General features: G+C 52.8%; 2 protein-coding genes across 2 annotated transcripts; both read left to right on the forward strand.

Moving 5' to 3' along the window:
* The first annotated feature begins 18,980 nt into the window (after positions 1 to 18,980).
* Positions 18,981 to 26,619, forward strand: LOC140845434 (uncharacterized). The gene is made up of 5 exons (XM_073219511.1): positions 18,981 to 22,462; positions 23,602 to 23,667; positions 24,377 to 24,507; positions 24,593 to 24,660; positions 26,412 to 26,619. Exons 1-5 carry the CDS (start codon positions 19,066 to 19,068, stop codon positions 26,617 to 26,619), a joined length of 3,870 nt encoding a protein of 1,289 aa, XP_073075612.1. The 5' UTR covers positions 18,981 to 19,065.
* A 1,281-nt stretch (positions 26,620 to 27,900) lies between these two features.
* MUC16 (mucin 16, cell surface associated) lies at positions 27,901 to 56,899 on the forward strand. The gene is made up of 33 exons (XM_073220414.1): positions 27,901 to 27,931; positions 29,578 to 29,708; positions 29,800 to 29,867; positions 31,221 to 31,393; positions 31,950 to 31,985; positions 32,181 to 32,246; positions 35,016 to 35,140; positions 35,279 to 35,346; positions 35,975 to 36,147; positions 36,241 to 36,276; positions 36,825 to 36,860; positions 37,178 to 37,219; positions 38,364 to 38,488; positions 38,574 to 38,641; positions 39,069 to 39,241; positions 39,515 to 39,550; positions 41,790 to 41,914; positions 42,014 to 42,081; positions 43,749 to 43,921; positions 45,275 to 45,310; positions 46,388 to 46,453; positions 47,344 to 47,465; positions 47,551 to 47,618; positions 47,772 to 47,944; positions 49,209 to 49,339; positions 49,651 to 49,718; positions 50,511 to 50,659; positions 51,730 to 51,893; positions 52,228 to 52,295; positions 53,827 to 53,993; positions 55,354 to 55,395; positions 55,596 to 55,675; positions 56,715 to 56,899. Exons 2-33 carry the CDS (start codon positions 29,586 to 29,588, stop codon positions 56,802 to 56,804), a joined length of 3,138 nt encoding a protein of 1,045 aa, XP_073076515.1. The 5' UTR covers positions 27,901 to 27,931; positions 29,578 to 29,585; the 3' UTR covers positions 56,805 to 56,899.
* Positions 56,900 to 58,958: the final 2,059 nt, after the last annotated feature.

The following is a 58,958-nucleotide window of genomic DNA, read 5'->3' on the forward strand; positions in this document are numbered from 1 at the left end:
TACCTTGTGCTTGACTGGTGGTTATTCGTCATCAGTCACTATCACCATGGGAACACCAGTCCTTACAGCCGGGAGGCTGAGCAGAGTTCTCCCTCCACTCGCAATGTGGCGTTTGCAATGTGGGCACGTAGTCCCCAGTAGCAGTGACCCCTCCTCAAGTGACTTTGACTCTGAGTACAAGTTCCAAGAAACAGAGCCCCAGGGCTTCTGCACAAAGGCTCACAGCTTCACTCGTCTCCAGGAGTGATGTACCGACTAGCTCCACAGCTCCACCAACCCCCGAGCCAAGACAGGCCTCTGCCAACTCACGGGGCTCCAAGTGGGGTCACTTGCTCACCTGGCCTGATGGACTCCTCCTCCTCCCACAAATGCAGAGGCATCCATGGCATGGGCCCCCAGTTCTGGGGCTGAACTACATTCTCCTGGCCTTACCCACTCAGAACCACCCAAGGTCATGTCACCAGTGATGACGGCCTTCACCATGGAGGCCACCAGCCTTTACTCTTCAACCTCTGGTTATCCTAAATCTGCTGGGAATGGGCAAGAATCTGTTTCCTCACACAGTCGTGGACTGCAGGAGACCAGTAGGTGCCAGGACGCCAGCTCAGCCACAGACACAAGCGTGGTTTTTCCCCAAGCATCCAGGGCTGCTCCTACACGGGTGACCGGGTCTGAGTTTACGTCCTCTGATGGAATATCTGGTCCAGACTTTACTCAGTCCATGGGTAACACCAACATCCTCAACCATCCCTTCTCTCCTTCCATGGCAGGCTCTTCACACACGACCTTCAGAACACCCACAAGTCCTTCTGGAGCTATACCAGAGAGGACTCTTAACTCTGAACATCACACGCCCAGCCTCCAGGGAAGAGAGACCCTCAGCTGAGATGCAGGCTTCACTGCCCTCAGAGGTGACCACTTCTGTCACTGGAGGTCCAGAAGCTCAGTCATGGACAAGATGTTCTTTGGAAGAACAGACCCAAATCTTATCTCCCCTGGTGCTTGTCCTAAACTAAACTCAACCTCAGTTTCTTCTGTCTTCTCCAAAGCAAGAGACCTGGAACCCCCAGTTCTCCTCTGCATGCCCCAGGACGTACACCATCCATGTAATTCACAGACACGCAATCCCAGGAAACCTCCACTGTCCCAGACACTGGCTCCCAGAAGATTTCTCCTGGCCCCTGAGCGCCGCTGCGGGAGAGGAATTGAAGTGGCCTCTGTAGACCTCACCTAGTCAGTGGCCAGGCCACTGAAGGCCACCACATATGGCACTGCTGAGACTACAGCCACTGAGGAGATCTCTCCTCATGTTGAGCCCAGCTCGGCTTCAGGTCCTGATAACTCCATCCCATTTACAAGTAAGAAGCCAGTCCTGACTCCCTTTGCTTTGGGGTTCTGAGGATTGGTGGATATAAACAAATGAGAAGAGAGAATTTCTGCTTAGAATCTTCTTGCTGGTTCCACATATCTAATAGGATCATTCTACACTGTGTAACTGGAAACACGTTCAGCCTCTTTGAGCCCAAATTCAGTTACTCTCAGTCCGAGCCTACCTTTCCCCTTTGCAGATACAAAGTGTGCATAATAATCATCAAAAAGTGATAGAGGAAAATGACAATCAAGACATATGATGGGCATGTGTTATTTAATCTGACATAATAATCCATGATCTTGTCCTGATTTTATTCACGGAGACTCCAAAACACGGGAGGGAAAGATGAGCCAATGTTGCATTCTCATGCTGTCGAGGCCAGAGAGCACCTGATGTTCTGGCTTGAGATCAGTCAATCCAGCCGTCCCACGACCACCGAGAAGCTCTTTAATAATTATGACCCAGGCCCTCTTGGGGGTCTTGATTCCATGCCTAGGAGAGAACTGTTCCTTGCAGTGTGGCTTCTCCGAGACAAATGATGGGCTGACATATCCATCCCCTTCTCCTTCAGGACCTGGGTCTGTGGCTACCACCACCAGCGCCCGGAGTGAGGGAGCACGTGGAGGCACCACGTGGCTGCCGGGTGACCTCTCGCCTCTGGTGACTGCCATCGATCTGGGTGCGTATGATACTCCTCCGTGTGCACTGTTCCTGGGCCTTGCCTCCTGGGCTCCGGATTAAAATCACTGATTGCCTAAATCCCAGGTTCTAGTAGACAACAGAACTTTCCGCTCTCGCGCCCAGAGGCCGCTGATGGTCATCAGTCAGTACGGGGATTTGTCGATTTGTCCCGTGAATCGCTTCTACTTAGTAACATGATTATGTGTTCGGGAGCCAATCACTTCAGCCTTAGGAACAGACACAGGGTCTACCCATCAGCTGGCTGATTATGAAGGGCCTTTCTAAGTCACAACAGTCAGGGATTGCCTTTGAGCAAGGAAAGGTAAATGTGAGATGCCCCAGGTTTATTCTCTAGGACTAAATAAATAAACTGTTACGGCTTTCGATACAGGGCAGTTGGGAGGAGGTACCACTTAAGGTGCTTAGGTCGATGGCTTCAGCTGTTCTGACTGCTGAAGCCACCATTTGGCATGTCCTTCTAAGCTACAAGGAGCAAGAGCTCTGTCCTTTCCTGATGAGAGGGGTAAAAGAATAGGAAAATATATAGGAAATAAGATGCTTTGATCTGTCTCTTCTAACCTGTTAAAGCCAAGCCACAGAGCCATCTTTCAATTAGACTACAGTTTTGAGGTCTAGAGGAGAAAAGTAGGTATCAGACCAAATAGAGGGACTGGAGTCTGGACCCAAGGAAGAAAATAATGGGACAAAGTAAGAGGACATTTTCCCCAGGTCCTGGGTGGGATTGTTACCCTCCACTAAGACATGAGATGCAGTACACAGGTCCGCATGGGGCCACACTGATAGAAACTCAGTGTCACAAAGGGAACTCGCTAAGCCACTAGACCAAGCCTGCAATGCCAGCCTCAGACACAGGGACAGATAATGTGATTCCTGCCCTCCGAGGGGCAGGTTACAGGCAGAGGGTGTGTCCAACTGACGTGTGAGGCGAGGGGAAGGAGTCCAAACCCTTTGGCCCTGCCTTGCTAACGTCCTAACTGAACATCTGTTTCAGTCCCAGGCCTGCCCACCAGAAGCCCAAGGGCATCTAAAGGTGCTGCAAACCCAAGCTCTGAGGAGCCCAGCCTCAGCCACGAGACCAGAGCCACTGTGGGCACTTCTCAGGAGACCCCAGTAGAGACTGCGTGGGGGCCGGCCACCCTTCAGTCCGTGGCCACAGGACGTGGCAATGTTGGACTCCCTCAGCGGCCCGTAGAACCATCTCCAAGTGGGATGCCACACTCCCCTTACCCGGCTGTGGCTTGGGCTGGCACCCATCCCGGGATGCCCCAAGGAGCAATGTCCTCCCTCCTCCCAGAGCCCGCTCCCGCAGGCACCGCTTGGGGGACCACTGTGGACACACATTTCCCCATGAGCTCATCTCCCACTGGCCTTCGGGACTCAGCCATAGGCTTAGTTACAGCCCCCAAGGCCGCCACAAGCACGGGGACAGATAAATCTGAACTTGGACCCGTGATGTGGTTTAGTACCAGAGTCATTCCTTCCACTGCCCTCAGGCAAAAGGCAATGACAGCTGCAGGGCAGCCCAATGGGCAAGGGGCTTATTCACCTGTAGCCAGGAGTGACGTGATGCCAAGCACCTCCCCTGTGGACACAGACCCGGCCACTCACCCTGCAACCCACCGTACCCCAGCAAGACCTTGGCCTCCTGATAGATCTGAGGGCCCAGCCACTGTCCGCCTCAGCAGTGCAGCCACAGAGCTAACTGGCCTCCCTCTCTCTGCTGCCTCCCCTTTGGTGAGGCCCACAACTGAGTCCATCGCAGGATCGGAGGCCACCGAAATGATATCCCCTCCTGGGGTCCTTTCTGTGACATCACCTCTTGTAAGACCCACAAGCAGGGGTGGGGCCCTTGTTCAGAGGGCCACCACCTCCAGCCCCAGGGCAGCAAGGGTAGCTTCCACTGCAACACCCATCCCAGAGAGGAGGTCCAGGATCACAGACAGCACCCAAGCACCAGGGGCCTCTCCATGGACTGCCACAGAAGCAGCTGCCCACTTACATGTCACAGGCTTGCCCGCGGTCAGTGCAACGGGGAAGTCAGCTTCCTCCTTGGAAGTGGTCTCCGCAGCAGGCTCTGCCCATCATCCTGCATCTCTCCCTGGATATAGCCTGTACCCTCCACCCTCCTCACATTCAGATAAAATCACTGAGGTCAGCAAAAGACCGGAAGCTTCAAGTCCAGGGGACATGACATCTGCTCCCATTGCAACTTTTCCTGATGACCAGGAGGCGAGCACCCCATTCTCTGGGGATTCAGGTCTACACCAGACTCCACAAAGCCCTGGAAAAACTACACCCCCCACTCGCACGACTTTCTCCAAGCAGCTAACTGTACAGGCTGATATAAATAGCACCCCTCCCGCTTTTACACCTGATGCTTTCATCTTGGTCTTGGCCGCCGGGAAACCTCTGTCTTCGGCATCTGCCACAGGTTCGATTCCTGTTGGAGCCACAGGAGCTCAAGAAGTCAGCGCCGGGCCAAGTGATAGCTCACCCATCCCACGGCTGCCCTGGCTGCCCTCCCCGGCGGGGGCGATGGCAGGTGGGGTCCCACTGCCTCTGACGGTCAGCACTGAAGTGTCTGCCACAGGGAAAGCTGCACTTCCCAGCAGAGAGCCAGAGGAGAGGCCTGTTCTGCCTACCACCGTGACTTTTACAACTTCTGAGCAGGCGTCAGCAGCCACAGCTCCTCTCCCTGGAGAGACTATATCCACAGTCGGGACTCGAACCTTCCATGCAGGTGCCCAGGGACAGAGCCGAAGGGCTCCTGTATCAGAGATGACAGACGCATCCATCTCTAGAAGCGAAGTGCAGGCAAGCTTGGTCCCAGCATTGAGCACAGAGATGCCATCAGCCTCCTCCAAGTCCCTGGGGACCATCCATGAGTCACCCCACTTTTCTGGCCTGCCGAAGACCACAGATCCTACAGGCACAAGCATGGAATCTGGGACCAGTACATTTCCGGTTCTGGTCAGTAGCACGCATGATATCCTGGCCACTTCCAAGACCACCGCAGACATAGAAACAAATCCTTGGACAGATGCGGCAGTGACCACTCACTGGGCTTTTGGTACTGGCTCTGAGCCACGTTTCTCTGCCCCCACACACTCAGAGTCACCCAAGGCCACTTCTTCGAAGGTTACTGCCTCTGCTGTGGAGACCACCAACCTGTCTCCATCACTGTCCACTTATCAGGCTGAGGAAGAGCCTGGTCCCACTCACACTGCTGGACTGAGGGACGCCAGTCATCTCCAGGATACCAGGTCACCCACAGACAGAAACACGGTCCTCTCTCGAGTATCCGGAGCTGCTCCTACTGAGGTGGACAGGACTGCATTCACTTCTAACAGAATATCCAGCCCAGGACCTACTCTGTCCTTGGGGACATCCATGATCTTCACAAGAACCAGTACTGACCGTTTGTTCTCTCCCGTAACAGAATCTTCACGCATTACCTTTACCCCAGCAGAAGGTCCCTCTAGAGCCACATCTGGGGGTTCCCCAGCTCTGGACAAAGTAATCACAGATGCCTGGGAAGGGCCACCCCTGACCAGGACTCAGAGCTTTCCCCTCTCGGAGATGCCCACTCTTGTGAACAGAGGTCCAGAGACTCCATGGGAAAGTACTTCCTCTGAAGAAGAAATCAGATTCCTGTCTGGCCCTGTGACACTGTCCAGCCTAATCTTGCCTACTTCCAGTTCCTCCAAAGCAAAGGACTTAAGAGTCCTTGCTTCATCGGTGCCTGCCTCGGGATGGTCACCATCCGCATCAGCCACCAGCACACAATCCCAGAAAACCACAGCTTTCCCAGGCACTGCCTCTCCAGAAGGTTCCTTCTGGTCCCTGAGCACTGCTACAGGAGAGGACAGGACCCCAGAGGTGGCCTCTGTGGACATCACCACATCTGCGGTCGAGAATGACCCACCAGAGACCCCTATATCTGGCACGGCTAAGACAACAGTCACCATGGAGAGCGCCCCTGGTGAAGAGCCCCGGCCTGCTCCAGTGCCTGACAACTCTACCCCCTTTACAAGTAAGAACGCATTGTTCTTAAATTCTTTCCATGGAGTTTTTGGGCTTTGGTAGTCCACCTGAATGGCAGAGAGAGGTCTGCTATCTCTCTGGTTCTGTCCTTCCGTTAGCATCCTTCTATTTTCTCAGCAAATCTGGTGGCACTTCCAATTGGCTGGGGGCCCAGATTCAGCTCTCCCCCTCCCAGAGACGAAGTACGTATTTCAGGAGCAGCGGTAGAACAGGGCTTGTTGGGAGAAATGGTGATTGCTGATGGCTAACTTTGTTGGTTACCTGCTTTAACTATTTTATTGACCATCCAGGGTTCGAGGGAGCTGGAGGGAGTGGGCTGGGCTGTCAGGTGTTAGAATAGCCGATTAAAGCAACAAGCCCCAAATGAAAGTGACAGTCAAGCCCCTGGTCGCTTACTGTGGTAGTCCAGGCAGGAGGTAGAATTGTAGAAAGCACTGGCCTCCTTCAGTTCCAGTTTCCCCCAGGGGACGGCGTGCAGGTCCAGGAGCAGGTACGTCAGCATGGATGTGGGGATCCTCCGACTGCGGAGGGGGCCTTGAACAAAAAGCTCCTGATATTTCATGGACTCAGGAGCCAGGGGAAGGAGGAGGGGAGGGCCAAGAGTGGACACATACCCAGTTGGCGTGGGGAGAGCGTCCTGAAGCTTCCCTCCCCTCCCCTGATAAGGAGAGCTCAGCAGACGTGCCTGTAACAGGCTGCACCTATGGAGACCCGGGAATGAAGTCCTCTAGGGAGGGGGTGCAAATATGCATAAGAGCATGGCTGCGCAGCAGAGGCCCCAGTGCTTGACTGCACTCCCTTGAGTGGCTGCAGTCCACTGGCTGGGCACCATGTGCCTGTGTCAGAGGGCAGATTTCCTCTTTGGAGTTAATATCCGTGAGGCCATCTCCTCCAGCTGGGTCTGAAACATCCCACGTAGGTTTTTTCCTAGGAGCCGGATTTGTCAATAACTGCAACAGTTGTGTGATATTCGTCCCCTTTTACATGTGAATGTTTCAGAATGAGCAAAGGCATAGAAGAGGAATGAAGACCTTACTGGTAGTAAAGAGTGTCCCCAGAATTCTTACGCTTGAGACCAACCAAATCAGCCAGTCCCCACAATTAAGAAACAGCCTTCCATCCCCTTGGCCATCTTGAGGGTTTTCTTTTGACGTATTTCTTTCAATGGAAGTATCACTGATACCTAAAATTGTATTGGTTTCAAGTATCAAGCACAGCGATATGCCAGTCATCTACATTATTCAATGCGCGCCCCAGCTTGTGTGACAGAACCATTGACTGTATTCTTTAAATAGCATCTCAGAGAAATGAGGACATGCTAAGCCAGGGTCTAGTGAGAATGTCCCTCCCGGATCCATATTCCTAGGGAACACAAAGGGACATCTTCACCCCCTTCTACTTCAGGGCCTGATAAGTCCGTGGCAGCCACATATTGGCAGCCAAGTCAAGGGGAACGTGGAAGGGCCGGCTGGCCAACCCATTCCTCCACATCTCCTGTGACTGTGATTGGTGTGGGTAAGTATGAACGTTATCTGCTTGGAAGACTGTCCCATTTGGGTCCTTTCTCCTCTTCGCTGCAGTCAAAAGTTGCTTGGCTTCAGGAGGCACAAATGACTAGCATTGAAACAGATTTCCTCTGAATTCTTGCCATTCTTTGAGGATGTCAGTCATTTTCTCCTGGAGATGGTATTCACAAATGCATGTTGCTTCGACTTAGTCATTTGTATATGATTAGTAGCTAATCAGTGCTGCAGGAGACAATGCCAAGGGTCAGTCCTTTCTACACCTTTTGTCCCCGGGTGAAGGATCTTTCTTGATTAGAGCCATCACTGAAATTATGTGTTGACAGGGAGGCCCCAGACAGACTTGAGATGACATAGGTTTCTTCTGCTACAGGAGAAGAAGCCATCATGGTCTGGCTGTGCCAAGTTGGTTGGGAGACTATGAAAAAATGGCCCCCAGGAGGGCTACCCTTGGAGGACTGAGCTGTCCTCATCCTGTGGCAGTTAGATGTTCTTTCCCTCAAGGACAAGGCAGGGGTTCAGAGAGGGAGATGGATTTGAAAGATGATGAGGCGAGAGAAAAAGAATGATTTCATAACCCCACCTCCGTCCTCTTCCTTCTCAACTATAAATCCTTAAGTGGCTCTGCAGGGGACTTAGATTTGGGGATCTGGAGAAGGTTAGAAGCTGTCAGCTGCAACTGGTTAGAAGGGCAGCCTCCAGGGAGAAAAGTGAAAACTGGATAGGGAAGGCTTCCCGCACGGGTAGGGCCTGGGCTCGTCACATCGCCCCTGGTACCAGGAACCTTCAGGGAGCACGAGGCACTGAGCTCCAGGTGACCATTTCTCCTGAGCAAAGAGGGGTCAGAGCTCTCACCCCACCATATCCTCCAAGATAGTGCGTTCCTGGTATCCAGGGGCTTGGAGTGTAGCATGGAAAGGTTGACATTTTCTGGGGAAGAGGAAATAGTTTGAATTGTAGTTCCAGGGGGAATAAATGATACTGTCAACCAGAAGGATTCCCCTCCTGTGCCATTTGTGTATCTCCTGCCAGCTCACTTTCTAATCCCAGGTGCACCCACGGGAAGCCCAGAAATGGCTACAGCTCTCAAAATCATAAGCTCCGAGAAGCCCATCCCAGAGACGGGGGACACTGTGGGAGATCCCTGGGAGACTCCAACAGTGACTGTCCCCGCAGAGACAACAATGGAACCAGCCACCGTTCCGGCCATGGCCATAGCGAGTGGCGGCATCCGCCCCCCTCACCTGGCCTCACGAGTCACGGCACCAGCCACGTCACCAACAGAAGGGACGGCAGCTACAGAAAGGGTCTCACTCTCCCCGTCTGAGGTGTGGACCAGCCCCTCTTCTGGGATCCCAGGAGGTACCAGAAAGTCATTGGGGACAGTGTCATCTGTCTCCCTAGAGTCAACTCCTAAAGGCACCATAGGGACGGGTGAGCGACCCAGCCCACCTCTGATTCCAAAGACAGCTGGAAGGCATTCTTCCATGTGGCTTGGCTTCACTGGACGGGTCATAATGGACATGCATGTCTTTCCAAGCACTGGCCTTGAAGGCTCTGAGACCACCCTAGACTCTGTAACAACCGGGAAGGTAACCATGAGCACAGTGGCAGGTGGATCTCAATTTACAGCCAAGACACGGGCCACCACCGTCATTCGTTCCACTGTCTTGAGTAAAAAGACAACGACAGCTGGACAACAGGAAAGCATATCTGTGGCTGAGGCTCATTCATCTGCAAGCCCGTGGTCAGGGCAGACAGCTGGGCATGGCCTGACTCCCGGCACATCCCCTGAGACCACCGACACATTGCACCTCACTTCTGCAGAAGAGACCCCATTAGCATCACTGCCCTCTGGGGGCCAAGCCAACACCAGGCTCACCGAGGCCTTAGGAGGACGAATGAACTCTTCAGCACTGTCCACCTTGCCTTCCATGGGGTCTGAGACCCTGGTGGCCATCGCACGTGTGGAGACCGCACGTGTTGCCTCCACTCCTGGGCAACCATCACGGACCTCATCTCCTGCAGGAGCAAGCACCATGCATGGCAACACAGACCCCGCGCCACGTGTCACCACCACCCTCACCACCATGGGAACCAAGCCAGTCCGGACTGCAGCGCCCAGCCCAGAGGGGCATGTGAGTACCACGGACAGCAGCCTGGCCATGCTGACCCGGACGTCTGCCCTAGTGCCCCAGCCCACCTGGTCCTCCATGACTGCCCCCTCATTGGGCCCCTGGACTGTCATAGACACAGCTTCAACCTTGGAACTCTCAGGTTCTCCCAATGCAGCAGTGGGTACATCATTCTCAGCATCAAGCTCTGTGCTTCCTCGGCATGGCCTTGGGACTGTCAGTGGAACCCATGTAGCCCTTCCATCCTCCCACGCTTTTGCTGAAAAGACAGAGGCCAGCACAACTCTGAGACCATTGAGTCCTTCAGACACAATCCTAGCTATGCCCATCTCAACTTCTGGGGTCAAGAGGTTGAGCACCTCCATTCCTGACATTTTAAGCACTAGTTGGCCTCCCAGTAGAGGAGAAACAGAAGCCTTGCCTGTTTCAATGGCTTCTAGTGACCATTCAAATATGAAGTCAAGCCCAAATAGCTTCCTGTCCACTCCTCTGTCTGAACCTCTGTCCACTCTTGCCTGGGCCACCGGGAGACCTGTATCATCAGCCACAACCACTTCCTCAGCTCCTCAAGAAGTCCCTTTGGAGACCCTGGTCAGCCCAACGACCTCCCCGCTGTCCCTCTCTGTAGGGGGCTTTACAAGTGGGGTCACACCTGCTACAATGACAAGTAGCTCCACAGTTGCTTGGTCAGAGAGGCCGGCTCTTACCAGCAAAGAAGCAGAGCAGAGTTCTTCCCATCTTCCCACTGTGGCTTCTACAGACCCAGGGCATGTGTCCAGACCAGAAGCACCAACTCGGGATAGGCCCCCGTATGCAGCAAGACCTCCAGATCTAGCTCCCCAGGGCCACGGGCCCGAGACTTGTACAACAGAGGCCAGGGCTGCAGCTGATCCCTGGACTGGGGGAGAAGAGTCGGCCTCAAGCACATCTCTGAGCACTGAGATACGGGCTGTCTCTTCTGTATCGGGAGGGACCACCAGCAAGGTAAGCGACCCCTCGGGCTTACTAAGGACCACAGATCTGGTGGGCATAAGCTCGGAACCTGGGACATCTTCATCTCCAAGTTGGAAAAACAGCCGTTACGAGGGAGTAGAGACTTCGGAGCCCACCACAGACAAAGAGGCAGTTCACCCTTCCGGAACCACAGTGGGGACAGCAATGTGGGCCCCAGGTTCTGAAGGGGATTCTCGCCCCACTGTCACAGCCCACTCAGAGTCACCCGGGGCCACATATCCGACGGGCACTGCCGCCACTGTGGTGCAAAGCATTGTTTTTACATCAGTGGCCACCTGGTCAGAGTCCACAAGGGCTGGACCAGAGCTTGATTCCCTCACGGCCATGGAACTATCCAGTACTTACGTGGACACCAGCTCAAGCACAGAGACAGGCACTGTCCTTTCCCCTAGTTCTACTGCTGTCACTGAGGGGTCTGGGACACAAGTCACCACTTCTGGCAGAATATCCAGCCCAGGCCTTGCTCAGTCCACAAGGTCCTCAGACATCAGCAGGCTTTCTGCACCCCCCGCCATGATAGGATCTGAACGAACGCCCATTGCCTTGCAGACCGGTCCTCCTGGCACTCCGACCCTGGGTGCACTTCCCTCGGACAGATCAGCCACAGCCCCCTGGGCGGGGACCCACTCTGGAGTGACTCAGGAATTTGCACAATCAGAGATGACCAGTCCCCTGAGCAGAGCTACCGAGGCTGTGACGCGGGTGAGCCCTCCCTCTGTGGAAGAGGCCGGCCCTGCCACAGCCTCACGGTCCCCTGTCCCACCCACATTCCAAGGGCATAGCACCTCCTCTCTATCGATGAGTTCAGGGCTCCCCACCACCCCAAGCTTGGAAACTGGAGCCGGTGCTCCTCAGCGTTTGAGCCACACCTTGGCAGACATACTGGCCACTTCAGAAGCCACTACCTATACAGAGCAACTTCATCCTTCTACACACACAGCAGTGACCCATGTGGGGACCGCCGGTCCTAGGCGGGAACCACATTCCTCTGTCCCAACTGACTCAGAGCCAGCCAAAGCCACATCTCCAGTGGTTGCCACCTCTACCAGGGCGGAGGCCACTGTCCCCACACCCATGTCCAGCTTCTCTGAGCCTGAGACAAGTCCCTCCTGGACCCCTGGAATGAGAACCACTGGCCTCTCTAGGGAGACCAGCTCATCCACAGAGCTAACCTCTGTCCTTCCTGGGGTGAGCTCCGGTGCCACTACTCAGGTCTCCAGCACAGAAGTCACCTCCTCTCGTGGGATACTCACCCTAGGCTCTGCCCAGTCTGCAAAGTCACCACGCATCTCCGCAGAGACCGTCACCGGGCTTTTGACTTCCTCTGTCATGACAGAATCGGCAGAAATAACTGGCACCACTCAAACGGATCCCCGTACAGATACACTGCTGGGAACTGTCTCCTTGGACACCTCAACCGCCCCATTCGGGGCAGGGACCCCCTCAGCTGTGAGTCAGGGATTTCCACGTGTGGAGATGACCACTCTCTGGAACAGAGGCCCTGAGGATGTTTCACAGAGGAGCCTTCCCTCCGTGGAAGTAACCAGCTCCCCGTCTTCCCCGGCGCCTTTCCCTGCCGGGACCTCACCTTTCCCTGCTCCCTTCACGTTACTCTCCTCTCCTCCTCCTGGGACCTCACCTCTCATGCCTGGCCTGGAGAAAACCATGGATATGTTGGGGGCAAGCCCAGAACCCAGAACTGGTTTACCTCCACAGTTGAGCAGCCCCTCAGAGGAGAGTCCTTCTGCAGACACCACAGATCCAGACCGAATCCATGCTTCCACTGACCCAGCCACGAGCCCCAGGGGGAACGCTGAGTCACGTTCCTCTGTCCCACATACCTCTGAGTCATCTGGCACGCCTCCAGGGGTCAGCACCTACGACACAGGAGAGGCGGCTGCAGCCGCATCGGTGCCAGGCTCCTCTGAGACCACAAAGACCGAGACAGCGCGGGCATCCTCCCTGACCCCTGGACTGAGGGTGACCAGCACCTCTCAGAACAGCCCAAGTGTGGAGATAAGCGCTGTCCCCTCCACTGTGTCCCTGCGTGCCGCTACTGACGTCCCCAGGAGGGAGGTTTCTTTCTCCGACAGAACATTCACACGCACGTCTGGTCAGTCAACAAGGTCCCCTGGAATTTCCTCAGAAACCAGTATCTTTTCTCCCTTGACAATAACTACGCCCATGACCTTCAGCACCCAGACAAGTCCTTCTGGGACTTCAGCACGGGGGGCACTGCCCCTGGACACACCAGCCAGAGCCTCCCAGGCAGGGACTCGCTCGGCTGGGACTCAGAGGTCAGCACACTCAGAGACGGCCGCAGTCACAGGCAGAGGCCTGGAGGCTGGGGCACGGACGAGTCCTCTCTCTGTGGAAGTGACCGGCTCCCCACCCTCCCCGGCGCCTTTCCCTGGCTCACCTGCTCCTGCTTCCTCCACGTGGCCCAGGCGCGGCCCCTCCTCTCCTGCTCCCGTGACCTCACCTGTCACCTCTGACCTGGTGAACACCGCACACAGGTTAGGCACAGGCTCGACACCTGGAACCAGTTCAGCTCCAAACGTGAGCAGCACCGCATATGAAACACCAGCCACCTTTGACGCCCCCACAGTTACAGAGAATACTCATTCTTCTGCCAACCCAGCAGCAACCACTCTGGGGACCAGCAGCCATTCTGGAGGTGAACCACGTTCCTCTGTCCTGATCCATTCCGAGCCCGCCACAGCCACATACACAAGGGGTACAGCCTCTGCCACAGAAGAGACCACTCTTCCCACATCAATGCCTGCCTCCCTGCAGACCACCACGTCTGAGACAGAGCCACATGCCCACCTGAGCCCTGGATGGAGGTGGACCAGCATAGTCCCGGACTCCAGCCCAGCCACGCCCACAGACAGGCCTTCACCTCCTCTGTCTGCTCATCTTCTGAAGAGTCCCGAGACTGAGGCCCCCCCTTCCACGAGAACATCAGTCCCAGGCCACCTCCCGCCTTCGCACACTGAATTTCCAGCAGAAATTCCAGTGGAAACTATCACCCGCTCTTACACGTCTCTGTCCGCGGCAGGATCTGCTGGGGTCACTGCCTTCCCAGAATCCAAGCTTTCTGGGTCCGCATCAGAAAGTGCTCACCACCCAAGCACAGCTGAGGCCAAGTTGGCTGACACGCTGACCCCAGAAGCCACAGCTTCCCTCCCCACGTCCGGGGTTGCACGTGCCCGCTCACCTGCCTCCTCAGCCAGGCCCTTCCCTAGGATGGAGGCAGGCCCCGGGAGTGCTATGGCGCCCACCGTTGCAGAAAGCCTCCCTTCGTCAGCGCCGACACCGCCCCCTTCTGCAACCTCTGCTGCCCCCCCAGGGATCACCTCCTCACCGGCCGCCCCACGGGCAGTGGACGCCAGCCTTGGGGCAGACAGCACAACTGCCAGAGGACCCGCCGTGATGCTCAGTACTTTGGAGACCTGGACCCAGTGGGGCAGGACATCCTCTTCACCCATTAGGGACTCCACAGTGACCGAGAGTATTGACCTGGGTGCAGTGACAAGTGCTTCCCGACCTCCTCCACACTCAACACCACTGACAAGTAAGGACTCACAGCTCCTACCTTATTCCCATTATTTGGGGCTCGTAGGACACGGCTCCTCTCCGGGAGCTGTAAAGGAGTTGATGGGGAGTTTATTTCCACACCAGAAATTCTTTTAGCCAGTCTTTGTTGGTGTATCTCCAACTCCAGTCACCGGGCTGGGCACTGGGGAAACTAAGATAAACATGCAAGTGTAGGATAACTAATGGTGCCGGGATAGATGTCCTAACATACTACTAATGCCCGCGCTGATGATAAGGCTAATAACAGCAGAGGTTTAAATAGCCCTTATTCCGTGTCAGGCGCTATCGTATTAAGTTACTTAATCCTCATTAGAACCAACCTAAAGACGACATTATTATAAGCCCATTTTACAGATGAGTAGACCGAGGGCATGGAGAAGTCAAGTAATTTGCTTAAGATCATGAAGCTAGTGGGTGATAAGAAATCAGATTATGTGGCCCCAGGAATCCACCTCTGAACCATAATGAGGCTAAGCAGGCTTGGGCAGAGAGGTGGGCGAAAAGGCAAGAGATTCTAGCCTCCCAGAAGCTAGAAGAGGGGACCGTTCTAGGAAGGAGGAAATTTCAGTCCTGCAGAAAGCTACAGAGTAGCCAGACCGGAAGGAGGTGAGTTCTCTGACAGCATGTGGGTCCTGGGGATTCTGACAAGGGAGCGTGAGCAATCTGCAGAGAATGAAAACAGCTAAAATAATATATAGATACGGGAGGGATTCCCCCTTCAGTTGACGATGTTGCCATACTGAAAACACAGTCAAAAACAGGGAAAAGGTAGAACTAAAAGGTGAACAAATTAAAATTGGGGGGCCCAGGGCTTAGGAGGAGAAACACCACCTCCGAGAGGTCAGTAGGTGAGGAAGGGACTCTCTCAGGTATTCTGTTTCTGTGAAATGTTGAATTTGGCCGCAACGATTGTTTGGGACCCATGCCTGGAGAAGCCTGCCAATCGCTCCAGCACCTGCCTCACTAGACCGTATCTGTGGGAAGACGACTCAGTTAGCTCTCAAACTAGTTTAAGCAACTTACAGTGAAGTCAGACACAGTGATAGCTGCTGACCCATGTCAGCATGTGGCTCAGTGGTTGAGTCATGGGTGTTCATAAGCCAGTGATGAGTGGGATGATGGGAAGGTAGAACTGATTGGATGGATGGGAGGCTGAAAGGAGGCATGGAGAGATGGAGAAATGGAAGAAGGAAGGATGGATGGGAGGAAAGACAGACAAGTCAGTGGGTGGATGAATGGATTCATGGACAGGGGTGGCCACTCACGGCACATAGCCTTGACTCAAGTTCATTTGGATAGACTTGAGAAGACTGCACACCTTGGGTTGTGTGGCCAGTCAAGTGGATCCATTCGGGCATGCTTTCCTTCTGGATGAGATGAGTTACCCAGGTTTCTTCCCCATCCTCCCCTGCAGGGACAGATGGCATCGTGGAGCACATCACAAAGATACCCAGGGAAGCAGTTCATGGCGGCACTGCAGGACCAATCCATGTCCCTCTGCCATCCACGTCATCTGCTAGTCTGAGAGGTACTTGGCTTACTTCCCAGTGATCCCACTTGTGGCCTTATTTCCTGTTCTGGAGAGATGAAATGTTGGTCTCTTTAGACAAGGAACTGTGTTCGGTTGCCAGGGGCTTCCCTGTCTTAGTTGGATCTGTGAAATGGTTACCAGGTGGATGTTACCCCTTTTCCTTCCCTCCTAACATGCTGAGTGAGTTTCTTTCAAAGTTGGGTATGTCAGCTTCACAAATTTGACCCAGTTTAACTTAATTCTGAAAACACTCATCAACAGCTTTCTGTGTGTCAGAGGCTATATTATGAGCTGAGGATGCAGAGATGAAAATACTCTGGCATAGCACCATGGAGCTCTTAGTCCAGTAGGGGAGACAGCAAAGGAACAAAACATTATGCTGTGACTTTAAAAGTATGCCCTGAATACATATTTGAACACTAGAGAGAGGGCTTCACGGAGGGGGTAATATTTGAATTGGGTTTTAGGGGATGAATAAGAGTTTACCAGAAAGCCAAAAGGAGTTAATGAAGATATTCTGGATAGAGAGCAGAGCTGCATACAAGGGCGTAAAAAGGGGTAAAGCTGGGACTATCTGGGAGGTACAAATAATCCCCTTTGCTAAAGTATGAAATGCAGGGATGGGATGGCAGGGGTGATTCTGGAGATGTGGGCAGAAAACAACAGTCCAAAGACCTTCTAAGGCTTGGGAGTGCTTAGATATCCTTTAACAAATGGACAAAGAAGCTTGTGGTCAAAAGGGTTTGGCAACCATGCTGCTCCTTCCTAAAGAGTCGAAACACACGTAAGCACATTGAAGACTCTGAGAAATCCCACTGAAACAAGTATGTGCAGCCTTATTCAACCCAGGGCTTTACACAGTTACTTGGCTACATAATCTTTTCATCCATGTATAATTATACTAATGTATTAGTAACTAGCATTCCTTAGTATCATTGTTCCACGTGAGAGTGCGAGGGGTGCAGGTGTCTACAGCAAGGGTTCCTCCTCCCTGGGTACCCGAAAGGCGTATGTTACACCCAATAATTATTCCCAAGGTTTTGAGAGACCAGACTATTTTACCAGTACAGTTTGGAGGATTTCTGCAAGATCCAGGCATTGGAAAGAGCCACCCCCTAGTTGAGTTATTGCTCTTATCTTGTGACCTAGGTGTCTTTGGTTGGGTCCCCCAAGAAGCAGATTTGCATTAAGGATGTGGGCATGTAGTTTCTCTTGGGAGAGGGATGGTCCCAGTGAGAGAGAAGGAAGGGAAGTCAGTGGAAGGTACATTCATGAGCAGATTCATGAGTGACGGGCAACGGACCGTCACTCCCCCTGGGGAGCTCTGGGAGATGGCACAGGACACCTCAGCAGTGTCCTGTCCAAGGAGCAGGGTGCTGGGGACACGGATCATTGGACTCCCTTCCATCATTGGCTGCGGGCTGCTTGATCCTGGAGGCGCTAACCTCCGGCACGTTCAGCCCGTCCGCAGCACCAAGTAAGTGAAAGCCCTTATGTGTGAAGCCACAGGGCTGGCTAAGCACCCCAAGGGGCCCCCAGATGGGATATGAGTGGGGCATTGGCGGCGGCTATACTGGGTCACCAGGCACCGGCTCGCTGGGCTGCAGCTATAGCCGGTATTCAGGCAGCAACGTTGATGACGGACGGCCAGCAGGACCCCTACTCCTTTCAGGATCGAGCAGTGTTTCCACCTCGGCTCGCTGGGCAGATAGTCATGTGTGGGGAGGGCTGTCCTGCCATTACAGGATGTCCGGCATCCTCCTGGGAGCCCACCCACTAGATGCCAGCAGCAGCCCCCACAGACACACAGTCGTCACAACCAAAACTGTCTCCTGACGTTGCCTAGTGTCCCCTGCCAGCAAGACTGCCCCAGGTTGAGAACCACTGAGCTAGAGGATTCATGTTAACCCCCGCACGTTATCCCCTGCCTGGTGGACATTTTTCCATGACCTCCTCCTCTCTCCAGCCTGGACACCCCCACCACTAACACACACACACACACACACACACACACACACACACAAAATCCCAGAATTCAGTTAGGAAATGAATATACTGCTGAGGTTGGGAGCATAGCTTTAGGATTCAGGCGGAAGTGTGTTCAAGTCGTCACATTATCAGTCAGTAGCTGTGTGACCTTGGCAAAGTCCACCTGTGAGTTTCTGTCTTTCCCCTCTGTAAACCGGCAAGAACGATACGATGTGCCTTCATTGTCGTGGCAGGAGCAGAGAAAGTGTGCTCAGGCTTTGCGACCGACGACAAGAGCCATGAGAATGCAGGAGGCCCTCGCGGCACTCGATGCATTTTTGTCAACCTTCTGCGGTGTCACCCTCTGTGCTTTATCTGCTTTGGAGATGAGGAAAATGGGGGCCTCGCGCGATTTAGTGACATGTTTACTTAGTGGAGGAGCGAGAATCGTAGGGCAGGATGCCCTTGTTCCAGAGCCCAGGCTCTGGAATGAATTTACATGATCTCCCAAGTCAGGGGAAACTGCCACTGCGTCTATCCACGCATGTGTAGGTCAGTCAGTCAGTCAGTCAGTCAGTCACTCACTCACTCACTCACTCACTCAGTCACTCAGTGAGCATTTCTTGAGCACGTATGGTATGCCAAGCAGTCAGACGTTAATGACCCCCACCAAGCAGACTGGGCAGAGAGGTCCAGGGCGGGAGATTCAGACAGCAGAGAGGAAATACTGAGAAGGCAGAGAGGGTTCTGACGTGGTTTGTAAAGGCGGATGTGAGCTGGCATTTGAAGAAGGGCAGAAGGTGAGGGATCTGGTGCAAAGTGGGCATGATGGGCGAAGAAAACAGCTTGCACACAGGTGTAGAGGTGCAGAGTACACAGGATGCTGGGGACCAGGACTCATGGAGGAGTTAACCGCCAGAGATGAGACACGGAAGGTGCGGGATGCCAACCCCAAGCCCTTCTCCCCAGACATTTCTCTCCCTTCCCTCTCGGGGAGAAAAAATTAGCTATTGCCAGTCCAGTAAGTGGTAATCACTTTGTGCAAATTGTGTGTCCACCCTCCTGTTCCCAGGACTACCTACAGAGGCGACAGAGAGAGCAGAGGCCACAGCCACAGCCCTGGAGACCCCCTCTACGGTGACTCCGGCCTCCCATGTGTCTTCTCCCACTTTGGGAATGCCAGCCCTCCTCAGGACATCGGGTGAGGTGGTCAGCACGGGCACGGCAGGGGCCACCACCACGACCCCAGATGTTCCCACAGACATTCCGGAGAGGACAGCCTCGTTGGCGCCCAGACCTGGAGCAGAGGCCAGCACAGCGGTTCCCTGGACAGCCTCGTCTGTTTTCAAGAGAGGATCAGAGACCATCCCCTCCCCGGTCCCTAGTTCTGGGGCAGAAACCAGGTCAGCTGTTGCCACGCCGACCGTTACCTTTGGTGAGCTGGAGACCACAACCTCATGGGCTACCCATCCTGCAGAGACCAGCCCCACCGTCTCCATGGCAACACTGACTGTTTCCCGCAGTGAATCACACACCACATCCCCAACAGCTACCAGTCCTGGGGCAGAAGTCAGTTCAGCTGTTCGAACAACGGCTGTCTCCCCTGGGGCCCTGGCAATGGCGACCTCACTGGTCACTAGCCCTGAGGCAGAAATGAGTACGGTTGTTTCAACTCTGACTGAGTCCCCACATGAACCTGAGACCGCAGCCACAAGCGTCACCCATCCCGGGAGGGAAGCCAGTTCAGCTGCTCCAATTGTGACTGTTTCCCCTGGGGAGCCAGATACAACAGCCTCTTGGGGCCATTCTTCAGACAGGAACACACCTGTGTCCAGAACAACTTTGAATTTTTCCCACAGTGAATCAGACACTGCACCCTCCACGGCCACCAGTCCTGGGGCGGAAGCCAGTTCAGCCAGTCCAACAACAACCGTCTCCCCTGGTGTACCAGATATGGTGACCTCACAGGCCACTCATTCTGGGACAAACGGCAGTATGGTCATTCCATCTCTGACTGTTTCCCCTGATGTGCCTGATACAATGGCCTCAGTGGTCACCCAGCCTGGGGCACAGACCGGTTCAACCACCCCAGTTCTGACTGTCTCACCTGGTGTACCAAGGGCGGCGACCTCACTGGTTCCTAGGTCTGGGGCAGAGACCAGTACAACTTTTCCAAATCAGGCTCATTCCCCACATGAAGCAGAGACCACAGCCTCCAGGGGCTTCCATTCAGAGACAGAAGCCACTTCTGCTATTCCAACTGGGACTGCTTCCCCTGGGGAGGCAGGTACTACAGTCTCCTTGGCCACCCATCCTGCAGAGACCAGCCCGACTGTTCCTGGGACAGCCTCCAATTTCTTCCCTAGTGAGTCAGACACCACAGCCTCAACAGCCACAAGTCCTGGAGCAGAAGCCAGTTCTGCCATTCCAACTACACCCATCTCCTCTGGTGTACCAGGGCTTGTAATGTCACAGGCCACTCGTTCTGGGGCAGACATCACCACCACTTTTCCAACTCCGACTGTTTCCCCAGGTCAACTGGAGCCCACAGCCACGTGGGTCGCCCACTCTGGGATAGAAGCCAGTTCAGCTCTTCCAACCGTGACTGCTTCCCCTGGGGAGCCATATACAACAGCCTCCTCGGCCACCCATCCTGCAGAGACCAGCCCGACCGTTCCCAGGACAGCCCCCATTTTTTCCCCTAGTGAATCAGTAAGCACACCCTCATTGGCCACCAGCCTTGGGGCAGAAGCCAGTTCAGCTGTTCCAACTTCAGCTGTTTCTCCTGATGAACCAGATGTAGTGACCTCACAGGTCACTAGTGCTGAGGCAGACATCAATACGGCTATCCCAACTCTGACTTTTTCTCCTGGTCATCCAGAGACCACAGCCCCCCAGATCACTCATCCTGGGATGCAGACCAGGTCATCCGTTCCAGCTCCCGCGGTATCTCCTAGTGAGCCGGGGCTGGTGACCTCCCTGAATACTAGCTCTGGAGCAGAGACCAGCCCAGCCGGTCACACTCTGACTGTTTCCCCCAGTGAGCCCGTTACAACAGCCTCATCGGTCACCCAGCCTGGGACACAGACCAGTTCAGCCATTCCAGCTCTGACTGGCTCCCCCGGGGCATCAGCGGTGGAGATCTTACCGGTCACCAGTGCTGGGGCAGCGATCAGTATAATCATTCCCTCTGTGACTGATTCCCCACCTGAACCAAAGACAACAGCCTCCCGGGTTCCCGGCTCCACAGAGACTAACACGCCTGTTATCGCAACAACTCTGAATGTTTCCCATAGTAATTCAGACACCACATCCTCGATGGCCACCAGACCGGGGGCAGAAGCCAGTTCAGCCCGTCCGACTACCCACGTCTCCCCCGGTGAATCAGATACGACAGCCTCACTGGTCACTAGTTTTGGAGCAGAGACGGGCCCAACTTCTCCAACTCTGCCTGAGTCCCCACGTGAAGCAGAGACCCCAGCCACAAGCGTCACCCATCCCGGGACAGAAGGCAGCCCAGCTGCTCCGGTTGTGACTGCTTCCCCTGGGGAGCCAGACACAATGGCTTCCTGGGTCATCCCTGCTACAGAGACCAGCCCGACTGCTCCCCAGACAACCCGCAGGGTTTCCCGTACCGTGTCAGACGCCACACACACACCAGCCACCCGCCTTGGGGCAGAAGCCAGTTCAGCTGTTCCGACTTCAACCGTCTCGCCCGCTGTACCAGATGTGGCCTCACGGGCCTCTGGTGTGGAGACCAACGTCAGCAGGGCCGCTCCAGCTCTGACGGTTTCTCCTCATGAACCGGCGACCACAGCCTCACCGGTCACCCACCCCAGCAGTGAGACGAGCTCACGTTTCCTTGCTTCAACTGTGTTTCCTTACTTGCCGGAGTCCACAGCCTCACCGTCCGCCCGACCTGGCTTGGAGACGAGTGCGGCTGTTCCAACTCAGGTTTCCCTGGGTCTGCCAGAAACAACCTCCTTCACACCTGTGACCTGGAGCAGCCCAGCTGATGGGAGTCCCCCTGTTTCATTTGGCGCCCCTGCAGAAACAGCCTCGTGCTCCACCCACACTGGGGTGGACGTCAGCACAACGGTCTCTGCTTCCACCCTTTCCCCTGGTTTATCAGAGGCCACGGGCTTATTGGCCGCCAGCCCTGCATCAGAGGCCAGGACAGGCATCCCACTGCTGACCGTTTCCCCCGGGGTTCTTGAGCCCGCTGGCAGCCCTGCAGCCCCTGGAGAGCCTTACATCATAAGCACAGAGCCCTCACCACCCACAACCTCAGCGGGACCCCCAGAATCTTCCAACACGGTCACAGGGGGCACCGTGACTTCCAAAGCATCAGAAACACCGGCTCCACCTGAGACCAGTCATGGAGAAGGATCACATCCAACCACTACCCTGAAAACGACGACTCTTGAGACCCCTGATGTGGCTGCTACAGGGTCAGGCCCCATGGTGACTGAGACCACAGCCACCTTCAGTGCACCAGCTGCAAGTCCGTTTGTCCCTGTCACCACACCTGCAATGTCCACTGTGGCCTCTGTGAGTGTGACTTCAGGAACAAGTAAGAATAACTATTTTATTGTGGTAAAAAAATTATACATGTCTATGTATGTGCATGTGTGTATATATACATATAACACATACATACACACATATATAAAACTTGCCATTTTAACCGTTTGAAATGTACAATCCAGTGAAATTAATCGCATTCAGTTTTTAAAACCTTTTTTCACTCCCCAAAGGATCTAGCTGCCTGTCAGGTAATAACTCCCCTTTCCCCACTTCCCCCAGCCCCTGAGAACCTCTCATCTCCTTCTGTCTCCATGAATCAGCCTCTTGAAGGTATCTCCTAGAAGTGGAATCATGTAATTTATTTGTCCTTTCGCGTCTGGCTTATTTCACTTAGGACGTCTTCAAGGTTCATCCGTGTTGCATTGTATGTCAGAACTTCGTGCCTGTTTATGGGTGAATAATTGTCCATGGGTGGATGGACTACACTGTATGTCTCCAGTCAGTGTCAACGGACATGCATGACGTTCTCACCTTTGGGCAATCGTGAATCATGCTGCCGTGAACATAGGCATACACATATCTGTTTGAGTCCCTGTTGCCAATTCTTTTGGGTACATACCTAGAAAAGGAGTTAGTGGATCATTCGGTGTACTAGTTTGTCAGGGATATTGCAGCAAAGTACCACTGATCTGGTGGCTTAAACAACAGAAATGTATTGTCTCACATTTCTTCAGGCTTGAGGGGCACTGGGGAGGGTGCTAGGATGTGCACTTCGGGCCATCCCACCCAGGGAGGTGGAGGGAGCTGGGATATTTATCCATCACTCCCAACCATCCCTGCTAGAGGGATTCTCCCTGGACCTGGTAATTCCTCAAAGGCAGAGAGCTGGAGGCGCTGGCATGTGCTGAGATGGTTAAGAGCCGAGGGGAAGTGGGCATCGGTGACCAACTCATCATGGTCTCCGCAGGACTGTCACGTGTTTAAACGGAAAGTCTGCATCTGGGGGCACGTGTGCTCTGTCTCCCAGGTTCTCAACCCCAGAGCAGCCCCAGGCCACCAAAACTCTCAGGTGGAGCCAAGCTAGAGATGCAAGTGCCCCTGGGCTCCTGCGTCTCCGGCTGTCTGGCTCTATCCCTGCATTGCTGCAGATGGGTCCTGACAATTGTTATTTATGTTGTGTTTTAGCTCTACTGACCTCCACATTCTCTTCAGGATCCCCAGCATCTCTGACTCCCACCCCCAGCTCTGCCGGTAGGTTAGGAATCAGATCTCGGAGTCCCAGGAACCTTCAGCTCCCATTCAGTGGCTGATGAAACCCTGCATGGTCTGGACCGTGATGTCCACCTGGCCCCAGCCTGCCCCTGCCTCCCCTGCTCCTGAATCTCTGCTCACACCAGCCTCATTTCTGTTCCTTCAGGGCCCGAGCATCCTACCGACCTCAGGGCCTTTGCACCTACTGTTCTTGGGACTCAGCTGTGCCTGGTTCCTTTTTTGCTCCGAATAGTTCAGCTCGGCATGCTCTTGCTCACACCACTGCCTATACAGTAGCACGGCTCCCTATCCCACACATAGCGAATCTCCGTTCTGTCTCGACAATTATCTCCTGGGTGGAAATTGCTACCCCATTTGGATTTCTTGGCTGCTTGAGTATTTGTGGCCCACGGTCTGAGAACAGAAGGTCTTGGTCCGCCCTCCTCTCCCCACCCCAATGTCCGTGACACATCAGCCTGTGGATGCTTGGGGACAAGAGGGCTGAAGTTCCCTCTCATGCTGACACCACGCATTTGACGTGGAGGTGCCTGCTCTTCCCCTGGGTGGCCCAGGAGGGAAGGTGTCCCAGATGGGGTCTCTCAGGCCTCACCTGCTGCAAACTAGGGACGGATGGATGGTTCTGGTCCCTTCCCTGCAACTTACAACTCAGCACTAGACCGTGATGGGGCTCCTGTCTCTCCCCCGCCAGCTGCAGGTGTGGGCCCAGCCCTGGTACCATTCCCCCTCAACTTCACCATCACCAACCTGACTTACACCCCAGATATGAGGCACCCGGGTTCTGCCAAGTTCAACTCCACCGAGAAGGCCCTGACTCGCCTGGTGAGAGCCTGTCCCTCCCTCCTCTGACCTGCCTTGTCCAGGCTCCTCAGTGCCTCTTGCTCACCTCCCTGTCCTTCCTCCCCAGCTGGGTCCTTTGTTCAAGAACACCAGCATTGGCCCATTGTTCTCCAGCTGTAGACTGACCTTGCTCAGGTGAGACTTTCCCTCCCTCACACCTGCAGGGCTACATTGTCCCAGGCAAGTCCCAAACACAACAGCTAGGAAGCAAGAACCAGAAATAACCAGGTTCTTCCAGGAATTCAGATATGGGAGGCATCTCCTCTGGCTGAACGTATCAGAGAGGGCTTCCTGAAGGAGGTGGCTGTCAAATGTCTGAAACTACTTGGACAGGCAGAGCCGTGGAGCATTCACATCACGGGTCAGAAAGGTCAACACTGGCTCATTAGGCAAAAATGAAATGAGTTCCCTCGGACAGTCCCTTGTGACAGGTGCTCAGGTGCTGAGTCAGTCACAGGCCCTTCTCTCAAGGTGCCCACAAAGTAGAGAGCCCAGCAGCCATATGGACTCAAAACCATAATATGAACAGTGCTAGTTCAATGACAAAGCACTACGTGGGGGGCCACAGGAGCCCAGAGAATGAACTGTTAGCTCAGCTTGGGGGAGGCGGGTGGAGGCCGGCTGGAGGAGGTGATGCCCCTGAGCCAGGGTTTGACAGTCAAGTGTGCATTAGGCAGAGGAAGGATTGGCAAAGACATTTCAAGGGGTGGCATGTCTTATAAGTCATGGGCCAAACATGAAAGAGATTCTGGTACATGAGAAAGTTCCCTGACATTGGAGAGTAGAGAGTGGGGCAAACAGCAATTGGAAGGAAGAAAGAAAAAGAGAGAGAGAGAGAGAGAGAGAGAGGAAGGGAGGGAGGAGAGAAAAATGGTTGGCCAGGAGGCTGGCTAAGCAGAGGGTGGATGGGTGCACCTGACATAGTTGCCTGGTGGCAGATGAATTGCAGGGTGACTTGGGAGTAGTAGATGTCATCAAGAATTCAGATCGAAGGCCAAAGTGCTCATAGCATTTTGCACAGCAAAGGAGAAGCATTAATGGTCTCAGCATCTGTATGCACGAAGTCACCCCCTGTTTCTGTCACTAGCCATGTCCTCTAACATCTGTACGGCTTTGTTTCCTCAACTACAAAGTGGGAATCCCTCGTGGAGTTGCTGAGAAGATAAAAAGAGGTAGCAAATATTAAATAGAACACCTAGTAAGTGTTCCATAAACGTTAGTTGTGTTAAGTCACAGCTGTGGGAACCCGTGGACTTGTAAGCAGAGCCTGGACATGGCGTCGTTTATGTCAAGTAGAGCCCTGGTAGATGTGAGGGTGGGAAAATTTGATGGGATGGTGGGACAGGAGTGAGACATTGGGCTGGACCTGGTTTTTGCTCAAATTGCGGGGAACAGAGGATGGGGAAGGTGCAGGATGTCCCTGTCATGTCTGAGTCTGGCATTGATATGAAAACGGGAAGAGAAGCAGGTTCTATGTTTTTATGGGGAAGTGGTAAGCTTGATTTGGGATATATGGACTCGCATAGATCTAGACGTCATCCCTGAGGCTGTTGCTGACATGGCACAGAGCTCAGGAGAGAGTTCTTGGCCAGAGACTGAGATGAGATCTCATGACGATAATGCTGACAACTGAAATAGTATGAGCCCTGACCCAAGAGAAATGAAGGGCAAAAGAATAGAAGTTGGCTGAAGATGAAGCTTCAGAGTAGGAAGGTATGTAGATGCACAGGATCCAGAGAAGAACACGCCTAAGAAACCAGCAAGACCCAGTAAAGAGAAAGGTCATAAGGCCAAGACTGGGATCAACTGGGAGGAGAGAGTTGAGCAGAGCGTAGATCTCTCCTTCATCTCCGGATGCCCCTATTCTCACGTCCCTGCCGCCCTAGGACTGAGAAGTACGGGGCAGCAACGGGAGTGGACGCCATCTGCACCTACCATCCAGACCCTGTGGGCTCTGGGCTGGACAGAGAAGAGCTGTACCGGGAGCTGAGTCAGCTGACCTATGGGATCACCCAGCTGGGCACATACACCCTGGACAGAGATAGTCTCTACATCAATGGTGAGTGTCTGTGCTGCAGCCGGACGGCCTCATAGCCCCATGTCTCTCTAGACCAGTACTTCTCAACTGGGGGTGATCCTGTTCCCCAGGGAACATTTGGCAGTACTCAGAGATGCCAGTCACATCAAGAATGAGTTTACCCTCAAGTTCCTAACCACAAAGGCCACCCTGTAGACTATCCAGATAGAGAAAGCCTCAAATCTCAGGACAGAAAGGGGCATTAATGACCCATAGCTTAACAATCTAACCTAATGTTGGTTAGTTATTTCCGCTCTACATCAACTTGGAAATTTCCCTTCTGTATGATTTGAAATATATGTATTTCTTTGTATGAACAATAGCACAAACCTGTTCTCTATCCATTGGTGCAATTCCAGGACTGGGACTAACTTAAAGCAGTGATTAATAGTATAGGGATGAGTGAGTGATATATCTAGGTGCTGTGTGATGCTGGACAAGCCATGTGACCTCTGTCCATTTGTAGAGTGGACCATACACCCCTGTCACGCAGGATTGTCCTGGCGGTCAGATGAGATAGTTCAGGGACAACCCAAGTAAATCATAGGGCTCCCTTGATTCCGGTATTTACTCGCACCTCACAGAGCATCAAAGGAGATGCAATCTGTGACCCAGAGACACACTCCTGAAAAATTCTCTTTCTCCAGCACCTTTCAGTCTCCAATTTCTATACCTTCCCTCCGACCTCCAGGGCTCTTCTCTTTTTCATCATCCCACCCCATCTCCAAATGTCCTCTAATATTCCGAACCATGTGTACATTCCCATGCTCCCATCTCATTAAACTTTGACCTCCACTTACCACTCTTTCAACCTGCCACAATTTTGTCAGTGCTACATCACACACACACACACACACACACACACACACACACACACACACACGAAAAAAAGCATGCTATCATACAACTTTGTAAAGAGAAACAAAGAGAGTAAGGATAAAATTATCTTTATAGATAGACCACGGATAAGGCTTGGAACATAGACTCATTCATAAATTTGCCCTGTGATTGTAATGTGCTGAGCATTATTCCCAGTGCATTATTTCTATGCATTCCTAATAAAGAGGGGAAAAGGATGTTACTGTATTTTTATCTTGGCAACAATAATAGTGATGATGTGTGTCATTATTTTCAAAGGACAAGGCACATGAGGGCACTGAATGAAATACAGCCATTAATGCTCATTTATGAACCTCAGAAAGTTCATTCATGACTTTTATGTCTCGGTCTGTTGTCCACCCCTTCCTCAACTCCCATCATGATAATCCTTTGTTTTTTTCTCCCTTTCTACAGGTTATAACCATCAATACTGGACCACCACCACCAGCAGTGAGTATGCAAAACCCAAACTTCAGTGCCTATGGGGACCCCTATTCCCCAGAACACGTTCCTCTAGAGAGAAGCCCCCAGTGCCCCTCCCTGAATGCCCAGCTACAGACTCAGAACCGCCCCTAACCCACCCATGGTCATGCTCTGGGTCATGATCGGAACCTAAATTCCAATGAACTGTGTCTGCCCCACATTTTTTCAGGATGGCACTCAGTCATTTTCCCCTTGTTCTTTATTCTCAGCTCCAGTGATTTTTACATTCTCTCCAGAATCTGCCACACCTCTGTCCCCCATCCTCATGTCTGTAGGTAGCCGTCTGGGACCTATGAGGCGTCAACCCTGCGTGGTCTGGTCCCTGTTAATCAGGCAGCTTCAGCCTGTCCCACTCATTCTGTCCCTCATTCTCTAAACTTTGACCACACCAGAGACTTAATCTCGTTTTCTAGTGTTCGAATGTCTGTCTGGCCTTTCAACTAACTCTTCCTGGAGATCCACTGTGATTGGCACCTTACGGCCTTTCAAATCTCAGCTTAACTGTCACGTCCTCTGAAAGACCTTTCTAGACCACTTTATATGAAGCAGCCCTTCTGAATGCCTACCTGGCTCACCGGCTTTCTCTACCCTGTCATAGGTGTTTCTTTCATGAAGTTTGCTATTTGCTTTATGCAGTCTTTATGACTCTAGAGCTAAGCATTCACGCTGCACTCACTCTATATTATTGATTGAATGAGTGAATAAAGCGATCTCTGTATATGCCCACATTTGTGGATTCTTTTGGGGCGCCCAGAAAATCACTCAGGTCTTAGTTATGAATTTGATTTTTGCTCTGTGTCCTCATCTTGCCTATATGTGGGGGTCTGAGGGTTCCTGAGTCTATGGGAACCTGTTACAGGAGCTCGATTTATGCCATGAAATATCTCCTACCCCAGCCTTTAAGATTTATTTTAGAAGTTAAATCTATGGGTCTTTTTCATGCTTATGACATGGCGCAGGCTGGGCATCCTGCCATGGGTGTCTGGAGTTTGGGGACGCAAACTGGTGTCCTTTACTTGAAATTGTGTTTTGTGAATCGAGACACTGCAACTTTTTTACATGCTTTAGGCAGGATATGCACTTTCCACTTCCTCTCTGCTCCACCCTGATCGACTGAACCTTTATGCACCATGTCTAGATCCTGCAGGCTTTTAAATATGTGGCATGCACTGCAAACCAAATCATTTCACCATGGCTGATGTCATGTTTCTCTAGATGCACTTGAGATTTGTTCTTTGCCTTTAATTTGATTGTGATTGTCTGATGGTTTTCTTTGAGTTTATGCCATTGGCGATTTTCTAAGCTTCCTGGTCCTGAAAATGTATGTTCTGAAGAAATCTGGGGACATTCCAGCCACCATTTCTGCACCTTTTCTTGATTCCCTGCACTAACTTCTCTCATTCTGTCCTCCAATGAAATGATATCTCCAAAGTCCCTGAATCTCTGTTCATTCTTAAAATCACTTTTTTTTTCTCTTTGTCCTTCAGATGTAATCATTTCTATTGATGTAGCTTCAAAACTGCTGGCCCTGAAGCTAAGGTGACAACCCTCGACCCAGCACATACAGCCGTGCCAGCAAGAGATCGTAATGAACCCCCTCTCTCCCTTTCCAGCGGCAGGCATGAGCCCTTCTCCGGTGCCCTTCACAGTCAGCTTCACCATCACCAGCCTGCGCTACACAGAGGACATGGCGCCTCCGGGATCTGAGCTCTTCAACACCACAGAGAGGATCCTGAATCGCCTGGTGAGAGCCCCACCAGTGTGCCTGCAGTGCCTATTCTTGCCCTGTCCAACCCCTTGGCCCACCTAGTCACCTCCGTCTCTTTCATTCCCAGCTCAAACCCTTGCTCCAGAACAGCAGTATCGGGCCCCTCTACTCTGGCTGCAGATTGACCTTGCTCAGGTGAGAACTTTAGAGTAGCCACGCAGGCCACATGGGAGGTGGCGGGGGATCACGAGCCGGAGTGTAACATCCTGCACCCGCTCTCCCGGGGGCCGCTGGCCGCCAGCTCCCACGCTGTCTCACATGGTGTTCCTAACTGGTAAAGGCAGGATCCTCTCAGACTCTCCTAGGACATAAGATTGAACTTCCCACAAAGATCTTTCTTCTGGAACTCACCAAGAAAATAATTAGTCAATCCTGTTGCCTTTGTCATGATAGAGCTGCAGGTTTTCACCCAGGAATGATATTGCTTCCTGGGGATATTTGGCAACATCTGGAGATATTTTTTGCTGTCACAATTCAAGGGTGGGGGAGGTTACTGGCCTCTAGTGAGTGAGGCTAAATACCCTACAGTTCACGGGACCGTCTCCCAGGGCCAGGAGATACCTGATCCAAAATATCCACAGTGCCAAGACTGACAACCCTTGCTCTAGAGGATGTAGAATGTTCTTTCCCACTTGGGTCACATTTTTGGATAATGGTTGACCTGTCAGTACTGAGAATAATTCCAGCGTGTGGGAACCCGTGGGTTCCACATGCACACGTGAATCACCTTGTGTTGTATCTCCCAGTAACCGACCTTTTGTCTGAGGAGGGGATGCCCCCAGCTCCAAAAGTACACACTGTTGTCCTCCAGCCATGACAGAGGGCTCTTCCCCTTTCCACTGGCCCTGAGATTTTTTCTGGCTCTGGGATACCACCCAGCCCGATCCCCACCTCCACCTTTGGCTGGCTGGCTTGGCCTCGGTGTTGCCTTCAAAAAGGTCGGTCTGTCACATTCCAAGATCTGTTCACACCAGGAACATCGGCCCTATTAGTACCTGGTAAAAATGGCTGGTTTGATTGAGTGCTTGTTCAAGAGCTCTGCTAAGTGCTGTGAGGTCTGTACTATTATGTCACTTGACGGACGGAGAAAATGAGCCACAGAGAGGCTGAGAGAGGCTTGCTCAGAATCTCAGCGATTGAAGAGCACAGCTGGGATTTCAGCGATCTGACATTGCCTTTTTCTACCTGGTCAAGTTCTAGATTCCTTCCTTCCCACCCCCTCCATCCTGTTTCTGTTGTTAGGGTGTGTGTTGCCTTGTTGCATTTACCATTTTAAAGTTTAGCGTTGACATCAACATATCTAGATGCTTCATGCTCTGTGTTCAGGGACCTTGGCTTTCCTACTCTTTTCCAATATTCCTCCAGCATCGAATCCATTCCAGGCTGCCCACCAGTCCTCCTGCTTTCTCCGTCCCCTCCCTCGGTGAGGTTTTGAGAACCCCTACCTGGAGTGCACACCTTCCCCTTTCTGCGTCCCTTCCTTCGCAGGCCTGAGAAGAACAGAACAGCCACTGGAGTTGATGCTGTCTGCACTCACCGTCCTGACCCCACGGGCCTTAGGCTGGACAGAGAGAGTCTGTACTGGGACCTGAGCCGTGGGACTTATGGGGCCACCCAGTTGGGCTCCTTCAGCCTGGACAAGGACAGCCTCTATGTCAATGGTCAGCATCCTTTTCGTAACCCCGAGTTGAAGATTAAAAAAACCCACCTCCCTTGCCACAGGACCTGCTTTCCTATGCATCCTCTCCCCCCTGAGCAACCTCCCTTAATGACTCAAGGACCCCGATAGGCCCTCCACTTTGCAAATCTTCCTTTTCCCTTTGCCTCCCTGCATTCCAGGGCCACGGCTTGTACCCTGGTCCGAGGCACACAAGCCTTTGTCCAGGCAGGTGGAAGGGAATATCCTTCTGGCAGAGGCCACCGGCCACTCCATAGTCTGGCCATTCATCCTCCCATCAGCATCTCAAAATCCCCTCTAGACCCTGAGAAGCACCGTTGGTAGACCCATGTTCCAGAAATGTTGGGTATGGTTATCTCCCCAAATAAATTGCAGGCCCATGGCGGCAGGAACTGGAGCTTTGACTCCTCTGCCTTTTAGAGACAAGATAGAGTTGCCCCTTGAAGTCTCGGCTGGGGGCAGCGGTGGTGGTCCTCGGGCTGATCATGCACATCCTTCTCCTGCCTGCATCCCAATTCTGTCTCCTATGCTCATTTCAGGTTATACCCAGCGGGGCTCAGCCTCCACCCCCAGTGGTGAGTACTCAGGGCCCCTTGTGGACAGCAGCTGATGCCCCAGCTCAGAGCCTTGGGGAGATAAGAAGCCGGAGAACCTGAGGTCTCACCACCCCCTCTACAGTCAGTGGCTCCAGCTGGACAGACAAGATGTGCACAGGGACCTCCATGCCCTGCTCAGAATCCCCATTCTCACTCCAGTCTGTTTCTTCTCAGCTGCTGTCACCTCCATGCCCTTCCCAGGGACCTCGGTGAGGCCATCCCTCTTCTCCAGCTCCACAGGTGGGTCACTTCTCCCTCCGATCCTTCCAGGAAGCCTCAAGGCTGGGACCAGGGAGTTGCAGAGAAAAGTCACGGTGCCTGAATGTGGAGCTGCCGTGAGCTCCCCGTGCTCTGCTCTGAGCTACTCAAGAGCAGAGAATATGTCCTCCCCATCCATCCAGCTGTGTCGACCCTGGGCAACTTACTTACCATCTCGGTGCCTCAGTTTCCTCACCTGCCAAGTGGGAATGATAATACGTCATGTGGTCATCGTGAAGATTAATTGAAAATACATCACAACCCTTAGCACAGGGACCACCATGGAATTTAGCGTGACAAATATTTATTGGGCATGTGCTATTTGGCACTTACTACATGCCAGGCCATGTACTATTGTTTTCTAATTTTTAATACTTTTCAGTTTTAATTTGCTAATTTGAACATGTCATTTTGAGATAAATGGAAATTTACAGGAAGTTGCAAAAAATAGCACAGGGGTCCTTTCACGTTGCACCCAGTTTCTCCCCAGTGGTTAACCTCTTGCATAACTATGGTGCAATATCAAAACCAGGAAATTAATTGACATTGTTAATAACCACAACCTCAGATTTCATATTTCACTAGTTTATATGTATTCGTACGTGTGTCGGGCGGTGGGGGTGGGGAGGGGTAGTTTTATGCCACGTCATCACATGGGAAGATTTTTGTAACCACGGCATAGTCACAATACAGAATGGTTTCACCACAAATGTCTCTTATAGTCACACCCACCCGCCTAGCCCGTGGCGACCACTACTCTGTTTTACATTTTTACAATTTTGTTATTCTGAGGGTGTTATATCCATGGAATCACACAACATGCAACCTCGAGGGACCAGCTTATTTCACTCTGTATAATGCCTTGAAATGTGCTTCTTTCACCGTCATTTATGCTCCGTAATGTCTCTAAAAAGTATGATTTTCCCCATTTTACAGCTGAAGAAAAGGAGGTACACTAACTCCCCCAGTTACCCACGGGGTACATGTTCTAAGACTGCCAGTGGATGCCTGAAACCACATTTACACTACTTTTTTTTCCCCTACCGATACATCCCTATGATAAAGTTGAACTCGTAAAGAGAGCACAGTAAGAGATGCACAATAATTAATAACATAAAACAATTCCACTGTAATAAGAGCGATGTGAATGTGCTCTCTCTCTAGCAAAATATCTTACTGCGCTGGCCTCACCCTTCTCGTGATGGTGTGAGATGGCAAAATGCCTGATACAGCATTAAGCTCCTGCTGACCTTCAAGTGCATGTCAGGAGGGCCGTCTGCTTCCGGCCCGTGGCTGACCGCCAGAGACGGAAAACGCAGAGAGCCCAACCACGGATCGCAGGGAACTGCTGTACACACAGGTTGAGTGACACGCCCAGGGGTCATCTAGATGGAGAAGGGCACAGAGGGCATTAAGCTGACTCCCTGGTGTGGCTGTACCCATGGAAACCACAGCTCTCCCCCGTGGTCTCTTCATTCAAGGCCAAGTTCTGAGCATCATGGGATTGGGTAGGGTGGCGAGCCGGTGAGAGGTCTTTGTGAAGGACTGATGTTCGGCTCATGTTTTTTATAAATCTGTCCTCCATGTTGGATGGGACTGAATGGATTTTTCTCCTTTCTCAGCCCCCAGGGGATGAGACTGCTCCAATCCTGGTACTTTTAACCTGTGAAATAGAATCTGTCGGAGCCAATCCGGGTCCAGGCACTCAACCCCTGGCCACCTACCCGGCCTCATAGGCAGACCTGGGGGCTACACAGGCTCCTTATTTCTAGACCCCACTGCTGCATCAAAAAAATTATCTTTACTGTATGCACAACATAGAATTTACCATTTTCACTGTTCTGAAGTATATACAGTTCAGTGGCATTAAATACATTCACGCTGTAGTACTATCACCACCGCCATCCATTTCCAGGGATGTTTCACCTTCCTAACAAAAACTATTCCCAGTAAACATGAACTCTTCATAACCCCCCTCCCCCAGGCCCTGGGAACCTCTATTCTATGTTCTGTCTCTATTCACTTGACTATTTTAGGGACCTCCTGTAAGTGGAATCATCTAATATTTGTCTTTTTGTGTTTGGTCTACTTCACTGAGCAGAATGTTTTCAAGGTTCATCTGTGTTGTGGCCGGGGTCCGAATTCCCCGTCCTTTTTGACAGCTGAGTACTAATCCACTGCAGGCATTTTGTTTATTCACCTGCGGATGGACACCGGGCATTTCCACCTTTTGGCTACTGTCAGTGGTGCTGCTGTGAATGCATCTGTCCAAGTGTCTGAGTGCCTGTTTTCAGTTCTTTTGGGTATGGACCCAGGAGCGAGCTTGCGGGATCCTACAGAAATCATACTTTTTAGGGAAATTACGGAGCATAAATGACTGTTTTTGAGGCACCACCAAACTCTTCCACAGTCCCTCCACCAGCATTCCTGCCAACAGTGCAGAAGGGTTCCAATTTCTGCACATTTTCACCAACACTTATTTGCCATTTGGGGTTTTTTTTAGTTGTTGTATTTTTTTTTTAAGTTTGTTTACAATGCCATCCTGAGGATGGGCCTGCTACTGCATTCAACAGCATCTGGCTCTGCTCCTTATCTGGCCTTCTATCTTCAGTCCAGAGACAGCCTGCCTGCCTCCTTTGAACCCCACATCCTAATATCCGCGACCCTCCATCTCAGTCCTTGGAAACTGTCTTAGAGCCCAGCCCAGGCCTGCTTCAGGCGTGGTCTCCTTTTTTCCTTCCCCTGCTGCAGCAGCGGCCCCTTTCCTGGTGCCCTTCACCCTCAACTTTACCATCACCAACCTGTACTACGAAGAAGCCATGCGCACCCGGGGCTCCTGGAAGTTCAACTCCACCGAGAGGATCCTGCAGGGCCAGGTGAGAGCCCCGCCCACTGTGGTCAGTCCCGCCCCCTCCGCCCTTTCCCCGCCCACTGGCGCCAGCCCCGCCCCCTCGCTTCTGCCCTGCTCCCAAGCCCTGGACTTCCTGCTCACTTTCCTCTCCCCTCCCCTGCAGCTCGGACCCTTGTTCAAGAACACCAGCGTGGGCCGTCTGTACTCTGGCTGCAGGCTGACCCTGCTCAGGTGAGACCTCGGAAGAGCCCCCAGGCTGCCCAAGGGCTCCCAGACCCGAGGAGTTTGGTTGGCTTCCTTCCTGCCCAGCCTGTCCAGACCCGCGGCAGTTCCGGCGGCACTGGCTCCAGGAGCAGGGCCCCTTCTGATGGCAGCCCCCTCTCCCCGCTGTCCCCAGGTTCTGCAGGACGCAGCAGCGTCTGGCCGCCCTCTGAGTTCCTCCTTCAGCTCCCTCTGCCCAGTGAGGCCATTCCTATTAGGTTTTCATTCTGTCCCTAGGATTCCTCTCGACCAACGTGCCTTTTCCACTGGCTTTAATCCCAAATCCCAGCTCTTCCTCTGTCCCCAGTAGGCGCTCTCCTGTCCCCATGCCACGAGGTTGCAGGTCTCCAACTTACAATTCCATAAAAGTTCCCTCCTTACCCCCTTCCGCGTTCCTCTCCCTTGCCCGGTCCCCCAGCGGCCGATGCCCACCTTCCCAGCTGGCTGCAGGGAATGCACGTCCGGCTGCTCAGCTCTCGGTCCCCTTTCCTAGCCCCCTTTCCTAGCCCCCCAGCTTCTTCCAGTCCTGTCCCCAAGGCTCTCAGGAGCCCTCCCTGGGGACTCCACTTATTGTCACCCCCTCGCCCGCCCTCCCCAGGCCCGAGAAGGATGGGGCAGCCACCGGAGTGGATGCCGTCTGCACCTACCACCCTCACCCTCCAGATGCCAGGCTGGACAGAGAGCGGCTGTACCGGGAGCTGAGCCGGCTGACCCGCGGTGTCACCAGGCTGGGCCCCTACACCCTGGACCAGGACAGTCTCTGCATCAGCGGTGAGGGGCTGCCCTTTTTAGCATTTCAACAGGCCGCACATCCTCCCCGCCCCCATCCCCCCTCCCTCATCCTTTCTTCCTCTCCCTGCGCAGGTTACACCCACCGGGCCCAGGCCACCACCCTCAGCAGTGAGTGTGCAGGGGCTCCAGAAGTCTCTACAGTCCTGGGAGTCCCAGCCCTTAGGAGGGAAGAGGCTGGGGGCCCGCCGCCCCCTTTCTGCATCCCTGTGCTACTCCTAGCCCTGGACAATGGGAACCTACAGACCTTGAAGCCACAGGCGTGGGCCCCTGCTCCCTAGCATCCCCAGGGCCATGAGGTCCCCACCCCAAGCCCTTGGGTGCCTTCCCCCCCACCCGGCCTCTGTGATGACAGTGTCTGCATCCGTGGTGGGGGCTGTGCTGGGGCCCGGGGGGCCTCCTCCCTGAGTAAGTTCCGCTGCAGCAGGGGTCCACGGCCAGCTCAGACTCCCAGGGGGTGGGAGAGGGTGCAGGGGGCTCCCATCTCAGGGCTTTGAGCAAGGCCTTTGTGTTCCTGGAGGGGTGGGGGTAGATTCTGAACCCTTCCAGGGGGGCATGCTGGCTTCCTTTCCCTGCCGCGCAGCTGTGACAGTCCAGTGGTCATCTCCCCAGGGACCAGGTCGTTGCCTCTTTGTCCCCATCTCTCCCTCTCTCTGCAGGTCACACCCATCCGGCCTCAGCCACCACCCCCAGGAGTGAGTATTTCAGAGCTCTGTGTACCTGTGGCCACTGTCCTTTCCCTCAAAATAGGAGCCACTCAACCAGCCAGCCCTTCCCTCCTGATGGGAAGGAGTCCAGAGAACATGGAGAGAAATGTGGGCTGAGCTGGAGGCGACAGGAGTCAACCCCCTTCCTCCCCACACACAACCGAGGCTGCCGCCCGGTCCCAGGCCGAATGGGGCCCAGAGAGAGATGCGTATTTTTATAACCAGAGCACCCACTGCTGCCATCATCCCCCCACAGGCAAAGCACGCTTTGGATTTCATTCCTGATGGTCTTTTTTCTTCCTCAGCCGCTGGGACCTCCACGTCCGTCCCCACCACCAGACCCACAGGTAGGAAGGCTCTTATGGGTTCCAAAATCATTTCTTCTAAAGCAGTGATATGAGATCACTTCTTCCTTCCCCACCCAGTGGGTTTCGGTAGCCATCTAGCTGTTCAGACCCCAAATCCTGAGGCCGTCCCAGGCCACACAGCAGCTCCGTCCACCTCCTAGACGTCACCCAACCTCTTGGACTCTGACCCTACAGTCACCACCTCTTCCCAAATTTATTCTTTCTCCTCATCACCAAAGGCAGGGACAGAGGTGCCAAGAGTGACCCTCACTCTGGCTCACCTCTGACGGCCTTCCGTCACCAGGTCTGCTCTTCTCCTTTGGAGTATCTTACTCCCTTCATCTGCTGCACTCAGCCTTTATTCAGGCCACCGGCACTGTTTGCTCGGACCATTACAGTAGCCTGTGCTCTGGCCTCCTACAGTCTTCCACAGAGCAGCCGTCGCATCCCTTCCCAATGTACCTCTGTCCACATAATCCCTGTCCTCTGACAGTCTTTCAGTGACCCCACCTGGTCTACAGATCACATCCAAACTCCCGCACTGCATGGTCACCGCCTCCCCTTTCTGGGCTCAGAGGATCCGTCCAGTCTCATGTCTATACTGCCTCACAGCCGTAATGGAAGGACTTCAGGTTCTTTGAGGGCCCTGCTCTGTCTGCCTCCGGGCCTGTACCCGTGCTGTTCCTTGCAAGGAGAGCTTGAGCTCTCTACTCCTTGCTCCACTCCCACCCCCTAACCCTCATACATGCGTTTGGTCTCAGCTGAAAGGATGCTTCCTCTGAGAAGCCGTCCTCCATCAGTTGGGTGCCCCTCCTGGAATCGCACATCTGCCTGGCTTCCCTGCAGCATGACTGTCTGGTGGTCACTGTGCTGGCCATGACACTGGCAGACTATGCCCTATTCGTCTTTGGACCCACAGAGCCCAGCACAGAGCCTTACACACATCAGGCGCTTAATAAATGCTCCCTGCCTGAACAGGCAAAGCTTCCTAATATCTTCAGAATTCCCTAACGTTCTCTCCTGCAGCTCCTGCTGCCCTTGACTGTGCCGAGTCCGCTGTGGGGGCTCCACGGTTAGAGCCCAAGGCAGCCTCGGTCACGGCTATGATCGGCCGGGACGTCTTTCTGTCCCTCCCCTGCTGCAGCCACTGGCCCCACCCTGGTGTCCTTCACCCTGAACGTCACCGTCACCAACATGGAGTACACCGAGGACATGGGGCGTCCGGCTTCCTTGAAGTTCACCTCCACCGAGAGGCTCCTGCAGCCCCAGGTGAGAGCCCCGCAGTGGCCAGCTGCCCCACCTCACCCCCTCGCTCACCTCCACCCTTCACTCACCTCCTTGCCTTTCCCACCAGCTCAGGCTCCTGCTCAACAAGACCAGCGCCGGCCCCCTCGGTGCTGACTGCAGGCTGGCCTCGCTCAGGTGAGACCCCCAGATGGGCTGATCCCTCAGGTCAGGTGGGCCCTCACGCAGCGGCCAGTGTGGCTCAGGTCCCAACGGGCCCCCAGCACTGTGGCCTCGGTGCCCACCAAAACCTGCGTGCCTGCTTCATGCCCAGGTGCTGGGAATGCTTAAAGCTTCGTAGGAATGGCGCATCGTGTTGATCCTTTATGGAATTCAGATGACATTTTTTTGAAATGAAGCCTCTCCTTTGAGAAGGACCAATGCATCTTGTCTGCAAATGCTGAGAATTTTTTTGTCCCTAATTGCATGAGGGTTGTCCCAGGTGAACGGCACCTAGGAGAGCCCCTCCACACTTCAGGGCCAACCCCCTCACCTCCTCCCTTGACGTCCACACCCGGAGGGATTCCTCCCATCATTCCTCGTCCCCATGTCCTTCCTTCCCCAGGCCCAAGAAGGACAGGGCAGCTACCAGAGTGGACATCCTCTGTGCCTTCCATTCTGGCCCTGTGGGCCCCAGGCTGGACGCAGAGCGGCTGTACTGGGAGCTGAGCCGTGAGACGCACGGAGGCACCGTGCTGGGCCCCTTCACCCTGGACAGGGACAGTCTCTGCGTCAATGGTGAGAGGCGATGCTGCAGCCGTGGTCTCACTCCTGGCTGGAGTTTGTATTGCGTCCATTTCTCTCCAGGGAGCTGCCCCCATCTTCTCCTCCTGATCTGGGCTGTCTTCGGTGCAATGAGGGGATTCCTGGGTCCAGCCAGGCTCCTGCCTGAACACCTCCCCTCTACCTCTTCCCCTTCTGCTTTTCCCACAAAGCTCCCCAGTCCTCCCTTGCATTGAGCCTTGATGTCTCCTCAGCTCTGGTTCAGCCTCTCTGGCCTTTCCTCTGCAGGTCACACCTACAGAGCCTCGGCCCCGACCACCACCGGTGAGTATTCCCGGCCCCCATTTTCTGGCTCCTGTCCTCACGTCAGGACTGGGGAGAAGTCAATCTCCTTAGCCTCCTGTCCTCTGCAAGAGACACTAGGAAGGGCCCCTGCCTCCTCCTGTCTCTAGCTCCCAAGCTCTGAGGGCGAATCCGGCCCAGGGTGGGACGGTCTTAGACACCTGCCGACCTCACATGGTTGTCACTGTAGTTTTGCTGAAGCCCCGCCCTCAGTACTCTTTCCTTATCCTGTTCGCACCTCAGCTTGTTGTTCTGAGAGCTTCTCAGCCTGAGGGCTGCATGATGCTTATTGAATCTTCAGTGATTGAAAAAATTTTTTTTAATTTTTAAATTCTTACTGAAACGACTGCCTTCCTGCGCCATTCTGTCACCTCCTGTATCAGTCAGCTAGCGCATCATAACAATGCCACCCACTGGGGGCTCCAACAGCAGAAATGTATTTGCTCCCCGTTCTGGAGGCTGGAAGACCCAGGCCAAGGCGCTGGCAGGGCTAGTTTCCCGGGAGGCCTCTCGCTGCCTTGCAGATGACGGCCCTGTGGCTTCCTCACTGCCGCACGTATTTCTGGAGGCCGTGTGTCCCCATCTCCTTTTCCACACGCCTAGCAGTGCAGTCAGATCAGATCAGGGCCTTCCCCAGTGGCCTCTTTTCAACTCGGCCTCCTCTTTAAAGGGCCTGTCTCCAAATACAGTCACATTCTGAGGTCCTGGGAATTGGGACCTCAGCATAGGAATCTGGGGTGTGTTGGGGGGCACAATTCATCCCCAAACCCATACACTGTCCTTTCATTCTCTCTACAACCTTGTGACTCGGCTCCGTTTTACAGATGTGGAAACTCAGGCTCAGAGAGGCTGCCAGTCCCGCAGCAAATAAATTACAGACCCCAGAGTTCCTGTAACTCCCAGACTCATAGCATGATCACGCTCTGTGCTACTCATCGTCAGTTAATTCATTCCCGAAGATATGCTAATCTTGGGTTATGCTCAAGTGTGTGGGCAAAGCTCCTTTTCCCCTTTCACATCCCCCGCAAAACCCTGTGATAAAAACCTTGTGGATCTGCGAGAATTAATCGCTCTGGCCCTTGGGGCAACCCTCTCGAGCTCTCTCCTTGGGTCCATCACGGGTCTGCTACGCCACAGTGCCCCCCTTCCCTGCTTCCAACCACGCAGAGCTCTGGGCTCCTGACGCCCCGTAACAACCATCTGTTCCCAAATGACAGGAGGATAAGTGAGTTAAAGGGAGCTCCACTGACTGCTTCGTTTATCATGGCTGTAGTCCTAGGAACGGTCCCAGGAGCAATACAGGAGCAGTTTGATGTGCACTGGGGAAGGATGGCCGGGTGAAGGGAAGGAAGGGGTGGGTGGACGGAAAGAGGGATGGATGAATGGGTGGATGGGTGGGTGGGTGGAAGGAGTCACGAATGGAAGAAGGAAGGGAGGGAGAGAGGGAAGATGTCTAGACAGGGATGGAGGGCGGGGAAGCTCTGCACACTGTAAGTCATCCGAAAGCGTTTTCTTATTTGTCTTTTATAACAAATGCAGTGTTTTCTCTGTGCACAACACTGTGCTTACACACTTTATAGAAATTAACTTACTTAAAACTCACAACAGCCTTTGAAATAGGCATCATTTTGGTCCCATCTCATAGATGAGTGAATAAGGTGCAGTGAGGTTGGATATAGGTGCTAGTTGGCTTTTTGTAAGCAGTGCAGAGAAGATTGGCATACCTGGCTGTAAGCACAGGGCATAGATATGCATGTGGATAGTATGTATCTGCAGATGGAAATAGATCTGTACAGAAGTTCAGTTATATACATATTTTCCATATAGCATAGATGTATCCAATCTATCGAGAGGGGGAGACAGAGACAGAAGCACAGAGACTAAGAGACAGAGACGGGGTGGTGGGAGCAGAGGGAACGTGCATGGAAGTGCCTGGGTCGCCAGTTACACATCAGCACCGCCAGGTGGAGCCTCTCCTCCCAGGACGCAGCAAAGCCACCAGGGCCTTCACAGGGCCCCCCGCCCCTGCGCCTGCCGGAGATCCCCATCTCAAGCCCCCAGATCATTACACCTGCCCTTGCTTGCTTCTGGAATTGTCTGCATTCACAAGTGACCCTGGGCTTTCTTGGGAGGAAGACAAGAGGCACCCAGAAGCCCCCCCCAGGGTAGACGTTGGGCCCCTCGACCCCCTGCAAGCCTCGGCTGTCTCTGCCTACCACAGCCGGGGTGGTGGGCAAAGAGCCATTCTCACTGAACTTCACCATCGACAACCTGCGCTACTCGGCGGACATGGGCCACCCCAGCTCGCTCAAGTTCAACATCACAGACAGCCTCATGCAGCACCTGGTGAGAGGCCTCCTCCCTCACCCACACCCTGTCCTCCACGACCCATCCTGGGGACCATCTCCACCTATGACCACCGCTGGCTCTCTCCTTCCTGTCTAGCTCGGCCCGTTGTTCCAGAGGAGCAGCCTGGGTGCCCAATACACAGGCTGCAAGGTCACCTTGCTACGGTGAGCACACCCCACACCCCCACGGCTCCCCACCGAAGGACGCAGGCTTCTGACTGTGGCAGCCGCCCCCGGTTGCAGCAAGCTATCCTGGAGGGTCCTTTTCTCCATCTATTTTTTAGTATTACATTATTAATTTTTTACATTGTGATAACATAGAAACACAAGATTTGCCGTGTTAACCATTTGCAAGCATACAGTCCAGTGGCATCGATTACATGCATGATGCTGCACGCCCATCACCACAATCTGGTTCCAAAGCTTTTTCATCACTCCATACCCAGTGGACAGTTAGTCTCATGTCTTAGGTCAGTTTGAGTTCTGTTGGTATTTACAAAGCCCGTGTCCATTTGCATTTTCATTCAACAGTCATTAATGGTACAGCATCTCTGAGCAGCTGGAGACCTGCCCCTGCCTCCCCTGGTGGGGAAAATACACACCAAGCAGGAGGCTCAATATCTAAGTGAGGTGATCTCAAACACAGTAAAGCGATTTGAAACATAAATAGAAAGCAATGGGAGAGCAACTTTACCCAGCGGCATGGGGGTCGCCTTACCATGGAGGCAAGTTCTGAGCTGTGTCTCAGTTTGGCATGAACACTGTTCCAGGCACAGGGAACAGCATGTGCAAAGGTCCTGAGGTGGGAATAAGCTTGGCATGTTCAGTGAAGAGCAAGGAGGCCAGTGTGGTGGGAACACGGGCAGAGCAAGGGAGAGAGAAGAAGGAGGGGAGATTGGGGACATCAGCAGCATCTCCCCCAGGGAGCGTCTCGAAGAAAACTGATTTAAAAAAATTATGGTAAATATAATACACATAAAATTTACCATCAGAACCACTTTTCAGTGTCCGTTTTGGTAGTGTTGAATTTATTTGCATTGCTGAATCTCCAGAACTTGCAAAATGGAAACTCTGTCCCCATTAAACAGTGACCCTGCACCCCTACTCCCTGCCATTTCTCTTTATGTCTGGATGTTGGAACCACCATTCTTCTGTGTCTCTATGAATCTGCCTGCTCTGAGTGGCTCATATAAGTGAAATTATACAGTATGTGTCATTGTGCACCTGGCTTCTTTCATTTAGCACAGTGTCCTCGGGGTTCGTCCATGTTGTAGCAGGTGTCGGGATTCCCTCCCCTTTTTAATGCTGATACTGTTCCCGTGTGGTTAGATCATGTATGGTTTATCCATCCATCAGGACTTTGGTGTTTACACGGAGCAGGCGATGTGCTGGGTGCCGGGGATTCAGTATGTCAAAGTGAGCTGGGCCATTCCACTCCCTGACCTCATGGCAGCCGCCGTCTGGAGGGAACAGGGACATGGAATACATGCTGTCATCGAGGGTGACCAGGGCTGGGATGGAGGAACCACGGGATACTCTGGGGGCTGGAAGAAGCTCCTGCACCAGCCTAGAAGGGTTCTAGAAGGAAGAAGAAGCATCTAAGTTGAGATACGAAGGGGGCCTGGGAAGTTACTCGGGTAAGGGGAGAAGGGGAGAGACTTCCAGACAGAAGTCATTGCGTGTGCAAAGCTCCAGAGGTGACAGAGTGTGGCCAGGTGGAGGAAACTGCAGATGGCCCAACAGGCTGCCACAGAGAACAGGATGATGGGACACATCCAGTGGCCCATTTATCAAGTGGGCTGCACCCCGCAAGTCACCTTCTCCTTCCCCAGGTCTGTGAAGAACGGTGCCAGCACCAGGGTGGACATCCTCTGTGCCTACCTGCGGCCCCCCAGCAGCCCAGGGCTGCTCGCCAAGAGGGTATTCCATGAGCTGAGCCAGCAGACCCGTGGCATCACCCGGTTGGGCCCCTATTCCCTGGACAAGGACAGCCTTTACCTCAATGGTGAGCAGCTCTTAGCCCGCCTCACTGGGGCCCGGCCCTGGCGTCCGAAGGCTCTCCATTTTCCAGTTAGTTCTCAGGGGAAAACTTGAGACCGACTCAGGTATGGACCTCAGCTCCACGCTGACCCCCACAGCCATCCTGCCAGGCTGGTCCTGGGTGACACCTGTTTTACAGATGAAGAAACTGACGTCCCGAGAGGCTCAGTAATTTGCCCATGTGGGTGTGGCTGAGGGTGGTGGAGCCGGGCATGATCCCTAATTGTCAGCATCCAGTGCCCTGGTCCACGCTATGCATTTAATTCACAGAAGAGTCTTTCCAGGGGATTCTTGGGCTAAGAGAATCCCCTTCTTGATCTCCTGTCCACTTCCTTCTTGCCCTTGACCAGCAATGGGCTTCTCTCCTGAATGGGGCCTCTAAGCCAGGAAGGGACGGAGGCCCTCTGAACGTCTAAGGGCTCCAAGCTTCCGACATGCTGCGCATCGGCTTAGAATCCAGGAAGGGACATTTAAGAGGGGTGACCCTCATTTGGGGTTTAGGGAGGCAGGGCGTGGCCGTGGTGAGGTTGATTGGGGTAACTCTCTGTCCCTCGTCTCTGCCCCCAATCTGAGAATGGTGTTTTGTACCATTGCCCCATCGGGTGGGCAGGGAGATGTCCTCGGCCTTTGACCCCCAATTTAGCAAAGAGGGAAATAGAAATACAAGGACGGGAAGGGACCTGCCCACATCCAGATTCGTGGCCAGTCTGGGTCTGGATGTTCTGAGTCCACGTTCGTTCCTTTTGCCTCAACCCCTGGATGGATCAGTTTAGGATTTCCCCCCTTGTAAACCACGCAACGGATTCCCTTCATGTGCTCACTCATTCGGCATTTACCAAGCAACGGCCACAAGCCAGGCCGTGTGCCCGGCCTCAGGGACAGAGATAGACTACGTGTGTCACCTGTCCTGCTATACATGCCAGTGGAGCAGAGATCTTCATTCGGTGCTCTGTTCCCCAAGCCATGGACCTTGGCACATAGAAAACCCTCAAGAAATAGGCACTGGCTGGAGATCCAGCCAGGAGGGAGGGTAGAAGGGAAGACGGTGGGTGGGTGGATGGAGACCTACGCAAACATAAATGGGATGACAGCCTCTGTTGGCGGCACAGATAGGTCGGCAGGGAAGGGTCGTTTTGAACTGAAAGACCAAGAAAGCCTTTAGAGTGGAGAAAACATTTGTGTCTGATCCTAGAAGATGCCTGCGTGCTCACCTGGTGCACAGAGAGAAAGGCACCCGGCAGGAGCCCCGGGAGGACAGAGGCACGGAATAGCTGGGGTGGTTCTGCAGCTCGCCTGATGGGTGACTCTTTCTCTCCAGGTTATAACGAACGTGGTCCCGATGAGCCTCCTACCAGTACGTATGGTTTGCCTCCAGGGCCCATTTCAGCCCCCACGGGTCTCGGGCCAAACTCTTCTCCTCCCTGACAAGGGGGGCTTGCCTCCCGAGTGGGGCCAGGAGAGAATAAACACGAGGAACAAAAGCTGGGGAGGTGGATGGGAGCACAGAAGGCAGGACGAAGAATATTGAGTCCCTGGCCTCTCTGGACCTACAGCCTCAGTATCGGCCTTCTGAATGTGCCGCCCCTCTCTGGGCTGGAGGGACACACTTGAGCAGGCATTCCCTGGAGAAATAAGGGGTGGGGTCGGGTCATGACCTTGCAGTCCGTGTCTCCTGAACACAGAATCCCCTGCAGGGCCCCGCGGGTGGCCTCCGTGGTGAGCTGCAGACTCCAGCGGCTACGTGGTTTGGCTAACTTTTCCCCTGCGCTCATCCTGTGGCCCGTTCATCTATCTTTGACCCGTACATTCTTGCATCCGCCCAGTTGCCCCTTCTCTCAGACACTGTCTGTCCATCCATCCACCCGTCCTTCCTCCCTGCAAGCCCGCCAGCCCACCAGCCTTCTTTCCTTCCTTCTGTCCAGCCATCCTTCCTTCCACCCATCTTTCCATCCACCTACCCACCCTTCCTTCTGCTTATTCACCTCTTGGTCTTTCTTCCCTTCTGTGCCCCCATCCACCTCCCCACCTTTGTTCCTGTGCGTATTCCTGCCTCCTCTCTGACCATCTGTCCACCCTTCCTTCCAGCCGTTCGCCTGTTCCTCCCCCCTTCTTCTTTCCATCTGCCTCTCCAGCTTCTCTTCCTTGTCTTTTATTCTTCTCACTTTCCCTTTGACCCTCCATGTGTGCATTCTTCCTGTCCATCCGGGTGTCGCGTCTCTCTGTCCGTCCATCTGTCCATCCTCTGCGCCCGCCCTCTCTCTCGGGCACATTTCATCCACAGACATGCTCCCCCCTTGGCTCATTCTCATTATGGAACAGCTCTGAGTGTGTGTCCTGGGGCAGCGACTGCTGGGGCCTGCATGTGCCTGGGGAGGGGGCTTCTCCCACTCTGTGGGGGGCCATGGCCCCCTGATGGCTGCCCTTCCCTCAGCCCCCAGCCTGGCCACCGCATTCCTGCCTACTACATCACCACCTCTGCAGCCAGAAGCCACCACAGGTACCTGGGGTCTCTTTTCCTCCCCAAGAAAAGCTTTCCAGCCCTACCCGCCAAGGGTCACCCTGGAGCCGGGAAGCCAGGGTGTGAAATTCTGGTTTCAGGGCAGTTGTGCCAATCACAATGATGATGCCAACCCCACCCCAATCCAGTGCCTGCCTCACGGAGACCCCCCAGTTTTGTGAAATTAACAGACAAATACAATACAGTGTGAGATGCTTTAGGGAGAGGCTCCTGGCATAATTTGGAGAGGAGGGGATTTCTGGAGAAAGTTTTACCTGAACTGAGTCTCTAAGAATGAGGAGTCATCCAGGCCAAAAGGGGATGAAGAGGCGATGCCGTGAGCAAAGCCTCCCTAGGCAAAAGCAGCCTCACATATGGGGAGAACGGAGAGGAATTTCACTCGCCTGAAGCACAGAGCTTAGCAGGGGCTGGATAAGCCAAGTTGAAAGGTTGGCGGGAGCAATTGGGGAGGCATTGAGTGCCAGGCCAAGAAGCACGGACTTAACACGGAGCCGTGAATGGCACTACAGTGAGGACCAGCGTGAGATTTTCACTGAAGAAAATCCCGTCCAGGGTCCACCATAGAAAGCATCCTTTAGACAGGGTGCCCAGGGAGTCTGCCAGGGTGCTGGTCCCAGTGGGAGAAGAGAAGACCCGAGCTGGGACGGGTGGACAGAGGGGACGTCTGTGAGGACCACCCGCACGTGGTATTGGTGACCCTCGAAGGCGAGGCAGGAAGCACTCATTGGGTTCACTGTGTGGACTTGGTGGTCACATTGGTGGGTGGCAGGCCCCTGGAAGAGAAGGCATCAGGCTTTAATGAATGCAGGTCTCTGATCAAGTCTCAGGCCAGCCCTTGGTGACAGCCATCTCCCCCTGTCTTCACACAGCTCTGGGGTACCACCTGAAGACCTTGACACTCAATTTCACCATCTCCAGCCCCCAGTATCCAACAGACGGGAGTAACAGCTCAGCTGCATTCAACAGCACCGAGAGGGCTCTGCGGGGCCTGGTGAGAATCTGGTCTCGGCCGTGCCTGGTGGGGTGCATCCCTCCCGGCCCCTCCCCAACCCCTGTTCCTCTTCCCTCTTCCCCAGCTTGGAGCCTTGTTGCAGAAGAGCAGCCTGGGCCCCTTCTACTCAGGTTGCAGACCGATCTCCCTCAGGTAAGACCCTTTCCTGTGCGTTGGCAGTGACCTCTCAGGGTGACCTTCCTCAGCCTCCCCACTGACCTCCCATTGCTCCTCCTCCTTCTGGGGCCCCACACCCAGAGGTTTCGGGACCTCTCTTTAGAAGTCCCGGCATCCCTCTGTCCCCAGGCCTGAGAAGGACAGTGCAGCCACTAGCGTGGAAGCCGTCTGCACCTGCCGGCCTGACCCCATGGGCCATGGGCCGGACAGAGAGCGGCTGTACTGGGAGCTGAGCCAGCTGACCCACGGTGTCACCAGGCTGGGCCCCTACACCCTGGCCAGAGACAGTCTCTTCGTCAACGGTCAGTGATCTTGCTGGACTTGGACTGACGGCGGTCATGCTTGTCCCTGTTCTATTTTATTTACTCGTTAGCAAGTCAACCCAAGTTCTAGTTGGGGACACCGATCCCCAAAGCTCCACGGGGAGAGTCTCTCCTGTTACTTCAGGTAAATAGCGTGAAATTCTTTGACCAAATTAAGGCAACGAACTTCAGTTCAAAACCAGAATGTCTGACTCATGGAATCTATTGGTGCAGGAGTCCTGCTATGCCACGTTCCCCTTTGCCCTTGATTCTCACTCGGGGGTGATCTTGCCTCCAGTAGACACCTGGCAGTGTTTGGAGACAGTTTTGATTGTTGCAGTGTGGGGAGAATACTACCGGCATCTAGTGGTTAGAGGCCAGGGATGTTGCTAATATCTTCGGTGCACAGGACACACCACCAAAAATTCTTTGGCCCCAATGTGTCAGTAGTTCCAAGGATAAGAAACTCTGCTGTTTATGGTCCGATAGTTCCCAGATGGGCACCAGACCAACAGCTGTCACGCTGTATCACCATAACGTGTTTAATTATCCAACTCTACAAAATTAGGATCTATGTAGTGTGGCCCTGTCCTTAGTTCTTCATAGGTCAGTACCTCTTGGTACCCAATGAATGAGGGAATGAGGGAACAAATGAAAGATGAATATTTCAGCCCCCCATATTGGGGATCTGCTGCAGTTCACATTCGTTCATTCAACAAACACATATGTGCAACCACGTGCTGGGTCCAGGGGTAGGAGACACAGGTTCTGTCCCTGAAAAACTCACAATCATGTGAACTTTACATTACTTAACAACACAAAAAAGACAGAGACACTCTTATTAATGGAGCGCCCTGGGAGCACAGAGGAGGGGTGAGTCAAGGAGGGCTTCCTGGAAGAGGATATCATGTGCCTGGTACTGTGCTAGGCACTGAGACATGGCAAGAACAGATAGCTGCGTCTCTGCTCTCCTAGACTCCATCTCACTGGGCTCCTGAGACATGAATAGGAGTTTTCCAGGAAAAGAAGAGGGTGAAAGAACATTCCAGAAAACATGCACTGCATAAGCTTAAGCAGAAAAGCTCAGCTCAGGAGATTCCCTATGAAATTCCCCACCTTGGGATGGCTTTCCATTTGGAAGCCCCTGGCGTGTGAGCCTGACTTTGGCCGGTCCTGACAGTGGGAAGGGACCGGTGAGTGGCCATGACTCTATGCTAAAAGCTAAGAGTCTCCAACTCTCTTCTCTTTCTCTTGGCGGCTCCAGGCTACACACCCCAGGGCTCCCCTGTCCTGAGAGAGTACCAGCTCGGTTTCCGCATCCTCAACCGGAACTTCAGCAGCCCAGACCCCCAGTCCTCGGAGCGCACCGCCCTGCTGAGGGACGTTCAGGACAAGGTGGGGCCTCTCTCGCCCCCGCCCCACCCCCCCTTGCCCTCCGGCTGGCCTCTCATTCCTCTGTCTGACTCACACCTCTTGAGGGATGGCCTCAACACTCCACTCTACCTACATGTTCCGGGGCCTCTCCATTTCCCAAGGGGGTGCCCTGGCTGCCTGCCTGCCCATGTCCCAGATGCTAAGTTAGCAGCAGAGCCCGGATTTGAGCTCAGCTCTCCCTTGCTCCAAGGCCAGTGTTCATGTATTGGCTCCCGTGGCCTCCTCCAGCTCCAAGCGACCGTCTCACCTGCTCCCCATGCCCTTTATGCTAGATCTTCAGACTCTACAGAGGCAGCCGGCTACAGGACGTATTCCGCTCCTGCCTGGTCACCGACGTGACGTAAGTGGAGGCTGGAAGTGTTGGCTGAGCTGGTGGCTTGCGGCTCTGAGCTCCCATGGCACAGTGTTCGAACTGGAAGTCATGGACACAGTGCTGTCCTCCGCCACGTGCTTGTCCTACCATCTCTTTCCATAGGTCTTCTGGGGGTGGGTGAGGAAAGGATTAACCTCCGAGGGCCACCAACACCCGCCATCCACCTCTCTCTCCTCATTTGAACACTTTCAACACGAATCAGCCCAATAATAACATTTTCCAAGGCCAGGTTTTGCGCCAAATGCTTTCCTGCTGACCACCTGTGAGGTGGGTCGTGATCATCCCCACTGTTCATATGGGGAGACTGAGGCCCAGAGAAGTGCCATGAACAGCCTGAGAAATGCCCGAGGTGGGCGTCAGCCCAGGTCTCTGCGGGATGGGGGGATGGGCGAGGCCATCTGCTCCAGGGAACAAGTGGGTCACGGCACACGGTGCTGACTTCTAGTATTTCCACACTTCACCTCCATTCTTCGTGGAGATAATCAGGATAATGCCCTCCACCAGGGGGATGGGGAGGAAATGTGTCTGTCACTTCTTCGAGGTGCTCAGTAAATGTTTATTGTTTTTATCATTACGGGTCCGTTTCCAACTCCTGGGAGCCTTGCTTTTTCAGTCAGGGTGTCTCCTGTAGCCCGGAAGGCCTGGCACCCAGGTCACCATCTCTCACCTTGCTGCTGCGTCTTCAGCTCTGCCAAGCAGGAACTCGGGAACACCACCGGTGCTGCGTGCTGGCTGAGTCCCGGTGGTCTCTGTCCCTAGGATGGGCTCCATGTCAGTCATTGTCAAAGCACTGTTCTCCTCCAGTCTGGACCCCAGTGTGGTGAAGCAGGTCTTTCTAGACAAGACCTTGAATTCCTCATTCCATTGGCTGGCTGCCACCTACCAGCTGACAGACGTGCGTGTGACAGGTGCGAGGTGGGGTGGCTGGTGTCTCGGCTCCACGCAGTGGTGGGTCCGCACAGTAGGCTGGGGCTTCTCAGTAGCAGTGGAATGGGCAGAGGTTTGGGAGGGAAGGGGGGTTCTTTCTGGAGGCCTGTGTGATGACCCGTGGCCACACAGCACCTGCCCCCGGGAGAATGATTATTTGACATGTAAAGCTTTCCAGCCCCACGGAAAGGGGATCCTGAGTTGCTTTCTTAGGCCTTCCAGTTATGAAGTCACGCATGGATTGATTGACAGATTGATTCACTCATTCATTCATTCAATAAATACTTCATGAATGGCCTTGATGATACATGGGGATAATTGCTAGAATAAGGGGACTTGAGCCTGTGGGAACCCCCTAGGAGGGACACACAGCCTGTCTTGGAAAGTTTTGTGTAGGAAGTGATGAATAAACTGAGGCCTGATGGAGAACAAGACCTAGCCAGTGGGTAGAGTTAGGGAATTGTCTCACGAGTGTTCATCCCCTAGAAGATAGAAAGAACACAGTGTCCTGGGGAAAGCCGTGAGGTTTGGTGCCGCAGGAACTCACATGTTGGGGCGGCAGAGTGGACCGCTGAGGCTGAAGATCCAGGCGGGGGCTTTCTTGGGTGCTGGAACAGGACACACTTGAGTCCTGCCTCAGGAAGCATCCCGAGGGCTGTGCGGAGACTGGACTGGGAGGGAGAAGAAGAGGAGGGGAGGGAGACACATGGAGACACGCTCAGGGCTGGCTGAGTTCCCACCGTCTGTGTCCCTGGGGCTCCATGGTGGTGAGCAAAGGATGCACACTGGGGCGGCTGCCACCCATACTTGCCGACCGTGCCCCAGAGGGGCCCAGTGTCCTCCCAGTGCCGTCCGTCCTGCTTGGTGGAGAGTTGGAAGCATGGACAGAAGGACAGATGCAAGGTGCATAGGCAGATGGAGGGTCTTCAGTAGCCCACCCGTAAAACCCAGCTCCGGTTATGTTGCCAGGAATAAGGAGACGGATGGATGGAGTAACTTCCTTATTCCCCTCTTCCGTGGGTGGGACTCTGATACTTTCTTTTCATGACAGAATTGGAGCCATCCGTTCATCTACCAACAGAAAAACCAACAAGCAGCCCCAGCCCCCAGCACTTCCAGCTGAATTTCACTGTCACCAACTTGCCCTACTCCCAGGACATGGCCCAGCCAGGCTCCACCCAGTACCAGCAGAACAGGAGGAGCATCGAGGCTGCGGTGAGAACGGGCTTAATGCCCACACTGTTTCCATAGAGACCGACTCATGGACCTGGGTAGTCAGAGGGTGACTTTTCATAACAATTCGAGAAGGCAAGTTCTTTTTCCCATTTTGCAAATTAAGAAACAGGCACCCAGAGGTTCAGTAGCTAGCCCAGGGTCATATACCCAAATCATGCTCTGGGAAGGGGTGTCCTTTGGTACACCTACCTGGGCTAGTGTTTGCTGAGATAAGAAACAATAAATAGATGGGCAGGTGCTGTCAGTGGTGAAAAGTTCTGTGATGCACTGGTGCCTGGGATTCTGACCACGGAAACGTTGCCCTGTCTTTCAGCTCAACCAGCTCTTCCAAAACAGCAGCATTAAAACTTATTTTTCTGACTGTGAGGTTTCAGCATTCAGGTGAGTTCCAACACTGGACCTAATCCCTCTAGAGACGTCTGCTGCCCTGTGGTGTAGCCACAGAGTGGTGCAGCCATCCTAACATCTGTCTAATGGTGGAATATTTGCATCACACCAAAAAGAAACCCTGTCCCCATGAGTGGACACTCCTGTCCCTTGCCTCTGGCCCCAGCAAACAATAATCTACTTTTTGTCTCTATGGCTGTGCCTATTCTGGACATTTCATGGTACCACAATCTTACATTAGGTGGTCTTTTGTGGCTGACTTCTTTCACTGAGTGTAACGTTTGCAAGATCCATGCATGTTGTAGCATGTGTCAGGACTCCATTCCTTTTCATAACTGACTAATATTCCACTGTATGAACGGACCACTTTTCATTATCCATTCATCCATTGATGGATATTGGGTTGTCTCAGCTTTTTTTTCTATTATGAATAATGCTTCTATGATCATTCCTAGGTATGAACTTGTGTTTCAGTTTTATAGGGTATATACACATGCATGGTACTGTAGGATAATTATGAATATTCCGTTAACTTTGGAGGAACTACAGAACTGTTTTTCACAGAGGCTTTTACGTTTACCCATTTACATTTTCACTTCACACCGTTTGCATTCCAAGCAATGTAGTAGGTTTGCAAATTATCCAAATGCTCACTGACAATTGTTATTGTCCTTTTTTTCACTGTAGCCATCCTCGTGGATGTGAAGCGGTGTCTCACTCTGCTTTTGATTTGCATTTTCACAGCGATTGGTGATGTTGAGCATTTTGCCATGTATTTCTTGGCCATGTGTATATCATCTTTGCAGAATTGTGTACTCAAGTCTTTTGCCCAATTCTAAGTTGAATTTATTTATTTTTTCTTGTTGAATTATAATAGCTGTTTATGTATCCTGGATACTAGAACCTCATCAGATATATTATTTTACAAATCTTTTCTCCCGTTTGGCAAATTGCCTTTTCATTGGGAGGAGCTCCAAACACATGATGACTGGCAGCCTGCACATTTTCCTAATTAACCATGGTTCCAAGACTGTTGGTTTTCAAAGTTACTGAGGATGTTGAGAGAACAGGATTGAATAATGCAAGTTATCATGCCACAAAGCATGCTCCCTTTACCAAGATTCAACAGGTTTTTTTCTTAACTAAATGATTCTCAGACTTTTGCAAGTCTTCAGCTAATGTCTAGATTCTGAAAAAGTTGATTTTGACCATTTTTGCCCCTGCTCTCAATGATTTTGTGGATTCTTGCACATCCTTACTCCAAACATTTCAAAGTGTTTTCCCTGTGGCTGTTTATTTATAAATGAATTAACTTAAATAAAATGAGACGTACAGTTCCTCACCCACAGTCGCCACATTTCAAGTGCTCAGGAACGACATGAGGCTGATAATGACCTCATTGCATAGAGTGGACACCCATGTGTACATCATTGCAGAAAGTTCTCTTGGACGTGACCTAGAAGCAGAGAACCCAGGATGGGGGGAGAATTCTAGATGTGCTTGTTCATCCCTTGTGTCCCTCCAGGCCTGTCCCCTCTACCAGCCACACTGGGGTGGGCTCCCTGTGTACATTCTCCCCACTGGCTCGGAGGCTGGACAGAGTTGCCATCTATGAGGAATTCCTGTGGCTGACCCAGAATGGCAGTCGGCTGCGGAACTTCACCCTGGACAGGGACAGCATCCTCGTGGATGGTAAGGCTTCCTGGTCAGTGGGGCAGGAGTGGGGGCTCTCGCCTCCACACATGGAACCCGAAGGCCTGGGCATGCGCCAGCACTGCACTTTCTCAGGCTGGCAAGAGGTGGCAGAGTCCCAGGCTTTACCAGCCATTGTGGAAGAGGAAAAGAACCCAACGGGCTCTAGGAGGCACTTGCCTTCTCTTAGATAGCTCTTTGACCTCAAACTGGTCACTTCCCCTCTGTGGACATCTCTCTCTTACCTCTGTATTGAAAGCCACGTGGCCAGATGGCTCCACGCTGTGTGTGAACCAGCCTTGACGGGTGGGGGTTGGACCTGTTTGAAAACAGGCAATGGGATGGACTCAGCTCACAAGCTGTAGTTTGCCAAGTTCTGCCCTAGGTCAGCACCACACAGTGACAGAAATGTTCTGTATAGTAGCTACACGTGGTGTTTGGGTGCTTGAAGTATGGCTGCTGTGATCAGTTTGTATGGTTACTGATATTCGATGTTACTTAGTACCAGATTTTTTGTTTTATTTAATTAAAATTAATTTTAACTTAAGAAGACACATGTGGCTGCTCCGTACTAGACAGCATGTCTATAAAGAGTTGACATGGGGGGAGGTTGTGCAAGTGGGGAAACCTGCTACCCTCCCTCACAAGCCCAGTGGCCCCTCTTGTGCGGTGTGTGTTGTGGTTGGCAATAACATGAATGGGCCATTGAAAATTATAAATTATTGGATGAGAACTGGTCCATCCCTGGGAGTGGTGATCACAGACATGCTGGAGGAAATTACGTTGTAGGCAAACCCTGAGATATGAGTATAAACAACTCAGTACAGGAAAAGGGAGTGAATGTGTTTTTAGGCAGAGAAGAAAGCATGTAAGGGGGAGTTTACAAGCTTGGAGAGATCCCACAGGCTTGCCAACTGGGGTGATCCATTCTCCCCCCGATTCTGACCATCCTACGATGGTCCAGCCCGATTTCAGCCCTCCTTGCCCAGAGATATGAATGTGATTTATTACAGTCTTGCAGTGCTATTATGGCATTGGGTCATTTGGCAGTGTCCTTATTTCTCAGAGATGTAAGCTGAAAGGGGATGAACATTGTGATTTCTACTTTATTTCAGTGTAAATATGGGATCACGCAAGGATGGCAAATGTTAGTAATTTATACATTGGAGGGAGTATTATTTTAATTGGATGCACTATATGTTGCTAAACCTAGATGAGTATGTTTATAATACTGTTCTAGTATTCTGAATGTTAGAAAAGTGTTATTAAAAAAAGGAAAACAAAGAAACAAACAAACAAACAAACAAAAAAAGAGTAAAACACACTCACGTGCATCTCCCCATTTCATTTTTCTGCCTAGGGTATTCTCCCAACAGACATGAGGCCTTGTCCGAGAATTCTGGTAAGCCTCAAAGAAGCCCCGGCCCAGGATGGGGAGGAACAATCTCAGAGCTGTGCCTCCCCAAAGACAGCCATGTACACAGTGTCTTGGATGGTGAAAGTTGGCCAAGCCATGTCCAGGATGGTTGAGGTGCAGTGGAGGGACAGCAGGAGCCCTGTGGGGTGGCAGGAGGTGGCTCACACCTGCCCTTGTCTCCCCAGACCTCCCCTTCTGGGCCATCATCCTCATCTGCTTGGCAGGACTCCTGGGATTCATCACGTGCCTCATCTGCTGCTTCCTGGTAAGCAACAAATGGCTGCTTGTCTTCTGGCTCTTGACCTGTGAGAGTTCTTTATATACGATAAATACATGTCCTTTGCTGAGGATAAGTTTTGTGCATATTCCTCCCAGTCCATGTGTGGCCTGCCTCTTCCTTTTCTTAACATCAGTCAAGAGGGAAATGTAAGTGGAAAATGTCATGAGATACTGCACATGAGAGTGGCTAAAATTAAAGACTGGCTAAACAAGTGTTGACAAAGATACAGAGCAACTGGATTGCTCCTGTAGTGCTGTGAAAAATACCTTGCCTGTATCTTTAAAAGCCATTTCACTGCTAGGAGTGTGAAATAAGAACATACGTGTCTGCAAAGACTTTACACAAAGGTCCATGTTTGTAAAACAACACAGAAGTCCTTCCACAGGGGAATGAATAAACAAACCATGGTCTACTACCCCAGGGGAATACTCTTTGGCAATAAAAAGGACTGGGTTTTAATACATGCAACAACGTGTCTAAATCTCAAAGGAATGATGCTGAGTGAAAAGAGCCAGATAAAAATGAGTGTGTAGAAAATTCTGGAAAGTACAAGCTCATCTATAGGGGTATAAAGGAAATCAGGGGTCTCCCAGGAATGGGGATGTGTTTGCCAACAGCAGGGAAGGAGGAATCGCAAAGGGGCCTGAGGACACTGTGGGGGTGACGGGCATTCCTCATTTTGACTGTGGTGATGGTTCAAGATGTTCTAGTCAATGTAACATTGACTTGGAATATATGCCATTGTTTGTATGTTGGTTATAACCAAAGCTACAGGGCGTGCGGGACAGGGAGAGAAGACCGAAGGGGGTATCAGAGAAAGTGGTAGAAAAACAATGTTAATGGTGAGAGAGGACAAGAGACAGAGGTGAAACAGGGAAAGGGGAAAGGAAAAGAAAGCCTAAGAGAAAACCAAGTGGAAGAAAGTAAGCAAGAGACACAGGAAGCATTAGTCTCCGGCCTGGGCCACCTGGTATCCTCTGTGCATGGACACCCCCATTCTCACGCTCTCACCCGGTCCTCCCAGGTCACCGTCTTCCTGCGGAAGAAGGAGGGAGATTACAAGGTTCAGCAGCAACGCCTGGGCTACTACCTGCCACACCTGGACTTCAGGTAGCTGCAGAGACCAGCTCAGTTGGAGGCCCCCTGCATCCTGCCAGGGTCCAGAGGAGCTCAGTTGGAACAGAAATAAACCACACTGGTTGGACCTAGCCTCTGGCTCTTCTTGTCTTGATCCCTGACTGGCTCACAGGGACCAAGAGAAAAGGTCCCCTTCCCTGGTTAAGTCCTGAAGGCAACGGTGACATCTGTCTGTGGTTGCACACTATTTCATCCCTCAGGGACACAGGAGTTGGTGAGCCAGGCCCAGACACTGCCATCGCGTAACATACGCCACCCAGCTCCTGAGAGGTTTCCCTTGCTGGGAAGCCCAGGAGCACGCCCCCCACCCCCCCACCCCCGCTGGACTCTGGGCCAGCTGTCACCCACCCCGATTCCCCCTCTCTCCCCGCGCCTGAAGCCCGGGTCGCCTCCAGCTCCCTGTACACTGCTTCGTTCTCTGAAGCTTGCAGGTCACTCTGCCTCTGAGGCTCCTCTCCCGACTCCTGCATCCTCCAGGGTGGGAAAGGGGACAGAAAAGACTGGGTTCTGCTGGTGGGAATGTAAGTTAGTTCGGCCATCATGGAAAGCAGTCTGCAGGTTCCTCAAAAAACTCAAAATAGAAATACCATTGACCTGGGAACTCCACTCCTAGGAATCTACCCAAAGAAAACAATTTCTCAGATTCAAAAAGACAGATGCACCCCTATGTCTATCGCAGCACTATTTACAATAGCCAAGAAATGGAAGCAACCTAAGTGTCCATCAGTAGATGAATGGATAAAGGAGAGGTGGTACATATACACAATGGAATACTATTCAGCCATAAGAAACAAATCCTACCATTTGCAACAACATGGATGGAGCTAGAAGCTACTATGCTCAGTGAAATAAGTTAGGCAGAGAAAGACAAGTGCCAAATGATTTCCCTCATTTGTGGAGTATAACAGTGAAGCAAAACCGAAGGAACAAAACAGCAGCAGACACACAGCCCCCAAGCAGTTACCAGAGGGGAGGGGTGGGGGAGAGCGGGTGGGGAGGGAGGGAGAAGGGGATTGTGGGGGATCATGATTGGTGCACATGGTATGTGGAGGTCACAGGGAGGACAGTGTATCTCAGAGAAGACAAATAGGGACTCTGTGACATCTTACTACACTGATGGGCAGTGACTGCAATGGGGTATGTGGGGGGCTCGATAATATGGGTGAATGTAATAACCACATTGTTTTTCTTGTGAAACCTTCATAAGAGTGTATATCAATGATACATTAGTTAAGAAAAAAACGTTACTGGGGGGGAAAAAATGAGTGTGTTGGAAATGGCTCTGCAACCAACCTTAGGACTTGGAGCAGAAATGACAAGGTACCTGGGAAGCCCGAGTCCCAGGGTGAATACCAAGGCTCTGGAAAGACGGGGGTCTCCTGAGGATGGAATGATCAGTGAAATTCAGTGAACAAAGTCAGAAGAAGCCAGACAACCTTTTTGCAGCTTTCTCTTCCCTGAATCCACCTGGAAAGTTTGAGCAAATGCTCCCCAACAAGCAGCCCAAAGTACCCCAGGTGGGAGGTAAGCTGGCTGGCCTGCCTAGGGTTCGCTACAGTAGATGACATGCTCTCTACACGTTTTTCAGATGGTCACATACTCAAGGACTAAGACCCAATATCACAGCAGTGCCCCACATGCAGACCTTTCTGGTGTGACCTTCACATCCTCAGCCTCAAGCAGTCCTTCTCTGAGAATGCCTTCTCCAAAGACCATAATAATAATAAGAGCTGTTGTTATCGATGACTTACTATCTGCTTAGCCGCATGATTGGCAGTCTCTGCATGTATTATTTCAGTTGTACTCACCATCCTAGACAACTTCAGTCCCATTTCAAAGCTGAAACTATGAAGGCTCAGAAATACTGGATAGTTTGACAAGAAAGGAAAAAGTTATTAAGAACCTGAGTTAAATACCTAGTCAAACTGTCAGAGAAACAGAAATACTTTCTGAAATACAGACACATGTTGACCTCCTGCAGGGCTCCAGTGAAAGAACCACTAAAGGGTGGTTCCTCAGGGAGAAGTGTGAACCCAGAAAAACATGGGGGAGCCCTGAAGAAAAGAAAAAAAAATCGGCGTGTCTAAATTAGTGTGAGTTTTACAACAAGACATCAAAACACATTCTCACT

The sequence above is a fragment of the Manis javanica genome, chromosome 13 (genome assembly GCF_040802235.1).
Source record: "Manis javanica isolate MJ-LG chromosome 13, MJ_LKY, whole genome shotgun sequence".
Taxonomy (NCBI): Eukaryota; Metazoa; Chordata; class Mammalia; order Pholidota; family Manidae; genus Manis; species Manis javanica.

Excerpts from the sequence above, each read along its gene's own strand:
- LOC140845434 (XM_073219511.1), top strand. The coding sequence starts at position 19,066 with ATGCCAGCCCTCCTCAGGACATCGGGTGAGGTGGTCAGCACGGGCACG. Across the intron at positions 23,668-24,376 it reads TCCCACCCCCAGCTCTGCCG|CTGCAGGTGTGGGCCCAGCC; the intron begins GTAGGTTAGGAA and ends CTCCCCCGCCAG. Across the intron at positions 24,508-24,592 it reads AGAAGGCCCTGACTCGCCTG|CTGGGTCCTTTGTTCAAGAA; the intron begins GTGAGAGCCTGT and ends CTTCCTCCCCAG.
- MUC16 (XM_073220414.1), top strand. The coding sequence starts at position 29,586 with ATGAGCCCTTCTCCGGTGCCCTTCACAGTCAGCTTCACCATCACCAGC. Across the intron at positions 52,296-53,826 it reads TGTGAGGTTTCAGCATTCAG|GCCTGTCCCCTCTACCAGCC; the intron begins GTGAGTTCCAAC and ends GTGTCCCTCCAG. Across the intron at positions 55,396-55,595 it reads GGCCTTGTCCGAGAATTCTG|ACCTCCCCTTCTGGGCCATC; the intron begins GTAAGCCTCAAA and ends TTGTCTCCCCAG.